We start from the raw sequence: 72089 nt of genomic DNA, 5'->3' as shown, positions 1-72089 counted from the left end.
TGTCTGGAGATGTATAATCTGGAAGCACTTTATTCTTGTGTTATGTGGAAGGATCTACCCCTCCCCCAGCTATGGCCACCTCCATCAGTGGATGAGTCAGCTTCTCAGGTCCTCCCATGCATTCCTCTTCCATTCACTGTCTGTTTCTCTCTCCCCTCTTTCCTTTTGAAAGATAAGCCAGCCCTTTCAACACACCTCGTTTCCAGGTCCCCAGGCTGTGAGCAATATTTACTACTCTTTTCCTTGGAATGAGAGCCCTTCTGGACTCTCAGCCTCACACCCCCTTTTTTCCTGTAAGCAGGGGAGACTCACCACTCCTCAGCACTCCCTACCAGGCTCAGTGTGGCTTCTTCTTTTCTGCTTGGTTTTTGAGAGTTGGTCTTGTCGTCCAGAGTTGGTTTTTCATGCTGATTGTTCCTAAATTTATTTGTAATCCAGTTTGGTGGGGTGAGCTGGAAGTCTGTGCATCTGCCTACTCCACTGCCATCTTTCTAGTTCTCTAGAGTTAATTGACTTTATAAGCCACCTGAGATCTTGTTTTGTTTTCCAATAGTGAAATTCTTATTAAGAATGCAGTTTTTTAAATAAGGAAATTTTCCATTTGTTTTTGACATTCAGTATATTGCCATAACTTGTCCTTAATATATTTTTTTCATCTCAAGTCTGTATAATTTATAGTCATGTCCTCTCTTATTGTTGATACTGCTATTTATACTTTTATTTTTCATTATTTGATTCATTTTACAATGAGTATAAGAGTTTTATGAATATTTTCTATTGCATTTTACTTTTGTGTATCTCTTCTCCATTTTATTGATTTCCACATTTATATTTCTTCTTTCTTCTATTTACTTTGGACTTAATATGCTTTTTTCCCTCTAGTTTTTTAACCTAAAAGAATAAAATTTTGTATTTAAAATAACATCTTATATAACTTTTTAATATAAAAATGTACTTTATAAATATACTGTTAAGAACTGAGTATTTGTTTTGTTGCTGGAGATCTCTGGGATCCTAAACAATTATGACAGTCACAATTTTATTTCTTCCAATTATTAGAGGCTATCCTCACTATTTAGAGTAGCAAGTTGTTGCCCTAGAGTAACAGCTGAAAATTTATACTTGTTTATAGAAAGCAGCAGTCAATTGAGATACCTAATTTTGGAGTTTAAAACCACAGTTCTACAAATTTTAGCTAAGTCTTTGTATAACATATATTTATAAGTAGGCAAAGATCATGATGGGTTGACACTGTGCTAAGAAAAATTGGAATGGCATTTTAAGTATTTTGGTTATTTTGTAGGTACAGAAACAACTGGAAACCCCTCAAGAATTATGGGAATCTTTATTTTCTAAATCTTAAGTGTCAATATATTGAGGCTGTAGCTTAAGTGCATTGTCCTGAAAGCCTATGCAGGGTAAGGCTTGCTGGAGGCTGCAGTGCATCAAAGAGATCTGCAGAAAATGAGAGGTAGAATAAGTGACAGTGGTTTTGAGAGAGACAGAATGTAAAATTAAACCAACATTTTTATATAACATTTTTTCTAAAATGTCAAGAAAGAAAATGATTTGCTTAGGAATATTGGGATGGAAACCAGAGATTACCAAGAAGCCAGCATTTTAAAAGCAGAGGATAGGGATTGATCAGAAGGTGGCGCAGTAGATAAAGCGTTGACTTGAAATACTGAGGACTCAAGTTTGAAACCTGAGGTCCTGGATGAGTGAGAGCTCATTGGCTTGAGCACGGGGGTGTCTCCTTGAACATGGAAGTATAGACATGACCCATGGTTGCCACCTTGAGCCAAAGGTCACTGGCTCAGCTGAAGCCCCCTGGTTAGGTCCTTATGAAAAAGCAATTAATGAACAACTAAAGTGCCTCAACTAAAAATTGATGCTTCTCATCTCTCTCCTTTCCTGTCTCTTTTTCTGTCTCTCTTTCTCACTGGGATGATGGCTAACAAATTTGCCATGGCTCCATGGTCACTGAATGCGTCATAATCTTTCTAACTTCATGCCTGTACTACTTCTGCCTAGAATAACTTCTCACCTTACTTAACCCTTACCCTCGCCAACTTCTTTTTAACTGTTAGGATTCTGCTTAGATGATGTCTCAAGGAGTTTTATTTGATTTAGTGGTTCTCATTTGTACTTGCTTAGTTTTCAGATTCTTTTCCTTTCCCCCATAGGATAAAAAGTACTCATACAGCAAAGTTTACATCTTATTTGATTTCTTTCTTCCTTACCCATGGTAAGGTACCTGATACATAATGCATGCTTAGAAATATTTATTGAATGAATAGAATGATGATTAAATTAATGGAGAAAGTAATTGTGTGGTTATGTGATTTTCCCCTCTCAGAAAAGTTTCTTTTTAAAGGGAAGAACTGTCAAGTTTCTTCTTCAGAAAGAAATGAGAGGCTTAAAGCAAGGCCCCACAGGCCTTTCTCTGCAGGACTCTTGCTCAGATCAATTTGTTGTTATAGGCACTTTAGTATCCCTATTGTGAAGATGACAGGACACACCAGATCAAGGTGAGGGGAGATCCCTAGGTCCTCTTCTCTCTTTCTGCTATTTATGAAAAGAAACTTCAGTGCAACAAGCCAATTGTTTCACCAGTTATCTAAATATTCTCATGTAATCAAAGTCATGTGAGAAAACATGAATCTCCTCTCTGTGTATAAGCCAAAGATTTATAACTCAATTGCCTGATATTCTCAAAGACTGGGAGATGTTTTTCCTCATCACTATTATGAAAATTTTCAAACATACAGAAAACTTGAAGTGAGTATAATGTGCATTTTTGCAGGGAGTAGGGAGGAAGAAGTATGGGATCAGCTTGGGGAAAAATTTACATTAAAGAAGGTAAACATTTCTATAAACATTGAAAATAACTATCAAATGCAATGTATCTCACTGTTTATGCTCACTTAAGCTGGGAAAACAAATAAATTCTTTCTTTTTTTTAAAGCTTATATCAAAAAAGATCCTGAATCACATAGGTATAGTTAAAAAAAATAAGGAAAATTAAAGCTATAAATGCCAAACCAGATAAAATTGGATATAGAGTGATGAAGCAATAATAGTAAATTTAGTAAAACAACAATGACCTCTCAACAAATTATTATTTACTAATATTAATACTCATAAAAAATCTTATGAATACTGATTATTATGCTTATTATATACTCAAGAAATCTAAGATTCCAAAAAGCTAAACAAGTTGTCCAAGGTAACTCAGAAAAATATATATTTATATTTAGGTTTATTTGTTTTTAATACTCATTCTCCTTTTTAAATATTCCTTACTTACTGTGTTGTGGGTTACTTATTCCAAGTACAGTGTATATATGTTCACACTTGAGGAGTTAATAATGAATACATAGTATAGAATGGTGTGTTATATACATTTGGATTTCCAAAATTAGTAAGATTCCTATATAAGATATATTTCTATGTAAATATAATATATACAGTGGTACCTTGAGATATGAACAAACCAACATACAGATTTTTTTAAGATATGAGCTGCAACTTGGTTTGTATTTTTGTTCGAGATCCGAGCGAAATTCCGAGATACAAGTCATGATTCAGGAAGCTGCCGCTAGTTGGTACATTGGTGCACGGGTCCAGTATCGGCAGTTTGATATACGAGTTGACTGACTTACGAGCTCATTACAGAACAAATTAAATTTTTATCTCAAGGTACTACTGTATATAAAACAATTCTATTAGTGACATCCCTTTATAGAAAAAGACATTTTCAACAGGAAATTAATTAAACAAAATACATTTGTCCAAAAAAAAAGTGCCCTTCCAATGAAAAAAGAGCCACCTTATAGATTCATTAAAAATTTTATTCTATACAAAATATACAATGGTAAATATTATACACTTAGCAAAATATTCTCTTTCCACTTCACAATGTCTCTGAAGGAAGGGATGAGATAACTTTGCTTTTATGTTGGGAATACTCTAGAAATCAGTTCTCTGGTCCTTTTTTATCAATATTCAGTTTCTTTATATCTCAACCAAGCCTATGGCTTTAACAGCTATATATCAATTGCTTTCAAATTTATATCTTCAGTTCAGATCTCACTCCCAAATTCCAGGATCATGTGGATCCCATGTCACCTCAACAGCTCCTTTTGAATATTTAATTAAAAAGCAGCCCCAAGCTAAACTCCTGATCTCCTGCCAAAATATCATATTCCTCTCATAGCTATCCTTATATTTTTTACAACTGATTAGGTTGGTTCAAAAACATTAAATTGCCCTTAATTGTTGTCTCTCAAATCTCATATTTCTTTAGAAAATCTTATTGATTCTTAATAATATGTTCAGAATCCACTTATTCCTTGTCATCCCTAATGCTACTAACTGAAGCCGCCATGATCTCTTCCCTGGATCATTGCATTAGCCTTCCAACTATTCTAAATTTTTATTCCTGAGTACCTCTCATTTATTCTATACACAGAAGACCAAATGACCCTTGTATTCTCCACTATATGATGTCACTACTCTGCTCAGAACGCTGCCATTGTCAAAGTCCATGAAACAGGGAAGATGTTCATAGAATCTGGCCTCCTGGCCTCTCCGACTTTGCCTGTTACTGCCCCCTCCAGCCACACTAGATGCCTCCTCATGCCAAGTCAGCTACTGTTTTAGACCCCTGTTCTAGCTATTTCTACCAAATGGAAAATATTTCAAGATACATGAAATGGCTAATTTTCTCACATCTATCAAACTTTTCTTCAAATTCCTCTCAATGAAGCTTAATCTGATGCTTTAATTTAATACTGAAACTTCTGTCTCTTAAAATTTTTTTTCAGCCCTGGCCAGTTGGCTCAGTGGAAGAGCATTGGCCTGGCGTGCAGGAGTCCCGGGTTCGATTCCCGGCCAAGGCATACAGGAGAAGCACCCATCTGCTTCTCCACCTCTCCCCCTCTCCTTCCTCTCTGTCTCTCTCTTCACCTCCCGCAGCCAAGGCTGCTCTACTGGAGCAGAGTTGGCCCAGGTGCTAAGGATGGCTCTGTGGCCTCTGCCTCAGGCGCTAGAATGGCTCTGATTGCAGCAGAGCGACACTCCAAGATGGGCAGAGCATCGCCCCCTAGTGGGCATGCCGGGTGGATCCCGGTCGGGCACATGCGGGAATCTGATTGCCTCCCCGTTTCTAGCTTCGGAAAAATACAAAAAAAAAAAAAAAAGATTTATAGCACTTAGCAACTTTTCTATTGTATTTCATTTTATTATCTACCCCCACTCCAAAATATCAACTCCACAATGAAGGTCTCTGTCTGTTTTGTTCATTGTCACATTCTGAGTACATAGAACAGGGTCTGGTACATAGGAAGGACAAATGAATACTTGCTAGATTAATATTTCATTGTCTCAGGCCTCTAATGATATGACATTCTAGAGACTACTTTATATATAACTACACACTTCAGTCTTTATAAATTAAACTTATGTCAGGTTGATAAAAATCTCTAAATTAGCATATAGATGATAAGGAAGGTATATATTAAGAATTAACCAGTCCAATTACAAAACTAAAGTTAAAAGAAAATAAACCTGTTATTATTTTGTCATTATTCACATCTGAATTTAACTACCAGTATGTAACTTCATTTCAGGTTCTGGTTAATTTCCTTGACTTAAATCAAACTTATTGCTTCAAATATGTTTTTGAAACAGATAACTGTAAAAATAAATAACTAAAAATACCTGTAATTTTGCAATATTTATAGCAATGTCGCTTGTTCTAGTAGCCTTTAAATCCCTTCAATAACTGATCAACTGTTTTATTTTAGTTCTCTTTAATAGTCATGCTCACTCACCTATCTAAAGAAGTACAATATGAATTGTCTCCTACGTGTCCATCACTTCCAGATACATTGATAAAGTCTCTGTCTCAACAAAAATATTGTTCCATCCTGAATGTCTACAGAATACAAAATCAAGAGAGCATAATTATATTTATGATAGTACTACTGTACTGCCTTGAGCAATTCAAACAACTTTTCAACAAAAATAAATCAGCTATTGAATGCATATTCTGATAGTACTTCGTAAACCCACCTCTGAGTCTAAATGGAGTGCTAGCATTGTTTTAAATGAAAGGCCTATTACTATACCAGTCATTGTCATGTAATACAGAATTCATTCAATACTTCTTGAAATATATCTGTTAATGCTACTGAAAAAAAATTTAGTCACTTTCCAAGCATCAGACACAATTCTATTTTCCTATTTATATATTATCTTAATCACAATATTATTGCAAAGTGTGAATTCTTAGTTACATTAAAAAAATTAAATATCAAGACATTATTACTTTACCAAGGTCATGAAGCTAATAAAGGACAGATAATCTAAGACTTGACCTCCAGTCTCTGCCTCAGAGCCTTGGCTATATTTTAAATCTACTTCCTAACACTTTGGTGAGTAACAGAAAATATTGTATTAAATCTTTAAAAAAATTTTTGTTTTATAGATAATCACTAAGATTTGTTTTTGTACCAGACAGCTACATAGTAAAAGAAGCAATGATAGTAGACTCTATGGTTGTTCTCCATGAGGTTATAAGGTAAGAATTTAGAGAGTCAAGGTGTAATGTTTACTCCAGAGTTCTGTTTGTCAGAACTTACTATTTTGTTTATCCCCAGGGACATACTGAGTCCTAACTATGTTGTAGACATTACTTGCTAAACTTATAAAATGAAGTAATAAACATGATTTCAGACCATTAAGCACAGAAGAGTTAGAACACTACTTCCAGAAAAGATATGAAAGTAGAATATCAGAAAATCCATTTGGGTCGAAATCTGTCCCTAAATAAACACTATGCAGAGGCATAGTACATGGATGATATCTTTCAACATTTTAAGTCTTATAGTAATCACATAGTCATATTGTTCATATGTTTTTATTCATTATAAATAAAAACAACATAGTGATAATACTTTCAAATTTCCTTAAGTAACAATCTTTCTGTGAAATTATCTTCATTGTCAGTTTCCTTTGCATTTGCCATAAGTTGTTTATTTTCCATTTCTTCCTGCTTGTCTACTTATTAAGATATAGCTTTGTTGATCTCTGAATCTTAATCATTATCATCTGATACTGTATTGCTTCACACCTCTTTTGAACTTCAAAAAGTTTTTCCTATTCATTTTTATGACATTCAGTGTTTCTTTACATGATGTCAACAGTCATTTTAACAAAAACTAAAAGTTTTATAGCATCCTGAGAACAACACACTTAAATAATTGGTTTAATTTTTTATCACATTTAAACAAGTATTTTGGTTTCATGTAGGCATAACCAATGAGTTATAAAAACAAGAATTTTTTATTTAAATAGTTTTTAGTCATTAGTTTTATCATTTTTCTAGCTTTCAGTGCTACAGATGAGAAATCAATGTCCTGGGCTCTTATTTCTCGGCAAACAGTGTGTTATCTCTGTAGTTAAGTTGGCAAATTTTTCTCTTTATTTTTGAGAATCAGAAGTATCTCCAGCATATACACCAGGAAATTTCACATGATATAGACTCAGAGAGAGAATTTAAATTGGTTTTTAAGTTAGGAAAATATTTATAATACATACTAAAATTATAATAATTCATTTTCTTCAATTTTTCTCTTTTAACATTTAAAATTTTTAATATTTAAATAGTTTACATGATATTTCCTACAAGTCTTTGAGTTTTTACTTCCTTTTAAAGTGATCTGCTGTGCTTTTTTTTCCATTTGATATTCTTGGATTTTAATTTGTTCTCAGCAGTGATTCTCTCTCTCTCTATGTAGATATGTATGTGTGTGTGGTTATGTGTATGTATATATCTATGTGTATATATCTATGTGTGCATATATATGTAAACATTGAATATACACATATTTAATGTATACATTTGAAAATGATTTTTAGAACTACAAATTAAGTTTTGTGTTCTAATTGCATCACTTTCATGGTTTTTGTTGTTGTTGTTGTTGTAATTTGTTTTGGTCATTTATTAATTTATCATTAAATGTCCCACCTGTTCTAGTTGGGCATCTTGATTTTGATTCTTTAATGGTTCAAGCTCTCTAAAATAATTATACATCTGCGGTCCAGATTTAAGAATGTGTATTTAATGTATGTTATTACATATAAATATATTATAAAGATATATAAATCTACTCTTATATATGTATTTCTTCAGCATGCATACACATCATCAGACTCTTCAGGATAGTGTCTTATGTAATAAAATGAAAGATATGCTGTGGTTTCATCTGCCTGTTTGTCACTGCTTTGTATATATGTATTTGCTTGTTTATTAATTTAGTGGACTCGTGTACCTTTTGCTAAGGCATCAGGGATAGGCTTCACTGTTCTCAGTTTTTTTCTCTAGATATATGCAAGGAGAAGGCATTCTCATCCAAGCCTATGTATTGGTACCAGTTCAATTAACATGAGCAGTTCACCTCTAGATCTACCAGTGTTAGCAAATCAGCCAGGGTCTTCAAATTAGTCCTGCAACAAACCATCTGGTACAAACTTGTGAGCCAATCTAAAGGCCCCTGGCAGCTGGAATTTTCAGGGAGCCATAAATTTCCTGGTTTATGTCCCAAAGCACAAGCAAAACTTTTCTGATGCTGGCCCTGTGCTTCTAACCCAACACCCTTAACATTAAGTCTCACAGTAGAAAAGTAAAAGGAAATGCTGCTCTGTTCGCCTGCCTGGTGGGAAAAGATATTAACGCAGTTTCAGTTACATACCATTTAGACCACACCATCTGCTGGACTGTGATAATTAGCCCGGCTTGGATACTGAAATTTGAAACTCTGTAAATTTTGGATAATGTCAAGGAAAGGGAGAGAAACCAAGAATCAAACCCAGGAAACATATTCTACCAAAATATGAGAAAGTTAAATAGTGAAGGCCAGGGCCATATTCAAAATTTTTCTAAAGACTGTATGCTTTTTCTTGGTAAATTTTCTTTATTTAGAGATTGTACAAAGTTCCAAATTTTCATATTACACCTACTGGGAAAAACATGTTTTGATTTCACTTTTCTCAATATTTTATTTAGGAAATGAATAGTTCAAAGAAATTTTACTGGTGATGAAATAAATTATTAGAGAAAGTAATGATCAGTTCCTTATACCTAGTCTCCTGTTTCTTCATCTGTTAACATAACCACCTTAAAATGAAATATAAAATACACTTAATAAATATGAATCACATGTTTACACAAGTCATAACTTGCTCTCTCATATGAACATATTTTATGAATGATTGTAGGAAAATTGACCAAATTGTACAAAATGGCTCCTTTGCTGGTTGGTATAGGACAACTTCGTACCTTCCATTCCAAACATATCAAATTTAATGTGAAGCTTTAGATGGCATTTTAAAACATAAATGTAAACAATGTAAAACACCGACTTTTATATTTTGAAATTCCATAACAATATAAATATAGACATCTTTCCTATAGATAGTGTTGATCAATAAAACTCTCAAGAGTTTCGGATTTGGAGAATCTAGAGCTGAAATCCCTACTTTACTGTTCATATACAGATTGGTTGCATATTTGTATAGGATATAGATTCTTTGCCTCACACCAGACATAAGTCATACATATTTTGGTTCAGTTGATGTAGGTCGGGACATTAATGGACCATGGAGAAGTGACCATATAATTTATTGTTTGATCTGGGTTGTATTGAAAGTGAAAGGAGAGTCATTAACATTTAAGCTCAGATAAATCTGGCTGTACGGTCATACGGGGACTACAGGTGAGAAACCTTGCCTTACTAATTTTGAGATCTCAGGCAAGGCATTATAAAATGAAAATGCTAGGACCTGACTCATAACTGAGTTGTAGAGTGTTACTGATAAAAACAAAATAGAGTTTCCAAATGTTTCTTGTTCATTTTTCTCTTCCTGTCCTGAAATAAACAGAAGTAAATAGTGTGTACCACCCACGTTCTTACACAGAATAAGTCTGCTCCAGCTGAATGCTGCTGGATACTCTTCTTTCTGTTGTGTGCTGAGCACCCACCTAACCTGCAGTTCCTTTCTGGGAAGTGACAAATCTGAGCATTTTTACATTGCTGTGTTATCCTCACTGTGACTCAGAAGATATACGTTGGTCCATAAAAAAATGGGGAGAATATCTCTCTGCTTTTCTTTTGGTCACCACAGCCCCAAAGGAGCCCTGAATGACCTCACCATTAGTAAGTCTTCTGTGATAGCAAAGCCCTTTAAAGAGATGGAAGAACAAGTTTAGTGCCTTCCCTTCTATCTCTTCTCTCCCAGAAGACCCATATATATAGACTACCTAATGCCACTGCTTTATGCAAGTAAAGTGAAAAAATACTTATACATAAAGTTCAGGTAAACAGATATCTACAAATTAATCATACCATTTGTCCAATGTCCACATGTAATTTTTCAAAACTGCTCAGCTAAAATTATAGTTACATTTCTTTATTTCTGACTACCCACCTTATTTTCAGGCTTGGAGCCTCTCTTTGATTAACCAATGAAAGATCCTGGTGTATTAAAATAATTAAAGACAATTAGTGTGACCAGACAGGTAATATGAAAGGCCTATTTGCCAACTCCTTTTTAGTATTTGCCTAACCCAGCCCTGTTCAATTACTTTTTTAAAAATTCATTTTAGAGACAGGAGAGGGGGTTGGGGGAACAAGAAGCATCAATTCCCATATGTGCCTTGACCAGGCAAGCCCAGAGTTTTGAACCAGCAACTTCAGCATTCTAGGTCTATGCTTTATCCACTGAGCCACCAATCATAATCACCATGATCTTCACTACAGGGTAATTCTTGTCCAGACTAGGTACCAGGTGAGGACTAGGATTTGTGACAATGCTTTAAGTGTGATGGTGGAATCACAGTGGTTACTCTGATCTGCTGAGTCCCCCAGGGCCCTCAACTGAATGCCTTCAGTCTTAGGATATTGTTAAAGCCTAAATTCCATGCTGGAACTGAATATATTCTCTCCCTAGTTAGTCAAGCTGTGATCCCAAAACCTATATTAATCTTAACCAGCCGCCTTTTCTAGGTTATTCAATTCCTGATGACTCAATCTTTAGCTAAATTTTCATTCTAAAAAGAATAATCACCCAAAGTCATAATGTCATTATTGCTCAAATTCTAATCCATTGTCATCCTAGAACCTCCTGCTTAGTTGCTCAATACGTGGGATAAATTTCATTGAATATCATAGCTTTTGTGATCCATAGTCAGGTAGGTGTTGAAATATTCATTACTGTATTTTGGAGCAGAGGTTTGTTCTTTAGAGAGATAACTGCTGCAAGTCTGAGATCATGACATTGCCCCCAGATATTTTACCTGACCATAACTGTCTTTTTTCTCATCATCAGCAACATATCTAAGAATGAAACATCAGTCTTCTTAAGCTACAACCTTCTATGACATATATCTCTTTCATCTTTGCTCTTTTCTTTCCACTGATTTTACAAGATAAATTAAAGAATGAGTGAATGAAAATTACCTTTACCTCTTCTTACCTTAGGAAGAAAATTATAGTTAATTTGAGTATTAAAACCAATGCTATTTGGGTGATGTGAACATCTATTCTTTTGTGTGTGTGTGTGTGTGTGTATTTTTCTGAAGCTGGAAACGGGGAGAGACAGTCAGACAGACTCCCGCATGCGCCGACCGGGATCCACCCGGCACGCCCACCAGGGGCGATGCTCTGCCCACCAGGGGGTGATGCCCTGCCCCTCCGGGGGGTCGCTCTGCCGCGACCAGAGCCACTCTAGCTCCTGGGGCAGAGGCCAAGGAGCCATCCCCAGCGCCCGGGCCATCTTTGCTCCAATGGAGCCCTGGCTGCGGGAGGGGAAGAGAGAGACAGAGAGGAAGGAGGGGGGGGGTGGAGAAGCAAATGGGCGCTTCTCCTATGTGCCCTGGCCGGGAATCGAACCCGGGTCCCCCGCATGCCAGGCCGACGCTCTACAGCTGAGCCAACCGGTCAGGGCTGAAAAATCTATTCTTAAAAATAGGAGTTGTGTTTCCACATCCCAAGTAACTATGGTTAAGGAGAGGAGCACTAAATTGTGGCGCGCGTGCACACACACACACACACACACACACACACACACACACACACACACTAAAAGCAAAGCCAAACTTGACTACTGAGTTACATTCAAATCCATGGCTTTTTTTATGTTATTTTAGTCTAGCAGCTTCTAGCAGCTATCTGCACAGTATTGCCAGGTGAAAATCAAACCAGTTACCGCTTTATACATGTTAGTTAGTGAATTTATAGTCTAAGTACTCCATGCCAGTCATTCTTGCATTCTCTGCCTATGACCAAAGCCTGGGAAGTGATCTGACACGAGGGTGAAAGTCTTTATTTGATTTGCAAATAAATGTACTAATAAGTCACCTGACACATGCCCAAATAACTATAGAAAATAGATACATGGCTCTATCTAAGCAAGGAGAAAATGAAGAGATAAGGCTTGAATAGTACAATGTCAAATACAGACTAGTAATTCAAATTCACAACTGGCTAGAGTGGGAGAGTTACTCTAATGCTACTCCTGGATAAATACTGCAATCCTCCTGTCACGGCACTGTTTGCCTAGTTCCAGTTTTCTGAACTTATAACACTTAAAATATTATGTGAAGAGAGCTCCTTTGAACTAAAGTATGTAAGTAAATTAAAAGTTTATATATCAGTGAAAAGCAAAAGAGAAAGTTAACTGAAAGATAATTGTATTTGTATGTTTTGTTTGTTTTCAAGTCAGCTGATTCATTCAAGTCAAAAGTTTAATGAATGGTCAGGTTGGGCATATCATAAATTATATAAATAATTATCTTTATCTCAGAAAGAAGCATTAGAATTTTATTTTTTGAGTTGTTAATCTTAAGTGTTGCTTCCTGTGGCCTACTTCATTATATTAATAAGAGGAAAAGATTGCTTTATATTTATCATATCTAATATAACTAATCATAGCCATATTTCAAGTCTGTATAAATCCAGACACTATTCATTCAGATATCTTTTTATTCATAATATGATTTATTATCAGAAAATGCTTCTGAGAGAATTAGATGACTACAAAAAAGGAAAGATGAGAATAGAAACTAATCAGTTATACTCTACAAAATGCAGAACACCAGAAGTTTGTGGGTAAAGCTTCCCTAATGTAGCTAGAGATATTGGTTAGAAATATACATTTTGACAAAATATTTTTTCAGATTAAACTAGCATTGTTTGAAGCAATGTTTTCATTTTTTCTCATTTAAAAGCATTCCTTGTTTCACTATCATAATTACCCACCCACACACAGCATTATTTCAGCATGTGACAAATCTTGATTGTATATAGTCATTTAAATTTAACACACAGTTTCTGAGCATATTCTGTGTCCAAGTATTTGTGGTTAATACAGGAGATTGCAAAGTTTGTTAGTCTTCAGTTTCTTCCTTCCAGTAACCTGATAGCAGAAAATATATATATATATATATATATATATATATATATATATATATATATCATAAACAAATATAAAGTACAAAGTGGAATAGGAGAAAAAGTTCAGTGAGGTTGTTTTTCTTGTGACAGAGACAGAGAGAGAGTCAGAGAGAGAGACAGACAGAAACAATGTGAGAGAGATGAGAAGTATCAATACTTCGTTGAGGCACCTTAGTTGTTTATTGATTGCTTTCTCATATGTGCCGTGACTGGGGGTGGGGGACTAGAGCAGACTGAGTGATCCCTTGCTCAAGCCAGTGACCTTGGGTTCAAGCCAGCGACCTTGGGTTTCAAGCCAGTGATTTTTGGGTTATATCTATGATCCCATGCTCAAGCCAGCAGCCCCATGCTCAAGCTGTTGAGCCTGTGCTCAAACCAGATGAGCCTGCAAACAAGCCAATACTCTATCCACTGCGCTACCACCTGGTCAGGCAAGTTCAGTGAGATTTTTGTGGAATAACACATCTCTAGCTGAGGGAGGGGGTGAGAGAATCTATATAAATACTAAAATATTAGAATGTAAAAGATGGGTTCAATTCGGGAAGGAAGTCATACTACATGGAGATAGCAATAAATTACATATAGAAATAAGATGAGATCTCTCTTCAAGCAATCACAACTAGTATTTATTTGTAATCCCTAAGTGTAAACTTAAATAAATTTTGAAAATGTTTATGTTATATGATTAAAGAAAACCATGAATTTTTGTATTGGTTTCTTGTTTCTCAAAATGATTTGTCTTTTCTGATTTTTTTTTCTTTCTGTTCTTTCCCCAAGTTTGAAAACAATAGAGAGACAAAGTAGTAGTCAGGTGGAAAAACAAATATTGACTTTTAATACTAAATAAATCTGATATTGAAATAGGATTCCTAAAGCTGAGCCCGAGAATTGAATTGATTCACCATCCTCATGGATATCAAGTGTCAGGAAGAAGCATTCTCCCTAACGTGGGAAATGAAACTTGGTCATTTTAAATGCACAGATTTGTTCCTGTTTTATGCTGCAGGCCTCTCTAAAAGAATGCGTGGTCTCAGGAGAAGTTGTGAGTCCTCTGACCTCATTTGGCTGAGCCACTTCATGTTTCCCCATCATTTCTTCTCTATTTTGGTGCTATACTCTCTTTTCTTATATGGGTTTCAGGAACCACTAAAATATTCTAGATACATTTTACATATATATTTTAATATTAGGATTAGTACCACAAAAGCACAAACTATAGCTTATTTATAGTTAATTTGAAATTTTTCAGTTACTCAAAGTAGCAACTCTGTGCTTACTATACATGCATTTCACTAAGAGGCCATCTTTAAATGTTAATAAAATGTCATTAATATAGAGAGAAATCATTTTTCTAGATATCTGTTAAGAATCAAAATATATCATAGTATTCCTGTAACAATATTTATGCAGCCAGAAAAAGAGAATAAGTTGGCTGGAAAGTATAGGGATTAATAGATATTAGTAATTATATTCAGCTCCTAATGCCAGAATTCCACAAACTGTTCACACACATGGTATTATTAAAGATTATTTCAGAAGAATAATGGACCAAAAAAAAAAAAAAACTGAAGAGAAATCTTGATTTCTTTTTCCTTTAGTATAAGCTTTTCTCTTACCCAGAACCTCACTGAGCATCAGTTACCTCAGGAGTTATTCATAAGATATTTATGTTGAAGCCTTATTCCTGACCTAGTGACTGATCTTACCCCTTGGGGGTAAAAGTTCAGGTAGAAAATGCTGGAGACTTTGCAGCTAAGTTTGAGGACCTCAACCTGTGTGTTCAGCCTCAGTACTTACAGAAAATATTAAAACATTTCTCATGTTTCTGATACCATCATTAACTTCCTGCCCTACATCCTATAACCACATCCAAACCATTTTAAGATCCTTAATAAGTTCAGCTTATTCACATATAGTACCTTTTCCTATTTTTTTTTTTTTAGGAATCATCAATTATTGCCACAATTTTCCTGAATAAGAAAAGAAAAAAGTGACACTCCCATTATGCTTTACTTGAAGAGACTGTAGTTTATTTATTCCCCAAATCCTCTGTTGTCCTCCTCCGCAACCTGGAGATTGAAAAAAACTAAAGTCACTGAGTCACACTAACGCTGTGGTCGTTCTTGTTTGATATGAATCTCTTTTATTAAGTGGGCAGCCTGAGGACTGTCTAGACATAATGAGCTCATTAAAAACTTCATGGGCATTTCAAAATGCCCTATTAAGTCAATCACTGGCATGGGCATTTTGGAAAAATACAACAGATTGGTAAATTATTCAACAAGACCCCTTTAAAGCTTTCTTTTAGTATTGAGTTGGAGTTATAGTTTACCAGCCACACTCTTTAGCCCAAGGTTGTAAGGTGAGGTAGATATTTTATAAATCAAATTATATCCTCCACTACGTAAAACCTATAAATTTTGAGTCTCTCCTCTCTTATTCTCCAGAAAAGGATTATGAAGTTCTTTTGTGTAAAATTTTCTAGGATATTTCTATTAAACTAGAAAATATTCTGCCCCCAGGGAGGTCCTACACAGATCATGCATAGTAACATCCTTTGCTATTTTTTGTCTGTTCTGAAATTTTGGGTATTTTCCACAATTTTTTTAGTCCAATCTATATAAATCAGAAAAAAATACTCAGTGTTTCCTTAAATAACATGGGTTTAAACATGCCCAAGTTTGCTTCTTTACAGATTTTTTTTTTCAATACTGTTTTCCATCCATAGTTGGGAGTCTGTGGATGGGGAGGGTGAACTGTATACATTGACCTAAAACATGTTATATAGAAGAATTGAGAGTCTGTGAATTTCAGCATTTGCAGAGAAACCAATCCCCTCTGGACACCTAGGGATAACTAAGTTTCGAGCGAGTAAAAAGTTCTACACAAATTTTTGACTGCACAAGAGTCAGTGCTGCTAACCCCATGTCGTTCGAGGATCAACTGTAATGGCTAATAGTAGAAGGTACAGAAAATGTAATAGCAAAGAGTTTATCAATTTGACTTTTCCTTTACTTCTTTAACATGTTCCTGAAAGTTCTAAATATATATTATGTTCTTGTTTTTCTTTTAACAAGACCTTCACAAGCTTTTAATAAAGTAACTCTCATGCCGAGAAAACTCTGTGTGTGTGAAGAGAGAGAGACAGAAAGTGATGATCTGCAGAATCCCCATACCACTTGGCACTGAGGATGCTACCCATCTGTTTCTATTTTGTTTGCTGTAGTCTCTTAGAGAAAACCTCAGGACAGCATTCCTAAATATACTTCCTGGTGTTTTCCTGTTACCACCAAACTCTGAAACCACATGGAGCTCAACATAGCCCTTTCATGAAGCTAAATATATCTTACAATTTTGGGATCCTCTGTGACTTTTTTTGGAGGTGAAATGATTCTTCAGTTGTTAAAGGCTGAATAAACTCTCTGGAAGTCAGAACAGGAACTATGGTGCACAACTATCAACTGCTGTGACTTTTTTCTCTCTTATTCTGTAGAGGCAGCATCCTGCTTGGCACTATTAAAATGCCAAATCAGAAGTTTTGCCTTCCTTTGTCTTTCTTTAATCATGTAAAAATACATTTTTAAATATTTTCTTGACTGAGGAGCAGGGAGGCAGAGAGACAGAATCTCTCATGAGCCCCAACCAGATGTACATGTCAAGCCCCCTATCGGTGCCCATCTAGGGTGTTGCTCCGTTGCTCAGCAACTAAGCTATTTTAACACCTGAGGGGAGGCCATAGAGCAGCGGTTCTCAACCTGTGGGTCGCGACCCCGGCGGGGGTCGAACGACCAAAACACAGGGGTCGCCTAAAGCCATCGGAAAATACATATTTATTATACAATACATTTTTAAATAAAATATGTATTTCCGATGGCTTTAGGTGACCCCTGTGTTTTGGTCGTTCGACCCCTTCCGGGGTCGCGACCCACAGGTTGAGAACCGCTGCCATAGAACAATCCTCAGTGCTTGCAAACAACTTGCTCCAAACGAGCCAAGGCTGAAGGAGGGGAAGAGAGAGATAGAGAAAATGGGAGAGGGAGAGTGAGATAGAGAAAAGGAGAGGCAGAGGTATAGAAGCAGAAGGTCACTTCTCCTGTGTGTCCTGGCCAGGAATCAAACCAGGACATCCACATGTTGGGCTGACACTCTACTGCTGAGCCAACGGGCTATGGCCATAAAAATACATTTAAATAGAAGATTAAATTTATGCTATACTTGTGATGTGGTTAACATAAGTATATAGAATCTTTAAAATGTATTGAATAAAAGGCAAAAATTGTTTTAGTCTATTTTATTATGTAGAATATAGTCTCAGAAATATATCACTGAATTCTACAGATGTATTAATTTAGTGTCCACTATCATTGTAAAAATTGGGTAGTTTATAAAATATATATATTACCACAAGTAGGAGTAAATGTGTCTGAGAGGGACTTACTAACAATGACTAAACTTATCCCAACTATGTATTGATATATATGTAATATATATTCTGAGTGAATTGTTCTATAATATTTAGTTCTTAGCCAACTGCTTCACCATATAAAAGCAACATTTTATGAAACTATAGTAAACTTTTACTATAAAGAATTATTGGAGAATTATATTGAATGGGTAAGGAAGTCAAGAGATAACAGTTTTTGGAATAAATTTTGTTTAAACTGCATTTATAAGAAATTGAGTTCAGGAGCTCTTAAAAAAGTATAATCTATTCAAAATGTATTTTTGTATAAAATCATCATATTGTACACTTCAAATATCAATTTTATTTGTCAATTATACCTCAATAAGGCTAAAAATATATATAATTTAGACTCTTCTAACCAATGCAGAGAAACTGAAAATAAACATTAGTATGAGAAACTACTTACTTGTAGCTATTGGCTGCTTATTGATAACAAATAAACAGACAAGTCAGAATGTTCCAAATTCTATCATTAGATTCCTCCAAAATTTTATGATAAAAGTACAAGAGGTAAAGAAATTTATTTTTATATGTATTTTTATATGTTAATTTTTAATGTTTTATATCTTCTATTTCTCTCTTCATCATGCATATATCTATATATTTCTTTTTGCCTTCTAGAATCTATGGCACATATTTATTTATTTTTTTATATTACAAATGTCCTTGTCTACTGATTTCATCATCTCTCTCACATGTGAGCCTGTTACTGCTGATTACATTTTTTTCATGACTAGGAATGTTTTTCAGTTTTATTGGTTGCCTGTCTGAATTTGTGAATTTTTATGTTATGATTTTATTATTTTTTTTAAGTAGTACTGAGGTCTGTTCTAGAGCAAAATTAAGTTATTTGGAATTAGCTGAATCCTTCCTTTTAAGTTTCTTAAGATGTTCCTGGGAAGCCTTTATTTGAGAGTTAATTTAGTTCCTCTATTAAGGTGGCATCTTTTTTGAGATTTATCCATCTGTTAAAGATCTTTCAACTCTGACGGGTGGCAAGAAAAAATTTCTCAAGCCCTGTGTGAATTTTGTGAATTGCTCAACCTACTCATTTTCAGAAGTCTTTTCCTGCACAAGCATTTTCCTCTCATCCATGAACAGATCAGATCTAGGATGCCACTACATAGATGCTAGAGTTTTCTTTCACTTTCTCTTGGGTAAAATACTTTGCAAATCCTATCTTTCTGATGTCTTTAATATTTCATCACTGTCTCTTTCACACAGCAAGCTTGGTTCTTCTGCTCAGGTTTACAAGTAGCCTCTATGCTATAGCTCAGGGACTGTATCTTCCAGTGTTCCCAAGCTGAGGTGAATTTGTTCCCTAGTGGACATTTGCAATATCTTGCAACACTTTAGGTTGTTAGAACTAGAGTAGTGCTACTGCATGTAGAGTATGCCAAGACCAGAGATGCTGCTAACCATCCTACAATGCAAAAGCCAGTCCCACAACAAAGAATTATCTGGTCCAACTTATGGATCATAACTATGCATTGCTTAATGTTCTGAAGCTGTATTTTCTTATATTTTTCTCCAGTTTTCTAGTTGTTTAAGGTGGAAGGGTAAACCCAATCTCTCATAGTGCGTCATGACACAAAGTGGAAATTCTCTTGCCTCTTGATAATAATAATTACTCTTACTTCCTTGAGTATTTACTTTTATAAATAAACTTTACAGATCAGTTGAAACTATAGTATTAAAGCTGATATTTTTCTCTGATCTTACTTGTAATTACAATATGTGGATCACATTTAACTTATACTGCAGGATGGTTACTTTGTATAATGGGAGAAAATTACAACACAGAATATAACATACCTAATGTTTATCTCCATAACTGTTCTCAAAGTCTGTTGGCTATAGAACATTCCTAGAAAGATTTTTGAAATGTGCCTTCCTGCTACTTCCAAGTTCCATTTCTTCAGAGTTTTATCTTGCTTTCATTAGGGAGAAGTAGTTTTCTACCATGGTTTCAGAATTGTTGGGCAAGCTCCCAAAAAGAGAACACAGAGAGAAAAGCACAGACAGAAGGCCATCCAGTTTCGCTTTAATCAATAGCACACTTTTCAAGTTCCTGATTTTAGGCCTTAAATCTGATTTCCTCCCAGAATTGCTGGCATTGGGATGATCATTAAAGTCAGTGGAAACCTAAATCCAATATAATGTCACCCTATTAGACATTAGTACATGTCTCAAAGTGTGGGTTATTGTGTGACCATTACCAAACTAAAACCAGTTTGTTTTCATGTTTTCCTTATAGCAAACTGAAGAGTATAAACATGTCTTAGTTTTTCTGACTTTTCTAGAAGTGGCCATTCAAGCAAAGCAAGAATACGGTTATACTAATGAAACAACTTTATTTTGGATCTTACTCTAACATTTATTAGCTCTGTAACAGTAAATAAATTAATATACTTATATGTGTCTCAGTGTTTACTTCTTTTTTTTTTGGAACTGGGGGCTTTATTTTTTTATATATATAAATTTTTATTAATGTTAATGGGTGACATCAATAAATCAGGGTACATATATTCAAAGAAAACATATCCAAGTTTTCTTGTCATTCAATTATGTTGCATACCCATCACCCAAAGTCAGATTGTCCTCCATCACCCTTTATCCAGTTTTCTATGAGCCCCTCCCCCTCCCCTCTCCCCTCTCCCTCTTTACTTCCCGTGCCCCCCCTCCCCCCTCACTCCCAGTAACCACCATACTCTTGTCCATGTCTCTTAGTCCCGCTTTTATGTCCCACCAATGTATGGAATCATGTAGTTCTTGGTTTTTTCTGATTTACATATTTCACTCCATATAATGTTATCAAGATCCCACCATTTTGTTGTAAATGATCTGATGTCATCATTTCTATGGCTGAGTAGTATTCCATAGTGTATATGTGCCACATCTTCTTTATCCAGACTTCTATTGAAGGGCTTTTTGGTTGTTTCTATGTCTTGGCCACTGTGAACAATGCTGCAATGAACATGAGGCTACATGTGTCTTTACATATCAATGTTTCTGAGTTTTGGGGGTATATACCCAGTAGAGAGATTGCTGGGTCATAAGGTAGTTCTATTTTCAGTTTTTTGAAGAACGACCACCATACTTTCTTCAATAATGGTTGTACTACTTTACACTCCCACCAACAGTGAATGAGGGTTCCTTTGTCTCCACAGCCTGTCCAGCATTTGCTATTACCTGTCTTGTTGATAATAGCTAATCTAACAGGTGTGAGGTGGTATCTCATTGCAGTTTTGATTTGCATTTCTCTAATAACTAACGAAGATGAGCATCTTTTCATATATCTGTTGGCCATTTGTATTTCTTTCTGGGAGAAGTGTCTGTTCATGTCCTCTTCTCTTTCCTTTATTGGATTGTTTGTTTGTTGTTGAGTTTTATGAGTTCTTTGTAAATTTTGGATATTAGGCCCTTGTCTGAGCTGTTGTTTGAAAACATCATTTCCCATTTAGTTGGCTGTCTGTTTATTTTGTTGTCAGTTTCTCTTGCACAGCAAAAACTTTTTAGTCTGATGTAATCCTATTCATTTATCTTTGCCTTCACTTCTCTTGCCTTTGGAGTCAAATTCATAAAATGCTCTTTAAAACCCAGGTTCATGAGTTTAGTACCTATGTCTTCTTCTATGTACTTTATTGTTTCAGGTCTTATATTTAGGTCTTTGATCCATTTCAAATTAATTTTAGTACAAGAGGACAAGCTGTAGTCAAGTTTCATTCTTTTGCATGCGGCTTTCCAGTTTTCCCAACACCATTTGTTGTAACACCATTTGGGGCTTTCTTTTCCCCACTGTGTGTTGTTGGCCCCTTTATGGAAAATTATTTGACCATATATATGTGGTTTTATTTCTGGACTTTCTATTCTGTTCCATTGGTGTGAGTGTCTATTTTTCTGCCAATACCATGCTGTTTTGATTGTCGTGGCCCTATAATGTAGTTTGAAGTCAGGTATTGTAATGCCCCCAGTTTCATTCTTTTTCCTTAGGATTGCTTGGGCTAATCGGGGTTTTTTATAGTTCCATATAAGTCTGATGATTTTTTGGTCCATTTCTTTAAAGAATGTCATAGGAATTTTGATGGGAATTGCAATAAATTTATAAATTTCTTTGGGTAATATGGCCATTTTGATTATATTTATTCTTCCTATCCATGAGCAAGGAATATTTTTCCATCTCATATCTTTTTCAATTTCCCTTAACAATGCTTTGTAGTTTTTGTTATATAGGTCCTTTACATTCTTTGTTATGTTTATTTCTAGGTATTTTATATTTTTTTGTTGCAATCGTGAAGGGGATTATTTTTTTGAGTTCGTTTTCTAATATTTCATTGTTGGCATACATAAAGGCTATGGACTTTGTCTGTTAATTTTGTATCCTGTGACTTTACTGTATTGGTTTATTGTTTCTAGTAATCTTTTTGTGGAGTCTTTGGGGTTTTCGATGTCTAGGATCATATTATCTGCAAAAAGTGATACCTTTACTTCTTCTTTTTCAATATGTATGACTTTTATTTCTTTGTCTTGTCTGATTGCTCTGGCCAGAACTTCTATCACCATGTTAAATAAGAGTGGAGAGAGTGAACAACCCTGTCTTGTTCCTGATTTAAGGTGGAAAATCCTCAGTTTTATGCCATTTAATATGATGTTGGCTGATGGTTTATCATATATGGCCTTTATCATGTTGAGATATTTCCCTTCTATACTCATTTTGTTGAGTGTCTTAAACATAAATTTGTGTTGTGTTTTATCGAATGCCTTTTATGCATCTATTGATAAGATCATGTGGTTTTTGTTCTTTGTTTTGTTGATATGGTGTATTACGTTAACCGTTTTACATATGTTGAACGATCCTTGAAATTCTGGGATGAATCCCACTGGATCATGTTGTATTTTTTTTAATATGTTATTGTATTTGATTTGCTAGTATTTTGTTTAGTATTTTAGCATCTGAATTCATTAGAGATATTGGTCTGTAGTTTTCTTTTTTTGTGCCGTCCTTGCCAGGATGCGGTATGAGGGTTATGTTGGCCTCATAAAATGTGTTTGGAAGTATTGCTTCTTCTTCAATTTGTCGGAAGACTTTGAGTAGAATAGGAACCAAGTCTTCTTTGAATGTTTGATAGAATTTGCTAGTATAACCGTCTGGGCCTGGACTTTTATTTTTGGGGAGGTTTTTAATAGTTTTTTCTATTTCCTCCCTGCTAATTGGTCTGTTTAGGCTTTCTGCTTCTTCATGACTCAGTCTAGGAAGGTTGTATTGTTCTAGGAATTTTTCCATTTCTTCTAGATTGTTGAATTTGGTGGCATATAGTTTTTCGTAATATTCTACAATAATTCTTTGTATATCTATGATGTCTGTAGTGATTTCTCTTTCATTTTGGATTTTGTTTATATGAGTCCTTTCTCTTTATTCCTTGGTGAGTTTTGCTAAGGGTTTGTCAATTTTGTTGAACTATTCAAAGAACCAACTCATTGTTTCATTAATTTTTTCTATAGTTTTTCTGTACTCTATTTCATTTATTTCTGCTCTGATTTTTATTATTTCTTTTCTTCGGCTGGTTTTGGGTTGTCTTTCTTCTTCTTTTTCTAGTTCCTTAAGTTGTGAAGTTAAGTGGTTCACTTGGGCTCTCTCTTGTTTGTTCATATGGGCCTGAAGTGATATGAACTTCCCTCTTATTACTGCTTTTGCTGCATCCCAGAGATTCTGATATGTTGTATTGTCATTTTCGTTTGTCTGTATATATCTTTTGATCTCTGCACTTATTTCTTCTTTGACCCAACATGTTTTAAAAGTATGTTGTTTAGTTTCCATATTTTTGTAAGTTTTTTTTCTCTTTTTTGGAGTTGAATTCTAGTTTCAAGGCTTTATGATCAGAAAATATGCTTGTTACAATTTCAATTTTTCTGAATTTGCTGATGTTATTTTTGTGGCCCAACATATGGTCAATTCTTGAGAATGTTCCATGTTCACTAGAGAAAAATGTATACTCTGTCGCTTTGGGACGAAGTGTCCTGTAGATGTCTATGATATCCCGGTGCTCTAGTGTTTCATTTAAGGCCAATATAGCTTTATTGATTCTCTATTTGGATGACTGATCTAGAGTCGTCAGCAGTGTATTGAGGTCTCCAAGTATGATTGTATTTTTGTCAGTTTTTGTTTTAAGATCAATAAGTAGCTGTCTTATATATTTTGGTGCTCCTTGGTTTGGTGCATATATATTAAGGATTGTTATGTCTTCTTGATTCAGTGTCCCCTTAATCATTATGAAATGACCATTTTTGTCTCTGAGTACTTTTGCTGTCTTGTAGAGGAAGCATTATTAGATATGAGTATTGCTACACCTGGTTTTTTTTGGATGTTATTTGCTTGTAGTATTGTTTTCCAGCCTTGCACTTTGAATTTGTTTTTATCCTTGTTACTTAGATGTGTTTCTTGTAGGCAGCATACAATTGAATTTTCTTTTTAAATCCATTCTGCTACTCTGTGTCTTTTTATTGGTGAGTTTAATCTATTTACATTTAGTGTAATTATTGACACTTGTGGATTCCCTATTGCCATTTTATAAATTGCTTTCTGTTAGTTTTGTATCTTGTTTGATTCTTCTCTTTTGTTTTTTTATCCTTTGGTTTTGTTTATTTGTATTCCATACTTCTTTCCTCTGTTGCTACTTTTTTTAAGTCATGTGCTTCTGTGGTGGTTTTATCAAGGGTGGTTACCATTAAGTAATGAAAAGGGTACCGATCATATTCATTGTAGTACCCTATCTTGTGAGTGTTTCTGCACTTCATTGTCCTTTGCTACTGTTAATCTCCATCCTCTCCCCCTTTTTTTTGCTTTTGTTGTCCCAGTTTAAGTTTGGTTTTATTGTATTCTTGGTGGAGCTTTTACTTGTGGTTTTGTTTTGTTTTGTTCTTTGGATCTGGTTGGAAAATCCCCTTTATTATTTCCTGGAGTGGGGATTTTCTGATGATAAATTCCCTCATCTTTTCTGTATTTGTGAATGTTTTTATTTCTCCTTCATACTTGAAGGATAGCTTTGATGGGTATAGTATTCTTGGCTGAAAGTTCTTCTCTTTCAGGGCTTTAAATATTGGGGTCCACTCTCTTCTAGCTTTTAGAGTTTCTGCTGAAAAATATGATGATAATCTAATAGGACTTCCTTTATATGTTGTATTCTTCTTTTCCCTGGCTGCCTTGAGAATTTTTTCTTTGTCTTTGGTTTGTGCCATTTTCATTATGATGTGCCTTAGAGTAGGTTTGCTGTGGTTAAGAAAACTCAGTGTTCTGTTTGTTTCTTGAATTTGAGGCTTTAGTTCTCGTCTTAGTTTTGAGGCTTGGGAAGTTCTCATCTATTATTTGTTTGACTATTTTCTCCATTCCATTTTCTCTCTCTCTTCTCCCTCTAATATACCTATTATTCTTATGTTATTCTTTTTGATGGAGTCAGACAATTCCTGTAGGGCTTTCTCATTTTTTTAAACTTTTGAGTCTCTCTCTTCTTCTCTCTGTTGTGCCTCAAGTTGCTTTTCTTCTATTTCACTAATCCTACCTTCTATCTGGCCTGTTCTATTAGCTAAGCTTGTTACCTCATTTTTGAGCTCGTGAATTGAGTTTTTCATCTCTGTTTGATTTGTTTTTATAGTTTCAATTTTCTTGGTAATATATTCTTTGTGTTCATTGAGTTGTTTTCTGAGCTCCCTAAATTGCCTTTGTGTTTTCTTGTATATCTCTGAGTATTTTTAGGATTTCTATTTTAAATTCTCTGTCATTTAGCTCCAAGGTTTCCAATATATTCAATTTTTTCTCTATAGATTTTTCCACATCTATCTGTTTCTTCTCTATCTTTTGTATCCATGATATTTGATTTCCTTTTTCTTAATGGCATCTGAGAGTGGTCTTGTTGATAGCACTAATGAGAATTAGTAAAGACTAAAAAGTAAAAAAACAAAAAAGTAAAAAAAATGAAAAAAAATTGGAAAAAAAAACCCACAAAAAAAATAATAATTTATTATTTCCCTCCTCTTTTCTTTCTCTTCCCTTCCTCTTCCCTCCTCCTTAGGAAAATATCATGATAAACTGTGAATTATATTATGCTAACTGGAACAAAAACTGCCTATAACAGAGGGCCTGAGTTGGGGGGAAGTGTTCAAGGGGCACAACAGGAAGTAGGGACCAACAAAATGCAAAAAAGGAAAAAAATTCCGTCAAGTATAAAATGATTTGCTTGTAATTGATGGTCGAGTAAGAGATATAATGGGAGGGATAAGAAGGAAACAAGAAAAAGGGAGAAAAAGAAAAAAAAACTATTGTATTAAGTGGGGCAAAGACTGAATAGAATGGAGATCCTGGGTTGAAAGGAATGCTAATGAGTTAAAAAGCAAAGTAAAAAGCACCCAAAATGCCACAAAAAAATCCACAAAAAACTTGATCCCAAATTAAATAGTTTGTTCGTGATTGAGGATTGAATGAAAGAAAAATTAAAAAAAGAAAAGAAAAAACTAACAAACAAGGAGAAACAAGAAAAGGGGGAAGAGGAAAGGAAGAAAAAAGGGAAAAAAAACAAAAATAGAGAGTTAAGGGTTTTGGAGTGTAATCCTCATGGAGAGTAAGGAAGAAGAAAAGAAATAAAATGAAAGACTTATGGATAGTGTAGTTCAAGAAAAGAAAAGCATAAGACAGGCAGAGAATAAAAGGACCAAGGTGAAGGAAATAGAAATAATACTAATAAAGGCAAGAAAATGAAAGAAACAAAAAAAAATAGTGGAACAAATTATAAAGTCTGTGGATTTTTCTTGAATTTGAGAGGTTAACTTCTTCTTTCCTTTTCTTTCCTCTCCCTCTTCCTGGTCGGTGACTCTGTACCCCAGGCTCTGCCCCTGTGTCATGCTTAGGTAGGGATTTGCAGTTGATGAGACTCTATGGCAATGTCATGTATTTGGCTTCAGTCTCATTGGTAGTCAAGGCTTGTTAGCATTTGCAGGCTCTGACAATGAGAGAGTCTGTTTTCCCGGAGCCTCTCACCTAGTCTCCCCTTCCTGAATAAGCAGCCTGATGATCCAGCTATGAGGCTGCCGCTGCCTCTGCCTGGGGAGTAAGAGGCTCAAAGAGCTGGCAAATCCACACTCTATCCCCACTAAATGCAGGGCTCTGTGTAAGGCTCTGGCAGTCACAGCCGCCAGTGTAATCAGGCGGGGCTGGGAGCCAATTGCTCTCAAGATGACTTTCTATGAGCCTCCAGACCTGTTCAGCATGCCTAGCACTCTGTGGGACCACTCTCCCCAGGCTTTCCGCACTTTGTAACCTGTTTTGGCTGAGAAGATGCCCTAGTCGCTGCCTGTAGTACAGCAGGTCTTAACACTGCCAAGTCCCTCTATTTAGCATATATCCCTGAGTACAAAAGCTCTGCCAATCAGAAGTTGCCCCCACCCCTTTAGCAAGAGGCACTAAAAAATATCACGCCTCTTGTCTTGGATTCCTGAACTGAGAGAAATCTTGTCAATTAGAGCCGCGTAGGTCAGTTGAGAGGTGAGCAACCTGTGGGTTAAGCTAATTTCAGCGATTGGATCCGCTGAATTTCTCCAGAAAGAACTGCAAGCTGCCCCCATGCCCCTCTCCTGATGCTTGTTAGTTTGAATGGCTGGGAGATGCGCCCTGCCCATCTAGAAAAGCTCGGGCATAGGGAAGCTCCCTTTGGCGCACTCCCCGCGCACCGCTGGCAGCTGCTGCTTGTAGTGCCAGGGGTTGCTCACACGTGGGCAGTTGTTCTCGGTGTGTGCGGGCTGTTGGGCTGCTCGTGGCGCGGTGCCAGGGCGGTTGCTCGGGCACGGTGTGCAGGCGGCTGCTCGCATGGGCTGACCCAGCACAGGCACACTCTTTCTTTGGCTTGAATGAATGTCCATGCCGCAGCCTAGCTTCTTCCACACCCCTAACTCCTCCCAACTCTCAGGCAGCCTTTGCTCAGGTTAGTGAGGAAGGTAGAATGTTTCTTTGTCCGACTTATTTCCTTCAGGGTTGATTATATATCCAGTCAATTTTTCACTCAACCCTACCTTAGCCCCCAGTGCATGGAACTCCCAGATGCTCCAAGGATAGATTTTTCTGTCTCTGGTTGATGAATTTGTTGAAATTTTGGGGAGATTTGTCGGTGACGCTCCTCACGGTGCCATTGCTCTGACCAGTGTTTACTTCTTAAAGTTGAGATAATAAATAGCATGTTACAGCCCTGTTCCCATAATATAATAATTCAATAATATTATTAATAATATATTATTATAATATGTGCTTATTATGATGGTATATAAAATATTACAGTACTATAGATAAGAGTAGAATGGCAATACCGATACTTTTGTTGATATTGTAAATATTTTACATTTAATTCAACTTAATTAAAACAGTTGAACAATAGTTTAAAAATACAGATCCTAACAAAGCTATAGCTTAATTCAATAAATTGTAGCTCCAACATTCTCTCTCTTAACTGCATAACAGAAGGGCTGTGTAAACTTTGATTGCTCCTGGCTTTTGGAGTAAAAGTTAAAAACTAAAATCATGTAAATGATGTTACCTGCAGTAAAATGGTAGGGGGTGGAAATGAAAGCAAGGAAGGAAAAAGCAGGAAAAAATTGCTTTCCTCGTGAATTGTGTGGCTCTTTCATATATGTGAACCCCATCAATTATTATAGTAAAACTACAAAGTAATTATGTTTATCATACTATTTTATAGCAATTTGAACTTCTAAATCCATTTCTGAATACCTGACCTGTAAACTGTTGTACAAGAATTTGAAAATAGAGCTCCTAACTCTAGCATATTTTGCCAAAGGAAGGCATCTTAGGTCAATGCTTATTTCTCTCAAAAAAGTAGGTGAAAAGATGCCCAATGATCTTTTATTTTTCTCGGCTCTTCATTTTGATGTCATAAAAATTTATCATAATGTGACAGAAAATTAAATAGTGTTTTGTTTTTAATTCACACACTGTGTTCTTAAATTCCTAGATGTATTTATATCATTCCTAAACAAGCTAAAAACCCAAGCTTTCACACATGCCACTAACCACTCATTTATCTAACACAGGCTATCAAAACTGATTTGGTATAACAGGCAGCAGCATGTTTTTAAAATGAGCCTGAACTGTGGTGGTGCTGTGGCTAAAGCGTCGACCTGGAATGCTGAGGTCGCTGGTCCGATACTCCTGTCTTGCCTGGTCAAGGCACATACGAGATGCAACAATGAACTGATGCTTCCCATTCCTTCCCCATCCCACTCCCTGTGTTTCTCTGTATATACTCTCTCTAAATTGAATAAGTAAAGTCTTTTAAAAATAAAGTAAAATAAAATGCCTAAAATGAAAGGAATAATTGTTGAATCTTTGTGAAATCTCAGTCTATTTACTCTCCTAAACTATGTCCCAAGGTGAAAAAAGAAATATGCACTATATATTTAGCTACAGAGTTGTTATGAAAACTGAGCTAATACTGAGAGTGCTTTGAAGTGATAAAATGAAAGACAATGTGTTGCAAATGTTAACAGTCTTGCAACTGCTGTAAAAGAGTGTGCAACTGCTGGTGATGTGCTTAGAATTGATCCAGTGAGTGAAAGTAATCAGCACATGATCCAAACCCATGGTAATTTTTAGTTTTGGCCATTATATAAACCAGAACAAAAGTAAAAGTGAGCAATAGTCTATCAATCACCAGAAATAAATCATCAAAATTGCATACTTCTGTGCTTTTCTTTAATCTGTGTTAATATTCACTTCTATTTCTTTAAGCAAAGTACCCATCTTCATCCTTCTTTCCCTCTACCAGCTGATATTTTTAAAAATTCTGTTGGGAAAGAAGCAAATAAGAAAGAATTAGTACAGAGTTTTAAATACTATTCTTGTGATATTGAAAATCAAAGCAAACTGCAATTTAATATATAAAATGCATAAGCATCTGATAATAGGTTTGAGTTATTTCTTCTCTTTTAGGAATGGAGTGGGATAGAAGCGATGGCTGTTTGAGTATTTTGTTTTATTAATAAATACTAAAACTAATATTAAGAAGGAGAAGAAGGCAGAAGGAGGTAGTGGGGTGGGGACGAGGAGAAAGTCATTTGCCTTTTTCACTTTCATTTTCTCAAGCATGTACAGTAGTAGAGCTTTCTCAGAACTCTATGATCTGTGATACCACTACCACAACAGAGTAAATGGCAAAGCAAATAAGAACCCAGCTGTCTTCTATTAAGCCAGACAATAAGAAGACCTTTAACACTATAAAATTATGCTACTCACTTAGCTAAACGCTGAAAATATTCATAGAAATGATACTTATTTTAACATGTATATTTTAAATGAATAAATAAATACATAAAATCTCTCTCTCCCTTTTTTTTTTTTTTTTTTGTATTTTTCTGAAGTGAGAAGCTGGGAGGCAGAGAGTCAGACTCCCACATGCACCTGACCTGTATCCACCGGCAAGCCCACTAGGGCGCGATGCTCTGCCCATTTGGGGCATTGCTTTGTTGCAACCAGAGCCATTCTAGCACTTGAGGCGGAGGCCATGGAGCCATCCTCAGTGCCTGGGCCAACTTTGCTCCAGTGGAACCTTGGCTGTGGGAGGGGAAGAAAGAGATAGAGAGAAAAGAGAGGGAGAAGGGTGGGGAAGCAGATGGACGCCTCTTCTGTGTGCCCTGGCTGAGAATTAAACCCAAGACTTCCACAAAGCAAGCTGACGCTCTACTACTGAGCCAGCCAGCCAGGTCCTAAAATGTCTACATTTTAAACTTCAAATGTGGGAAGTTTTAACAGATATAACTCACATTAACAACACTTTGGAAAGTCCAATAATATTTTAGGAATTGAAAGGAATTCTAGATCAACATGTGAAAACCTCACTGCTATAAAAAAGCATTTCAATTAAACACCATTTCACCTGCTTTTGATGAGTTATCTAGTTCTCCAAAAGTCAAAATGTTTAAAAACAATGTATCAGCTCATACATATTTTATGTCCTAAGTCTATTACTTTTCTTTAAAAGCCTTCCCAAATTTTGTTCATCAAAATCTTCTTTTAAAAGTATTGTGTTAAGCCTGATTTTTGGCTGCCTAGGGTTTGAAAATGACCCTAGTTCAAAATCAATGCAGTGGGCTTTTTTTAAATTCTTATTAATGTAGGCTCAGGTTGGTTTTGACATGATATTCAGTTATTTGTAATAACCACTGTGTACATGAAACTAAATGGGAGAAACCGTACTGAGCAGCATGGTACTCTTGAAGTTTTTATAACTTTGTGTTGCTAGGAAACAACTTTTCTATTGCAGCGTTTAAACTTGGAGCATCTGCTTCATTTAAAGTCTGGCTTCCAGGCACTATAGATTGCATTGAGCATTGGGAGGGGGAAAAAAAGCAAAAGAAAAACCAATTACTTTCTAAAAACAACGATGTTAAAAGTCTTGAAAGCAGAGTCTTATGCTATATTTGTAATTATATCCTTTGGAAAGTGTTGCTGGAGGCATTGTCATTCTAACTTATGAAGCTGAAGTCCAGAGTAGAAATTGGGATCGCTCAGGTTCAAAATCTTAGGAAATAGTAGTGAAAATTTAGTGATGGTATCTGAGCATTTGAGGAGGGAGTAAGGGGGAAATAGACTCTATGTACTTGACCTCCATTTTATTTTATACTTCTCATGCAAAATTATTACTTTAGAGAAATATGCTATATATAGACCATATATTACAACCTTCCTCCTGCCCTTCCCTCATTATTTTATATTTTAGCATGATATAATCAGCCTATAACAGAATAGAGAAACAACATGCATTACCAATTATTTTTACAGTTGATGCAAACTGTAAAGCCAGAAGCCATGGCCAGGGCCACCACCATCACAGCAGCCTGGCCCATGCAGGTTCGCATTGGATTCGGACAGTCGATAAAGAAATAACGGAGCCACAAACTGGTGGGCCATAGTCTTTAATCCTAGCTTGCACCCGGTGGGCAAGTAAAAACACACACTGGGCTCCAAAACCCACTCACATTCAGTGCTCACAAAGCCACTGACTTATCCGAGTTTCCTAGAATCAAAGGTTTCTAGCTCACCAGCCTTATTCTCCTCAGTTCCCCATCTCCTTCCTTGTCCCAGATACAAACTCTGCAAAAACTGGCATCTCACTCAGCACTCCGCCATCTTGGCTGCTTTTACTGGCCTCCTCCACGTGGCCTCCTTCCGCTGCTGGCTCTACTCTCTCTGCTCTCTCATGCTAATCTCAGGAACCAAGAGGGCAAGCTCCCGCTCCGTCCCCATTTTATATTGTAGCTTCACAACCTTTAATCCAATATACAAAATAGGGAAGTCTCTAATACAAAGTCACTTCTCTGAGGCATGATTGGATTGTACCACCCCACATCAAAAAGGGTGGGAAAGGCTTAATCCCAAAATCAAGCCCCAGGCTACAAGGATTCTCAACACACATTAATATCACCTGGGCGACGGCCTCTTTAACAAAGTGAGCATAATACATTTTATCTGCCCAACACAAACTGACATCATATTTTAGTACCACTTTTTTCAAAATAAATCTGCTTAAATAAATTAATATTAACATTTCTACTGTTCTGTTAGGGATAAAAGTACCTTACTATGCCAATGAAAGGAGTGTTGCTGCTAACTCTGGTCCAACTAAGGCAAGGCATGTTACTATTTATATGTTAACAAGTCTAAGCCCTAAAATTCTGAACAACTTCTATTTCACAACATTTCAACATTTGTACTCCTGAGATGATTTAAAAAATTGAAATAAAAAATAAAGTGTAAAAGATACGGGAAGAACTAAATAAAGAAAGTGTAGTCCTCTAGCCCATTGGGAACTACCAGTGTCACGTGGAAAAAACTGTTCAAGACACAAACTGATGTCAAGAGGAAGAGGGAGAGACTGTCAAGAGAGACAGAGAAGACCTCTGGAATATCCTCCTCCCTCAGCTTTTATTGATTAGAAGCAGGACAAAAGTAACGGGATTATAAGGGAGGAAAATCAGGTGATAAGGGCAAAGAATGGCAATGAACTTCTTGCGGACATGGAAAAAGGGGTAATTTTGGTCAGTACATTCTTATTCTTTTGCTAATTAACAAGCATATAGTAAAGGGCAATCTAGAACTCTCCAGGCTAATTCTCTAAAGCCCTCTTCACATGAATTCCTGTGTGTCTGCACAAAGGTCACTGCTCACAGTTTCTTGGTGTTTGCATCCAAGAGCACATTCACATTCAAGGCTTTTTAACTAAAGTTACCTGTAGGGCCAGGAGCCGCCATCGTGGCCATTCACATGCAGGTTCCCATTGGATTCGGACAGTCGGTAAAGAAACAGCGGAGCCAAAAACTGATGGGCCATAGCCTTTAATTCTAGCTTGCACCCGGCGGGCAAGTAAAAACATACACTGGGCTCCAAAACCCAGTCACACTCAGTGCTCACAAAGCCACTGACTTATCCGAGTTTCCTAGAATCAAAGGTTTCTAGCTCTCCAGCCTTCTTCTCCTCAGTTCCCCATCTCCTTCCTTATCCCAGATACAAACTCTACACAAACTGGCATCTCACTCAGCACTCCGCCATCTTGGCTGCTTCTCCTGGCCTCCTCCACGTGGCCTCCTTTAGCTGCTGGCTCTACTCTCTCCGCTCTCTCATGCTAACCTCAGGAACCAAGAGCCAAGCTCTCGTTCAGTCCCCATTTTATAGTGTAGAAATCCAAACCCTTAATCCAATATACAAAACAGGGAAGTCTCTAATACAAAGTCACTTCTCTGAGGCATGATTGGATTGTACCGCCCTACATCAAAAAGGGTAGGAAAGGCTTAATCCCAAAACCAAGCCCCAGGTTACAAGGATTCTAACTGCCCACAACACACATTAATATCACCTGGGTGATGGCATCTTCAACAAAGTGAGCATAATACATTTTATCCGCCCAACATTACCCAATCTAAGTATAGAGGGTTCAAGGTTAGATGGGTGATTCCCTACAAGAAATAAGGGCAGTGTTGGTCAAATAAGTTTGTAAATATGATGTATATGTTTGCTTGCTTATAGTTTGCACTGGCAAGGTATTTATAGCCTAAGGCTCAGTTTTAAGACTAAGCCTTTCCCACCCTTTTAATACTAAGATCTTTTCAACATCCTTCTCAAATACTAAGATCTTCTCAAAACTAAGCTTTTCCCCACACCCTTGACTATTGCATGATGTAGGGTGGCGCACTCTCATGAGGAATCCCATTTATGCCTCAGATAAGTGGCTTTGTATCAGAGATTTCCTTATTTGTATATTGGCTTAAAGGCTTTAATTTCTACAATATAAAATAAGGCAGACCAGGGCTCTGTCTCAGATCCTGCCATCAGCATTGAAGAGGAGAGGCCATTTTAAGCAGATTTTGTGCAGAGAGATGGAGATGGGGAACAGAAGAGAATAAGGCTGGTGGGGCCTTTGATTCTAGGAATAGTCTGATGAGTCAGTGGTTTTGGGAGCCCTAAATGGAAAGGGAAGTGTTTTCCCACTGTATGTATTTTCTCGCCCATTGGGTGCAAGATAGGATTAAAGCTAATAGCCCACCAGTTCTTGCCTCCATTGTTTCATTACTGTCTGTCCGAATCAAATGCAAACCTGCATGAGCCAGGCGGCTGTGATGGTGGCCATGGATACTGGCTTTACAGGCTGGAAGGTTTTACACTTTTTCAGTAACAGTAATTCATTTGCCTGAACAACCTTTTCCCCATGTCTCATTTTTGAAATTGCTGTCTGTAAAGCCAGAAGCCAAGGCCACCACCACAGCAGCCCAGCCCATGCAGGTTCGCATTGGATTTGTGTTGGGCAGATAAAATATATTATGCTCACTTTGTTAAAGATGGTGCTGCCCATGTGGAAGCCATTGCCCAGGTGATGTTAAAGTGTGTTTGGGGCAGGTAATGGGCAGGCAGGATCCTTGTAGCCTGGGGATTGGTTTTAGGACTAAGTTCTAAGCCTTTCCCACCCTTTTTGATGTGGGGTGGTACAATCTCATCATGCCTCAGATAAGTGACTTTGTTTTAGAGACTTCCCCTATTTTGTGTATTGGATTAAAGGTTATGAATCTACACTATAAAGTGGGGGCAGAATGGAAGCTTGCGCTCTTGGTTCCTGAGATTATCATTAGAGGAGAGAGCAGAGAGGAGAGCAGAAAAAGGCCACGTGGAGGAGACCAGGAGAAGCAGCCAAGATGGTGGAGTGTTGAGTGACAGGGAGAGGGAAGGAGATGGGGAACAGGGGTGAATAAGTCTGGTGAACTAGAAACCTTTGATTCTAGGAAACTTGGATAAGTCAGTAGCTTTGTGAGCACTGAATGTGATGTGGGTTTTGGAGCCCAGTGTGTGTTTTTACTTGCCCGCCAGGTGCAAGCTAGGATTAAAGATGATGGCCTATCAGCTTTTGGCTCCATTGTTTCTTTACCAACTGTCCAAATCTGTAAAGCCAGTGGCCAGGGCCACCATCACAGCCACTTGGCCCATGCAGGTTCACATTGGATTCGGACAGTCGGTAAAGAAACAACGGAGCCAAAAACTGATGGGCCATCATCTCTAATCCTAGCCTGCACCTGGTGGGCAAGCAAAAACACATACTGGGCTCCAAAACCCACTCACATTCAGTGCTCACAAAGCCACTGACTTATCTGAGTTTCCTAGAATCAAAGGTTTCTAGCTCACCAGCCTTATTCTCCTCAGTTCCCCATCTCCTTCCTTATCCCAGATACAAACTCTGCACAAACTGGTATCTCACTCAGCACTCCGCCATCTTGGCTGCTTCTTCTGGCCACGTGGCCTCCTTCTGCTCTCTGCTCTGCTCTCTCCTCTAATGATAATCTCAGGAACCAAGAGAGCAAGCTCCCGCTCCGTCCCCATTTTATAGTGTAGAAATCCAAACCCTTAATCCAATATACAAAATAGGGAAGTCTCTAATACAAAGTCACTTCTCTGAGGCATGATTGGATTGTACCACCCCACATCAAAAAGGGTGGGAAAGGCTTAATCCCAAAACCAAGCCCCAGGCTACAACGATCAAAACACACATTAATATCACCTGGGCGATGGCCTCACGTGGGCAGCGTCATCTTTAACAAAGTGAGCATAATATATTTTATCTGCCCAACAGGAAGTCTAACACAAAGTCACTTATCTGAGGCATGATAGGATTGTACCACCCCACATCAAAAAGGGTGAGAAAGGCTTAGTCCTAAAACCAAGCCCCAGGCTACAAGGATCCTGCCTGCCCCCAACACACATTAATATCACCTGGGCAACGGCTTCCATGTGGGCAGCACCATCTTTAACAAAGTGAGCATAATATATTTTATCTGCCCAACACTGTCTAAAAAGTTTTGTTGGTTTTTAAAATTTGTTTGTTTGTTTGTTTAAAGTGAGAGAAGGGAAGATAGTGAGACAGACTCCTGCATGCGCCCCAACTGGGATCCACCCACCAATCCTTGTCTGGGGCCAATACTCAAATCAACTGAGCCACTGGCTTAAGAGAGAAAGAAGGAGAGAAAGGGGAGAGTGAGGGGAAGAGAAGCAGATGGTCACTACTCATGTGTGCCCTGACCTGGTATTGAACCCAGGATGACCGCACCCTGGGCTGATGGTATATCCACTGAGCCAGCTGGCCAGGGCCAAAAAGATAGTTTTTAATATTTCCTCAGTCTAAAGTCTAAAGAAATACTAGGGATCATCAGTGTTGGGCAGATAAAATGTATTATGCTCACTTTGTTAAAGATGGCGCCACTGCCCACGTGGAGGCCGTTGCCCAGGTGATATTAATGTGTGTTGAGAATCCTTGTAGCCTGGGGCTTGGTTTTGTGATTAAGCCTTTCCCACCCTTTTTGATGTGGGGTGGTACAATCCAATCATGCCTCGGAGAAGTGACTTTGTATTAGAGACTTCCCTGTTTCGTATATTGGATTAGAGGTTTGGATTTCTACACTATAAAATGGGGACAAAACAGGAGCTTGGTCTCTTGGTTCCTGAGATTATCATTAGAGGGGAGAGCAGAGCAGAGAGTAGAAGGAGGCCATGTGGAGTAGGCCAGGAGAAGCGTCCAAGATGGCGGAGTGCTGAGTGAGATGCCAGTTTGTGCAGTTTGTATCTGGGATAAGGAAGGAGATGGGGAACTGAGGAGAATAAGGCTGGTGAGCTAGAAACCTTTGATTCTAGGAAACTCGGATAAGTCAGTGGCTTTGTGAGCACTGAATGTGATTGGGTTTTGGAGCCCAGTGTGTATTTTTTACTTGCCCGCCGGGTGCAAGCTAGGATTAAAGATGAAGGCCCATCAGTTTTTGGCTCCATTGTTTCTTTACCGACTGTCCGAATCCAATGCGAACCTGCATAGGCCAGAAGGCTGCTGTGATAGTGGCTCTGGCCTTGGCTTCTGGCTTTACAATCAGTTTTGGGCAAAAAAATGTGTTTAGGTTTGCTTGCTTGTGGTTTGCATTGGTGCAGGGCAATACCTTGTGTGTATGGTCTATGAAAGGCTGCTGGTGCTTGCCCTCAAGGTGGCAGGTTGCAAATTGTAGATTGCCTGCCTCCATGGGGAGGGGAGATTGTTTATTATTGTTTGCTGGAGAAGGGGTAATTCCGCCTAGTCTGTTTTGCCTGTGGGGGCTGGGAGCTCTGGAGAGGGAGTCCAGTGAGTCCAGAGTGCTGAGGGGTTTGGGAGGCTTGATTTCCGCCCAGCCTGTTTGGCTGGGGAGTGCTAAGGTTGGTGGGGGCCTGTGAGTCCAGTGAGTCTGGAGAGAGAGAGGGAAGCAGTTTCCCTGCCTGTTTGTTTGCTCATCTGCCCTTAAGAGACTTTATTACACGGAATGGGCAACCATTTTCTCATTCCACAGTTCTTTTACCATCTGGCCAAATCCAGTGAAAACCTGCATGGCCATGGCAGCAGCCACTGGCCTTACAGTCAATGTTCCCAGGGCTTCCTGCTGAGGATGGATGGAACTTGCTCTGGTCTCACTGTGGGCAGCCCATGTTGCGTAGACCTCAATGACATCTCTGTAAGGCCAGTGGCCGCCACCATCATGGCCATGCAGGTTCTCATTGGATTCTGGCAGACGGTAGAGAAACGGTATAGCCAAAAAATGGTGGGCCATTCTGTTTATTAAAGTCTAATACCGGTGGACGAGCAAACAGGCAGGGAAGACCATTTCCCTTTCCTTCAGGGCTCCCAAAGCCCTGATGCATTCTCTGGTTCCACAACCCGGAAAATCTTCTCTGGTTCTTCCTGGAATCAAAGGCCCCAATCAGCCTCAGCAGAGCTCCCAAAGCCCCTCAGCTCCAGTTCCACATCTGTACTCCTTCTCTTCCTGCAAAACTCAGGCTGGGGGAAAAAATCCCTTCTCCAGCAAACATTAGCAATACAATGGCCCCTCCCAAGCAGAAAGGTAATCAACAATTCGCAATCTACCCCCCTGAGGTCCAGCACCTCAGTCTTTTACAGACTACATACACGTGGCCTTGTCCAGGCCAATGCAAAATATAAGTGAGCAAACCTAAAAAACACATTTTACAAACTTGTTTGCCCAACTCACCTCCAATAAATAGATGATTTTACCTGTGTGGCTTCCCCCTTTCCCATGTGACCAAAGTACATAAAAGTAGTCCTCCATCACTACAGCCTATATCCATGATCTCTTATTCATGATCCCTGACCCACCTTAAATCTAGTGGCTATGTTTTTGTCTTTGGATTTCCACATGAATTAGCCATTTTTAACTTTACCTTCCTACTGACAGCAACATCTTATTAGTACTGCTCAGCTCCAGTTCTACCTTCCACCATCAACCTGCTAACCAAGCTCTCAATTCAGGCTTCTATTGGTTTTCTGGTTAAATCCCTTAGATCTTTCCATTTAACGGCCCTGGCCGCTTGGCTCAGTGGTAGAGCGTCGGCCTGGCGTACAGAAGTCCCGGGTTCGATTCCTGGCCAGGGCCCACAGGAGAAGCGCCCATCTGCTTCTTCACCCCTCCCCCTCTCCTTCCTCTCTGTCTCTCTCTTCCCCTCCCGCAGCCAAGGCTCCATTGGAGCGAAGATGGCCCAGGCGCTGGGGATGGCTCCTTGGCCTCTGCCCCAGGCGCTAAAGTGGCTCTGGTCACGACAGAGCTACGCCCCCTGGTGAGCGTGCCGGGTGGATCCTGGTCGGGCGCATGCAGGAGTCTGTCTGTCTCTCCCTGTTTCCAGCTTCAGAAAAATACAAAAAAAAAAAAAAGATCTTTCCATTTAAAATAACATGTTCTATATTTGAGAGCCAACCCTTTATGTCTAGTGTCCCTTCTACTTCAACAAATCAATTACTTATATCTATCTTTTTGTTGATGTATTTTTCATATAAGAAATGTATTATTAATTTGTCTTACTTCTCTATTGAAAGGCCATACAACATTAATTGCTTTCTTATTTTTCTCTTAGACTATAAAATGTATAAATATCTATTTTTTTCAGAAAAAAATTGTTTTGTGTGACAGAAACAGAGAGAGAGAGAGACAGAGAGAGGGACAGATAGGGACAGCCAGGAAGGGAGAAAGATGAGATCATCAATTCTTTGTTGTGGTACCTCAGTTGTTCATCAATTGCTTTCTTATATCTGCCTTGAAAGGGGCAGCAGAGCTAGTGACCCCTTGCTCAAGTCAGCAACCTTGGGCTCAAGCCAGTGACCTTGGGCTTCAAGCCAGCGACCTTTGGGCTCAAGCTAACAACTATGGGGTCATGTCTATGATCCCACGCTCAAGCCAGCAACGCCGTGCTCAAGCTAGTGAGTCCATGCTCAAGCCTGATGAGCCTGCGCTCAAGCCAGTGACCTCGAGGCTTTAAACCTAGGTCCTCTGGGTCCCAGTCTGCCTCTTTATCCACTGCCCCACCACCTGGTCAGGCTTTTCAGATAATTTTATTTTAATTTTACTGCATGACTAAAATCTCCTTGGGGTACTGTGGTAATGTATATTGACTAACTTTTATAGCACTGTTGTTTTAAATCAAATAGAGTTGAATCAAGGCCTAATACATTCACATAAAAGTTACATAATTCTTCTTATCTCATTTCATACAAGCTGCGAATATATTCAAAGCTGTTTATATGAAACTTTCACTTAAAAAAAAAGGAAAAATAAGTAAATAAATAAATAAATAAACAGCCCTCAAATATGCCTTTAATTAAATTAATAGGACAAGATTTTAAAATCTGGCTTTAAATATTAGAGATAGGCTTATTTTTGTGTGTGTGTGAATGTGTGAACACATATAAATGTTAGACCCCAATGAACAGTTTCATCATTGAATTTCATAGACTTGGACTTTGGCTGAAATTAATATGACTGAAGTATTATTTTTCCTAAAATAAAATGATTCCTTAGATATCTTTGAAAGATTTATCATAGGAAAGAGTTTTTGTAAAAAATTGTGCAAAAATATTTTAAATGCTATTTATTACTCATAAATAACCTTTTGTGGGGTGGGAGATGTGGAAATGGTGATTAGGTGGATCTTAAATTATATTTCTTAATTTCTTGTCTGCTGAATTAAATATTTTAGTTTCATTTAAAGAATTAATGTAGTGAAGAGGAGAAAGGGAAAGTATTTTTATTCAGACCCAGACCATTCATGCAATTCGTCAACAGTTACCTTTCTTTCTCTAGCCATAGATTTTAAATTGCTTGTTGGAGGTATGCAGAAGCTTTTTATATCACCCATTAAATCTCAAGAAGTAAAGCTTCCTGCTATTAGTTTACTTTAAGTAACTCAAGTCTCTTTGCCTTGTTCATCACGTTGTTGTATCACATATTTCATCTGCTAATTTTTCTTTCCTTTCCCTTCATTTCTCCCTTTATTTGTATTAATGTTATCCAGCTTATTAAAAGTGGGAAAGATGCCTTTTTAAAAATTCTTTTGGTTTGTGTTTACACATGATCTTAGCCAAAAGTCTGAGAAATTATAGACCTGTGTTTAAAGACAATAATAATATTACTGAGTCTTATACCGAATTTTTTTTTCTGGCACAGTTGTTTATATCTTAATTTTACCTAAGCAATGTGTGACTTTCCAGAAAGCTTACTGACAGGAAATTAAACAAAAATTCTGTTGCATACATAATCAAGTACAAGTATTACGTTAAGCTCCTTACATATTCTAGATCATTCAGTCCTAACAAACATAGTTCTGATTCCAAAGTCTCTTATGGATTTTTTTTGAATATTGTATAGAACATATCTTATGGCATTTAATCAGATAAGTTACTTTCATAGAGTGGTTATTCTGGGGCTTTATTTACTCCCTCTTCCTTCAATACTCTTTCATTTTTAAAAAAGAAGGTAGATCCTACCTAAAGAAAATCTTTTAACATTTCTCGCAGAGCAGATCAGCTGGCAATGAATTCCCTTGATTTTTGTTTGTATAAGAGATTCTTTCTTTCTCACATTGAAAGGATAATTTCACTGGACCTTGAATTCTAGAATAGTGGATTTTTTTCTTTCAGCCTTTTAAATATTTCCATTTTTCTCGTCTTGCTTCCATGGCTTCTGATGATAAATCCACATTAACTCTTGCTTTTGTTCCTTAATAGGTAGCAAAACTTCTTTCTCTGAATTCTTTCAAAATTTTCTTTTTGCGTTTGGTTTACTGCCATTTGACTATGATATGTTTCATGGTAACTTTTTGCTATTTATTATGCTTCCTGGATTTGTGGCTTGTTGCGTCAATAAATTGGAAAGGTCTTGGCCAGTAATTCCTCTGTTGCTTATTATACTTCATTAATACTTGTATTATTACTTCAAATATTTCTTTTTTGTCTTTTGGAATTTCAGATATGCACCTATTACATTGTTTATTTTATTTTATTTTTATTTACTGATTTTAGTGAGAGAGAAAGGGAGAGAGCAAAGGAGACAGGAACATAGAGTTGTTCCTGTGTATGCCCTCATTAAGGATTGAACCAGCAACCTCTGTGCTTCAGGACGATGCTCTAGCTAACAGAGCTATCTGGCCAGAACACATCTTTTATTTTATTTCTTAATTTTTATTTTAATTTATTGTCTGAATATAGATTCAAGTGTCCCACTCAATATAAAACCCTCACCCCCACCACTGTGTCCTTCATTACACCCACTTTACTCCCCTTGCCCTAACTCCCTCCCCCCCTTCCCTCTGAGATTTCTTGTCCTGTTATCTGTATCTCTGTGTTATGTATATATAATTTCACTAATCCCTTCACCTTCTCTCACCCCATCCCCTCAAACCTCTTCCCTCTGACAGCTGTCCTTCTGTTCCCTGTGACTCTGCCTCTGCCTCTATTCTGTTCAATTCACTGTGTTCCTTAGATTCCACATATAAGTGAGATTATATGATTATTTTCCTTCTCTGCGTGGCTTAATTCACATAGCATAATAATCTCCAGGTGCATCCATGCCATTGCAAAAGGTAAAATAGCCTTCTTTTCATGACTGCGTAGTATTCCATTGTGTATATGTACCACTGCTTTTTAATCTACTCATCCACTGACAGACACTTGGCTGTTTCCGGATCTTGACTATTATAAACAATGCTGCAATAAATAAACATGGGGGTGCATAACATTTTTGAATCAGTGATTTGGTGTTCTTAGGATATATTCCTAAAAGTGGAATCACCCCTAAAAGCTAGGTCAAAAGGCAATTCCATTTTTAACTTTTTGAAGAAACACCATACTTTTTTCCACAGTGGCTGCACCAGTCTGCATTCCCACCAGCAGTGCAGGAGGGTTCCCTTTTCTCTACACCCTCGCCAGCACTTATTCTGTGTTGTTTTGTTAATGTGCGCCTTTCTGATTGGTGTGAGGTGGTAGCTCATTGTGGTTTTAATTTGCATTTTTCTGATCATTAGTGATATTGAACAGTTTTTCATATACCTATTGGCCATCTGTATGTCCTCTTTGGAGAAGTGTCTATTCAGTTCCATTGCCCATTTTTTAATTGGATTGTTTACCTTCCTAGTGTTGAATTTTAGAAGTTCTTTATAAATTTTAGTTATTAACCCCTTATCAGATGTATTGTCATGTATGTTCTCCCATTGTGTGGATTGTCTTTTTATTTTGATAATGATGTCTTTTGCTGCGCAAAACCTTTTTAGTTTGATATAGTTTGATTTGTTTATTTTGTCCTTTATTTTACTTGCCAGAGGAGATATATTAGCCAAAATATTGCTGAGAAATATCAGAGAGTTTACTGCCTATGTTTTCCTTCCAAGATGTTTATGATTTTGTGACTTCCGTTTAAGTCTTTTATCCATTTTAAGTTTATTTTTGTGACTGGTATAAGTTAGTGGTCTAGTTTCACTTTTTTTCATGTGCCTGTCCAATTTTCCATTTATTAAAGAGACTGTCTTTACTCCATTCTATGCTCTTACCTCCTTTGTCAAATATCAGTTGACTAAAAGGCGTGGGTTTATTTCTGAGCTCTCTGTTCTATTCAATTGATCTGTATGGCTGTACTTATGCCAGTACCAAGCTGTTTTTATTGCAATGGCCTTGTAGTATAACTTGATATCAGGAAGTGTGATACCTCCCACTTTATTCTTTATTTTCAAGATTGCTGAAGTTATTTGTGTTCTTTTTTGGTTCCATATAAATTTTTGGAATATTTATTCTAAATCTTTGAAGTATGCTATTGGTATTTTAATAGAAATTGCACTGAATTAATAGATTGCTTAGAGCCCTGGTCAACAAACTACGTCTCGCAAGCCACATGCAGCTCTTTGGCCCCTTGAGTGTGGCTCTTCCACAAAATACCTTGTGTGGGTGCTACCTCGATAAGAAATGTACCTACCTGTATAGTTCAAGTTTAAAAAATTTGGCTCTCAAAAGAAATTTCAGTTGTTGTACTGTTGATATTTGGCTCTGTTAACTAATGAATTTGCCGACCACTGGTAGGGTAATATACACATTTTAATGATGTTCATTCTTCCTATTCATGAGCACAGTATATGCTTCCACTTGTTTGTATCTTCCTTGATTTCTTTTAACAATGTTTTATAATTTTCCGAGTACAAGTCCTTTACCTCCTTGGTTAAATTTATTTCTAGGTACTTTATTTTTTTGTTGTTGCAATAGTGAAGGGGATTGTTTCTTTAATTTCTCTTTCAGACAGTTTATTGTTGGTGTATGAAAATACCACTGATTTCTGAATATTAATTTTATATCCTGCCACCTTGCCAAATTCATTTATCAGGTTCAGTAATTTTTTGACTGAGAATTTAGGGTTTTCTATGTACAATATTATGTCATCAGCAAATAATAATAGTTTCACTTCTTCGTTTCCAATTTGGATGCCTTTTATTTCTTCTTCTTGTCTGATTGCTGTGGCTAGGACTTCCAGAACTACGTCAAAAAAGAGTGGTGAAAGGGTGCACCCCTGTCTTTTTCCTGATCTTAAGGAGATTGCTTTTAATTTTTGCCCATTGAGTTTGATGTTGCTTGTGGGTTTTTAATAGATGGCCTTTATTGAGGTATGTTCCCTATATTTCAATTTCTGAGTTTTTATCATAAATGGGTACTGGATTTTATAAAATGCTTTTCTGTATCTATTGATATAATAATGTGATTCTTACCTTTCCTTTTGTTTATATGACGAATCATATTTCTTGATTTGAAAATATTGTACCAGACTTGCCTCCCTGGAATAAATTCCACATGACAATGATGTATGGTCCTTTTTATGTACTGCTGGATCCAGTTTATTAATATTTTGTTGAGAATTTTAGCATCTTATGTTCATCAGGGATATTGGCTTATAATATTTTTCTTGTTTTGGAATGGTTTTGGAATGAGGATAATGCATGCCTCATAAAGGAGCTTGGAAGTCTTCCCTCCTCCTGAATTTTTTGGAATAACTTGAGAAGAATAAGTGTTAGTTCTTCTTTGAGAGGTAAAATTCTCCTGTGAAGCCATCTGTTCCAGGACTTTTGTTCCAGGACTTGTTTGAGGTGGAGGTTTTTTTGTTTGTTTGTTTCTGTTTTTGTTTCTTAATTTAGACAATTAATTTTAACATGGTGACATTGATCAATTAGGGTATATAGATTTAGAGAATACATCTCCAGATCATTTTGACATTTGATTATGTTGTATACCCATCACCCAAAGTCAAACCATCCTCTGTCACCTTTTATTTGGTTTTCTTTATGCCCCTCCCCTCCCCCCAATTTCATCTTCTCTTCTCTTCCCCTCCTCTTGGTAACCACTGTACTCTTATCTATGTCCCGGAGTCTCAATTTTGTATCCCACCTATGTATGCAATCATACAGTTCTTAGTTTTTCCTGATTTACTTATTTCACTCAGCATAATGTTATCAAGATCCATCCATGTTGTCTTAAATGATCCTATGTCATCATTTCTTACGGCTGAGTAGTATTCCATAGTATATATGTACCACATCTTCTTTATCCAGTCCTCTATTGAAGGGCTTTTTGGTTGTTTTCATGTCTTGGCCACTGTGAACAATGCTGCAATGAACATGAGGCTGCATGTGTCTTTACGTATCAATGTTTCTGAGTTTTGGGGGTATATACCCAGTAGAGGGATTGCTGGGTCATATGGTAGTTCTATTCTTAATTTTTTGAGAAATCACCATACTTTTTTCCATAATTGTTGTATTACTTTACATTTCCACCAACAGTGAGTGAGTGTTCCTTTTTTCTCCACAGCCTAACAGTTGTTATATTACCTATCTTGTTGATAATTGGTAATCTAACAGGTGTGAGGTAGTATCTCATTGTAGTTTTGATTTGCACTTCTCTAATAGCTAGTGAAGATGAGCATGTTTTCATATATCTATTGACCATTTGTATTTCTTCCTGGGAGAAGTGTCTGTTCATGTCCTCTTCCCATTTTTTGTTGGATTGTTTGCTTGTTTGTTGAGTTTTGTGAGTTCTTTGTATATTTTGGATATTAGGCCCTTATCTGAGCTGTTGGCTGTCTGTCTGCTTTGTTTTTAGTTTATTTGCTGTGCAGAAGCTTCTTAATCTGATGTAGTCCCATTCATTTATCTTTGCCTTTACAGTCAAATTCATAAATTGTTCTCTATGACCAAGGTCCATAGTTTAGTACCTATGATTTCTTCTAGGTAATTTATTGTTTCAGATTTTATATTTAGGTCTTTGATCCATTTTGAATTAGTTTTTGTGCAAGGAGAGAAACTATAGTCGAGTTTCATTCTTTTCCATGTGGCTTTCTGGTTTTGCTGGGAGTCTTTTGATAACTTTCAATTTCATTTGTTGTAATCTGTCTGTTTAGGTTTTCTGATTTTTCTAGATAGAGTTTTGGAAGATTGCATGGTTCTAGGAATTTCTCCATTTCACCTAGGTTGTCCCATTTGTTGGCATATAGATCCTCATAGTATTTTCTTAGAATCCTTTGTATTTCTGTGGTATCAGTTATTTTCCAACCCTCATTTCTAATTTTTTTTATTTATTCACTTTTTTTTAGATAGGAGTAGGAGAGACAGAGAGAGAGAGAGAGAGGAGAGACAGAGAGAGAGAAGGGGGAAGAGAGAGAGAGGAGAGACAGAGAGAGAGAAGGGGGGAGGAGCTGGAAGCATCAACTCCCACATGTGCCTTGACCAGGCATGCCCAGGGTTTTGAACCGGCGACCTCAGCATTTCCAGATTGATGCTTTATCCACTGCGCCACCACAGGTCAGGCCTCATTTCTAATTTTTTTATTTGAGTCCTCTCATTTTTTCTCTTGATTAGTCTGTTAAAGTTTTGTCAATCTTGTTTAACTTTTCAAAGAACCAGCTCTTAGTTTCATTTATCTTTTGGGGGTTTTTTGTTTTCTTTTGTTTTCTAACCTCTATATCATTTATTTCCACTCTGATCTTTATTATTTCCTTCCTTCAACTTGCTCTGGGTTTTATTTGTTGTTCTTTTTCTAATTCTTTTAAATGCAGGGTTAAGTTGTTTATTTGAGTTTTTTCTTCCTTCTTAAAATATGCCTGTTATACCATGAACACCCCTCTCAAGACTGCTTTTGCTGTTCCTCATAAATTTTAAGTTGTTGTATGTTCATTTTCATTTGCTTCAAAGAAATTTTTTATTTATTCCTCGATCTCATTGTTAGCACATTATTTAATAATGTTATTTAGCCTCTAAGTATTTGAATGTCTTTCAGTTTTTCTATTGTAGTTGATTTCTAGTTTCATGCCACTGTGGTCAGAGAAGATGCTTAATATGATTTCAGTCTTCATAAATTTATTGACTTGTTTTGCAGGACATATCTTTTAAAATTGTCCCACAATTCTTATATGTTCTTCTCTGTTTTTGTCCTTTTTCCCCACTCATTTCTATAGTTTAGGACATTCTATTATTCCATTTTTATGCTTACTAATTCTTTTCTCAGCTGTGTCCAGTGTGCTGATAAACCCATGGAAGAAAAACATTGTTACAGTTCATTCCTAGATTATAAAAAAAATCTTTTGTAGTTTCCATCTATATGCTTATATTACCCAAGTATATTTTTTAATTGTGTCTATTTTTTCATTAAATACTTATATTATTCTCAGTATTTTAAATTTTCTCTCTGAGAGTTCTATGTCTATGTCATATATAAGTCTATTTATGATACTTGCTGTCTCTTCCAATTGTGTTTTTTTTTTCCCTTACCTTGTGGTATACCTAGTAATTTTTTTGTTGAAAGCCAGGACATGCTTTATGAGGTAATAGGAACTGAGTTGACTAGGTCTCTAATTGTGAATATATATGTTAATCTGCCTAGGAGTTGGACTTTGTTTAAAGTTTGCTATAGCTGTTGGTGTAAGAGGTTTCAGATTTTTCTAGTATTCTCATTTTTGTCTCCTCCTGACTTTAAACTTTCTTTTGTACGTCTCCTCACAGATGATCTATATCATGCAATTGTCTCAGTAGTCACTGTTACTATGACTGGGGCCCTACTAATATGTTGGTAAGTTGTAGAAAAGAGGGAATACTCTATAACTTTCCTATTTTACTTTTGTCTTTTAGTGGCCCTTTACCTCAGGTCTGTAACTGGCCTGTAACCTTCATAAGTGTTTCTTCTTGTATAACTTCTTAGCCTCTAGCTTATTACATAAAACAGAAAAATTAGAAGAAACTAGAGTGATAAGAGTATGCTTCCTTAATGGCTCTGGGACAAAAGTCTGATAAGATCTTGCCCCTTGTGAGTAGCCCTTTGCTACAGAGAAAGCTCTGATCATATTTCACAAAAATTATTCTTCCCTTGCTCTGCCAGAGCTATGAGAGGATCTTTCTTAACTGCTCAGATTGAGACCCTGGTGAGATTCCTGGCAAAAGTATGGGGTCCCTCTCAAACTGCAGCCCTAGTAGTTTTTTCCTTTTATACTAATCCACATTCAACCTTTAGCAGTTGACCAAAATGACCATTTAAGTGTTCTTCCAGTGTGGCTCCAGAGGTTTCTATTTCCTACTGGTGAGCAAATCTCAGCTGCAACTCTGGTTTCTTCCATTTCAGTAGATGTCAAAATAGCTAACTATCCTTCAATCTCAATCCTGTAATAAATGCAAAAGAAAAAAAAAAGACTTGATTTTTAGTTTGTTCAGTGTTTTGTTGTAAAGATGGGGTGATGATTTCCAAATCATTTACATGCAGTTATTATTGATTTTTAATACTATACATTTACCCAAAACAACATTGATTCATTTGCTCAACAATTATTAAACCCTTAATCTGTTCAGGCACTCTACTAAGTGCAGTGTCCTTAAAGAGGAGCCAATTGGACTGTGTCTCTGAAATCCTCTTCCATTGGTAAAGGAGATACTAATTTTTTGACTATCCTAATTATTAGAAAGAGTGTCTAGATTCTTTAAAATAAAAGCTGTCTTTTTCATCTCTCTGTAGGTGACACGCTATCAGATGTGTAAATTCTATGCAGAGGGATTTGTTTTCTCTTGGTGTTGGGCTGTTGAGTGTGATTTGCATTTCCTGCTGTTTTGCTTCAAGCAAAGAAAGAGGTGACAGTTCTGATTCTAAGAATTAGACTATTTTCAGTAAACACCCAAGATTTTTAAGGAATGTGCAAATATAAAAAATCAGTTTTATAGCATTATTATATATACAATTTTACAGTGTGTAATAATATATTTATGAAGCTCTACTTCAAAATTAGAAATAGAAATATGAACATAAACAAAAATAAAACCAAAATAGGATCTTTTCCCAGAAATCTAGAGCAGTAAACTAAGTATAGTAGAGAAATATTGCCAAAAAGGAAGTGTATTCATTCATAAAAAAATGCTTTGAAAATAAATTTTTCCAAATTGAAAGAGGATCAAACATCATTGATATGGTAGGAAAGCAAGAATTTTCTACAGCAAAAGATCTCTTATAGAATGTCTATATGAAATTTGGAAGTTAGCAATTAGAAAATTAATGATCAAAAGTGATAGCATATTGCCTGGCCAGGCAATGGTGCAGTGGATAAAACATCAGACTGGGACACAGAGGGCCCGGTTCAAAACCCTAAGGTTGCCAGCTTGAGCTTGGGCTCATCTGGTTTGAGCAAGGCTCACCAGCCTGGGCCCATTATTGCTAGCTTGAGCAAGGGCTCACTCAGTCTGCTATAGCCCCCCACCCCTGTCAAGGCACATATGACAAAACAATCAATGAACAACTAAGATGCCGCAACAAAGAATTGATACTTCTCATCTTTCTCCCTTCCTGTCTGTCTGTCCCTATCTATCCCTCTCTCTGTCTCTGTTTGTCTCAGTCACACACACAGAAAGTGATAGCATATTGACAATGCTCAAGATTTGCACTAGAATTCAAGTGTCCTGACTGCCAGTTCATAGTTTCATCTACACAGACAGGTGTCTATGGTTTTGTGTTTTCATAGATGATTCTAAAATACAATCCATTAGTAGGATTCAGCCAAATAAAATAAACTGAAAATAAAATGAAGATATCAATATAAGTAACTATAAGCCTCATTAATCTACTGATATATAATAAGCACATTATTTTATCATTGTATTTTGTCATCTCTAAAATAAAAACGTTTGGCAAATTTTGTATAAATAAAGCAAAAAAGCAAGCCTGAGTAGTCAACACTGACTTTGGAATTAAAGTATAAAAACATCACTATTAAATTCTAAAGTTATTTTTTTTGTTTTAAATATTATTTCGGTACCTAGTCATAAAAGAGATTATTTTTGTATTTATGCTTCTAAATCGGCAAATTAAAGTCTGTAGTATGGCATAGAATTCCCAGTTGTTCTTCAAATTGTTAAGTGCACATGAAAATAAATGGTGCTTTTTGTATTTTTCACATGTGTTTTTATCTTTTTCTAATTATGAAGTGAATACATTAATACAGTGGTCCCCAACCCCCGGGCCGCGGACCGGTACTGGTCCATGGGCCATTTGGTACTGGTCCGCAGAGAAAGAATAAATAACTTACATTATTTCCATTTTATTTATATTTAAGTCTGAATGATGTTTTATTTTTAAAAAATGACCAGATTCCCTCTGTTACATCTGTCTAAGACTCACTCTTGACACTTGTCTCATAAGTTCGACAATTATATTTAAAAATACCACAATTTTTACACTGGTCACATAATTTTATTTTGTGCAATTATTCATCCCACCCTAAAGCCCGGTCCGTGAAAATATTTTCTGACATTGAACCGGTCCGTGGCCCAAAAAAGGTTGAGGACCACTGCATTAATACATTTGAACATAATTTAAAGAGTATTAACTTTTGGACGTCAAAAAGGCAAATCAGGTTAAATATATATGTGTGCGTGCTAGGAGTGTGGAACCGTGGAGAGGCAGAAGATGGGGTAGGTGAACCAAGGGAAACCAACAGGGCAGGAAAGAAATAGAGACTATTACGAACTCAGAATATGAATAAGATAATTGGTCAGTGAACCTGAACAGTACACTGGCAGAGAGGTAAATTATAACAAGTAAATGAACCCAGGAAATTTGTATAAACAAGAGATTGATCTAATAAACTAGGGCTGCAAGAGTGGAAATAAAGACTTATCAGAGAATTGCGGTAGAGAAAATTGACAAGAGTGGAATATGTGTTTATCCATGTTTTTTAGGATGCTGGCTCTCAAACTTTGAAGTACATACAAATCATCTGGGGATCTTGTTAAAATGCATATTTCAACATTTGGCAAAGGAGATCTTGGGATTAGAGCCTGAGATCTTCTAACAAGCTCTCAGTTAATATCCATAATGTTGATCCATGGACCACACTTTGTATAGCAAGATTCAAACACATTTATTTTATTTTAGCTCTGGAAATATTCGCCAAAATATGAAGAAAATTCCAAAGTTACTGACATGAGCTAGTTATTATAATTGGTTTAATAAAATATAAATGTATTACAGCCAAAATGTGAGCTAATTCTTTTCAGAGTAGTAAAATACTTCTATTATTTGAACTAGAAATGTCATAAGAAGAATCATAGAGACCTAGATTTTTTTCCCCATTGGTATTTGGTGTTTGTGTACTGCTATTTAGCTTGTTTTTATGTAGTCACCAATTGTGTAGGAAAGGCACTCTCAGGGAGGATGAGTGGTCAACTAATGTTCTATATCTTGGTTTATCTAATTGCCTCAATCATAATACATAAGATTTATTTTCTTAGAGATAATGAGTTTGCTTAAATAATTTCATGTAGACAGCAATGCTTCTTTTTTGTAACCCCATTTAGAAATATGTCCAGTGTCATGATTTAAGGCATTTATTCAAATTAAATTGTATTTTGAAACAGGGCTTTCTGAAACAAAGGAAGCACACTCAGCATCTTCACTGAAGGTAAAAAAGTTAAGGTTTAAAAAATGTGATTTAAATAGGTCAGAGCATAATTAGAATACTCTTCTTTGTAAATAAAAAAATGTGTTTATCACCTTTATGAATTTGGAGTCTAAAGAATTTGGCATGCACAAATGCTGATACATAGTTATTTTCTGTATCTATTAGATTATTCCTTGTCCACTTTTATATATTCATTTTACATGTTACCTAACTCCCTTTTACAAAAAGCAAAATGTTTATCACAGAATAAAAAAATCACCTGTTCAAGGATTAGTTAACTTTCCCTTGAATGAGAATATAAACCACAGATTGTAAAGAATGCTTCTAAAGTGAAATGTAGCTACCTATATGACCATGTGCAAGAAACTCTTGAGAAACAATCTTGAGACTATTTCTTCAAGGATAAAATAGGGCAGTGATTGGGACTTGAACAATGGGGATCAGGACTGAATGATGTAAAGGTCTTTGGTTTTCTAATGATAGTATAATGTTAATAACAATACAAAGAAAAGTTATCATTTGACAGGTGAGGATTAGTTATGTATTGTATATTGAAAAAGAATGTCTACAATGACTTAAACAATTGCACGAGACACTAATTTTAATTACTAAATTATGAGCAGAAATATTAAGTAACTACTTTTTAATTACATAGTCAATGTTGATTGTTTATTGAATTATCAAATGAATACCACAGAATGCCAAGATAATTACTTAGGGCCTGATTCAGTCTCAAAATGTTTCTGCAGCTGCAGAAGCTGCTAAGGCCCAAGGAATTTTTCCTCTGATTGCCAGCTGTACAGATTTTTCTTCTGTTTGAAGTCATAAGCCTGACTCTCCTTTGACTGTGTCCATACAGTGTCTGCTGCATAAGGACACTTAGATGATTTTATGTCTAATCTTGGCTTCATTGAAGGAGCCTAGAAATGTAAATCTTGATGCTGACTAACAGTCCTAGAAAAAAATGATCTAATATCAACTTATCTGCCTTGAAGTGCCCTTTCTTCTGAGTATTATTCTTCTGTTTTGTTAATTTTTTCCAATGTTCTTTGTTGTCTCATGATTGATTGACTGATTGATTGGCTGATTGATTTTATTGAGGTATACTTGACAAATAAAATTGTATATTTATAAAGAGTACAATGTGATGACTTGATACACATATACATTGTGAAATGATTACCACAATAAAGTCAATTAATACATCCATTACCTCATATAGTTACTCTATTTTTTTGTGAGAAAGCTTAGATCTACCCTCTTAGGAAATTTCAAGTATACAGTAAAGTATTATTACTTTCAAGATGATTTCATTCCAGCTTTATTCAGATATAATTCTGTATAAGTTTAAGGTGTCCAAATGATATTTGATATGTATATATCACAAAATATTTACAAAAAAAAAAGTAAGCACATCCTCTCCTTACATAGTTACTATTTTGCTGTTGTTATGGTGAAAACATTTAATATCTACTTTCATAGCATCTTTCAAGTATACAATAAGTTTGCTAACTATAATCACCATAGTGTACATAAGATCCTAGAACTAACTTATAATTGAAAGTCTATACTATTTGATGAACATCTCTCCATTTTCCCTACACCCAGCCCCTGGCAACCACCATTCTACTCTGTTTCTATGAGTTTGGCTTTTTTATATTTCTCATATAAGTGATATCATAGGGCATTTATCTTCTGTCTGACTTATCCCACTTAGCATAATGCCTAATGGCACAAATAGCAGAATTTCTTTTTTATTATTTTGTGGATGAATATAATTCCATTTTATATACATTTATATATCACATTTTCTTTTTAAATTTTTTCAGTGTTTGAAGTATGTAAGAAAATTTTCTTTTTAATTTTTTTTATTAAATTTATTTGGGTGACATTGGTTAATAAAATTATATAGGTTTCAGGTTTATAATTCTATAATATATCATCTGTATATTGTACTGTGTCTTCACCACTCCATCAAGTCTCTTCCATCACCATTTATGCCCCCTTTACCCTCTTTTACCTCCTTCACACCCCATTTTCTCTGGTAATCACCATATTATTGTCTATATCTATAATTTTTTTTTGAAAGAGAGAGAGAGAAAGGAAGGGGAAGATATGAGAAGCATCCACCCATAGTTACATTACTTTAGTTGTTCATTTATTGCTTTTTATATGTGCTTTGACGGGGGGGGGGGGTGCTCCAGTCAAGCCAGTGACCCTTTACTCAAGGCAGCAATCTTTGGACTCAAGCCAGTGACCTTGGGATTGTGTTAATGATCCTACACTTAAGTTGGCCACCCAGCACTTGAGGTGGTAAGCCTGTGCTCAAGCCAGATCGTCCCTTATATTCTAATTCTAGAATTCCCATCTTATGCCCCATACAAGATCAGGAAGGACCACTACTGTCTAAATCATTCTGGTACCCTTCACCTTTTCCCAAATCTCCCCCTACTCTGCTCTTGTGTTTGAATCTAACCACTTTCTCTGTGGACCCAGCAGCCCGTCTCCTCTTCATCCATTGCAGGGTAGGCAGGCAGCCTTACTTGGGTGGGGAAATGCAGACTGGGACATCGCCTTCCTAGGGCCACATTGTCTCTTGACCAAGAGGTCATCAGGGCTGGCTGCATTTGTTGGATGAGGAAAATGAAATTACTATCAGAAAGGAAGAGTGCCTCATCTTTTATCCTGGATAAAGTTCAACAAACATAGACTAGTATCAAGGAAAGTCCTCTGAACACGCATAGTTCTGTCATTATTTGTGTGCTCCAAAAAGACTCTGGTATTTGATGGCTGGGTAGAATGCAAAAGAAGCCTGCAGAAGCCAGAGAAACATCTTTCCCTGTTCAATGTTCTGTTTCTTGTGGCCAAAATCAAATATAACAATTTTAAGATGAAATGTAAAACAAAATTATGTGACTTGTGGACAGCAAGCTGTGTGGATCAAGTGGTAGAAGGCAATACCGGTACCATGACATTGTTTGTCTTGTGTTGGCCACTTTCAGTTCCTCAGAACAGAAGGAAAAATGGCTCTTGCTCCTTCAGTCATGCAGCAATCTAGAAAAATAGAAGGACTATTTGAAGAATATTCCCCTCAATAGCTTCACCAAGGACTTTGGGAATTGTGCCTATTCAAAAACCATAACAATAAGAAAATCAGGATACAGTGAGTGAAGTTATCAGTCTATCATTACTAGTACTAAGGATAAATGGCTATGAGAGAGATTACCAGTTATGGGTCAGTCTGAGGCACCATTGCACTTACTGGGTGTAAACACTGCTATGGAATTAAAATGAGCTATCTTTGAGACATTGAACTCCTGACACAGGAATGAGAGGACCCCACCAGCCCTTCCAACTTCTGAGAGCCCTTCTTCATTGAACAGTTGCCCTGGGAGATGCCCTGATCACCCTGTAGCCTAGCTGCCTGGCTGCAGTCTAGCAGCTGAATTAATCAAATCAGAAGACATTTAAATGGAGAAGATTGATAATAAAGTGGGCTTTTGGGTGGGTTCTAGCATTCATCAGGATACCTTGTTTGTGCCACCAACCTCCATATGCCAATACAGCTCTTTGGAATGTCTGCCAAACATCTGTGAGAATGACAATCTACCCAAAAACCTGCCTCCAATATGATTCTTAATCAGAAAAGAATACTAACAAAAGGCATTTTTAGGCAATCAGCCAATATAAAAGCTGGCAGAGAGCTGAAAGAGAAGCTGAATTCTGGAGGTGAAGTACACCTAGACTGTGAATCTGATATTGTGGTAGCATCTTTTTTAAAGGATTTTCTACAAAATATTCCCAGAAGTATTTTCTCATAAGATCTCTATGATCCATGGGTCTGTGTAATGGATCAACAAAATGATAAAAATAAAACAAATGCAATTCAAATGCTATCCGACTACCTTCCAAAAGCCAATGTTGTTCTTATAAGGTACCTTTTGGGGTATTACAGAATATTGAGCAACATTCCTCACCCAATCAGATGGTTGCATTTAAGTTAGCAGTTTGTACCACTCCAATCATTCTTTGGCCTCCTACTTCCTCCAGCCCAGAACTAGAAAACAAATTTATAAAAAAGGTTATTCTGCTTATTCAATTGCTGATTGAAAATTGCTGTAGAATATTTGGAGAAGGAATCACTATGCTCTTTGCAGAGGTGTGACACTGGAGAGAACGCCTTTGATATTTCTTGCTTATGAATGACTTATTTCTCTAGGACAGCTTGGAAAATGAGCCAAATGAGGATATTGATGCTTCATGTAGTGACCTGGTAAAGAATGTTGGCCAGGAGAGCAGAGCATGGACTCTGTATTAACCTATAGTGATGATGACCTTGACCAGCCTGAGGTGAAGGGTTCTTTTATCCTGGAGACACTTTGACTTAGACCATTCCAAACATGGAGTCATTCAAATGCAATACCTTTTGACTCCAAGCTGGTAACTTTTACAGTACTGTAGAAAGAGGCTACATTGAAGGGTTATCCTGGAGCCCCATCTGGCATATCCACATTCAACTGTCCACAGATGCAGCAGATACTTCAAAAAGCCCAAGGCCTCACTGATGCTGCTTGGAGCCCAGGATCAAGAATCTAGATTCAAGGCTTTCCTTTTTCAGTCAGTAGTGTTACCCCTAAAAAACTACACAAGTCCAGCTATGATTCAGTTCTCTCACAAAAAGATGAGGACCATATGAAACAGAATCAACCAATGCAAGAAGAAGGTAAGACATATTTTGGTCACAGGCACTGATATCAAGAAAAATGCCACTAATAAAAGTGTGAAGAAGAAAAGCTTGTGTGGTAATGAAGGAAACCATGTGAAGCTTCTTCCTAGATCCAAGATGGTGGCCATTTCTGTGGCTTCTTTCAGTCACATGTCACATGATTCCAGGAACCAGCTCTTTGGTTCAGATACATCTGGACACCCCTGCCACACACAAAGATACTTTCAACAGTTCAAAAGGGCAGCAAGGGGCACTGCTCAAAGCCCAACATTATTGACCAGCCCCGAAAACTGAGCTATCTCAGGAGGGTATTCTCGAAGAAACAAAATTGGACTAGCTATGGAACCAGTCAGTTACATGGAGAGGAGGATTATCTCAAACAGCACTCTTTGCAAATGCAGGGGCAAAAGCTTACTAATCATAATTTGGTCCTGAGGCTCAAGTTGTGCAAGAGTAATGCCAAAACCATAGCACTAAAAAGTTTTTACCCTGAAGATTAAATATTTGGGTCCTGGCCTGATGGCTTGGTGGATAAAGTGTCAACCTAGAGAGACAGAGGTCACACATTTGACCCTGGATCAGGGCAAATACCAAAAACAACCAATGAGTTAATGAGTGTACAATTAAATTGAACAACTAAGTAGAACACCAAGTTGATGCTTCTCTCTCTCTCTCTCTCTCTCTCTCTCTCTCTCTCATCCCCAACTCTCAAGATTTGGTTCCTGGGAGCTTCTTTAGGCCAGACTCTATATTATTTTGATATGTTTCTATCATTTATTGGTCAATCTTTACTTTCTGGCATTAAAAAAATATGTTCCAGACTCATCTTTTATTTTTCCCATTTTAGCTCTGAAAACCTGTTTCTCTAGAAGATCCAATTTTTTTAGATTGAATGGCATTTCAGAACTGAGATCTGGGTGCTAGTTGTGCTAATTTGTGTTGATGTGATGCTACTCCTAGGCTAAAAAGACAGCTAGTGAATATTCATGTATGTGTGCATGCATGCACACTCACATTCACATTATATGTGTTTCTGTGCATGCTCACATGTCCTTTTCTCAGTGTGTGCTTTGTAAAGGGACACACACACACAGAGCTCTTATGCTTCTTCCTTTTTTTAAATAAAATAATTCCTCCTATCATGAGTCTCATTTTCATGATCTACTATAAACCCAATTACCTTCCAAAGACCCAAACTTGAATACAGACCACATTAGGGATTAAGGTTTCAATGTTTATGAATTTTGAGGAAACACAGATATTCAACCCATAACAACAGGCATTTAGACATACTCTGTGTGCATATGTATATGTGTAATGTGTGTATGTAAATATGCATAGACACATTTCTACAGGTATCCATATACATATATATACAGAAATTTAGATCTTCATTTACTTCTACTCTATATTATACTATCAGAAATGCAAATCTAACACCACAGGGTTTATTCCACTACAGGTTTATTCCACAGGGTTTATTTCCATATTTCTAGCTTTAGTTTTTGATCACGAGATATCCGAAGTCCATTATCCTCCGCATATTTAGTTATTTGATCAATACCCTCTTACATTTACCCAGTTGCCTGTTACTACCTCTATTCTACCCCCCTTGCAGGTTCCCTTCTTATCATACTTTGAATCCAACACCCAGGGCTGAGTCTCCGCTGCTACTGCCTTCTTCCACGGATATTTTCCTCACCTTGCTTGGGCACTGACACCCTACACCAGGCTACTGCCATTCTTGCCCCTTTAGTAACAGCCCATATACCTTGCTCTATGTATCCTGATAAACTGATAGTCTCCTTACATTATTCAGGCTCCAATGACCTAGATGGACTATTGCCATTGCTGCCTCTACCTCGCTTAGGCTTGAGCCTTATGCCAGGTTGTGGAGGTCCCGTAGTCCCTCATGGATACCTACTTCACTCAGCCTGCTTAGTGGCTTTTGAGCTGATTTGTTCCAGAAGAAAAGTAAAGAAAACAAAATAAAGAAAGACAAAAGAGAGGAAGAGGAAGAAGAGGAAAGGGAATGACAATAGTTTTTTTTTAATTAATATCAATGTATACTTGAAAACAAAACAAAATAAAAATGTCTGGTAATAGCTTTCACCACTTAAAAGTTCTAAATATTGTATACATTATTGGAGTCAGCATGGTTTATTATATTGAGTAATAGGGCCAGTGAACATTTCTAAAATAGATTTAGAGGTTCAGGAGCCACACAGAAGAAGTGTACACAGAGGTTTTCAACATGATGTTAATCTTTACATTTTATTTGAGTTCAATTCAAGAAGCTGTAAATAATAACTTATGAGACCAGAATTTAGCAAACACCTATTGAAAATATTTTATGGGGGAAAATTTATGGATAGGAACACAGATGTTATGAATTAGATCAGGCTTAAGATTTAAAGCAGGTTGGAATAGTAGTCAAGAATATAGAATCTACAGTCAAATGTCCTGGTTCAAATTCTGGCTTAGACACATTAGCTGCATGATGAACAAGTTGATTAATATCTCTGTGTTTTCATTTTCTTCCCTATAAAATGAGACTCATACAGTAACTACCTCATTGAATTGTTCTGAGAATTAAATGAGATAATATTTTCTAACTGACTGAAGAGTTTCTGTACATATTATTGACTATATTCATGGTTTGTTATTGCTGGGATGGGGTGGATATATTGGCTCCTTACTAAGAGTCTGTTAGTGGAGGAGAAGAAAACCTGTCAGCTTGAAGTAAGAGGCAGTTTGAATAGAAAAGAAATTTTCTTAGAAGGCTTGATCTGTGAGTAGGAATAAACAAATCTGGAAGTTTGGTCAGAAGAAAAGCTGTGTTACAAGGGAAAGTTTAAATGGCATTACAGTTTTAAGACAGGAATTTTATTGTTGTCTGCTTATGGTGAGATGAGGGAAAAGACAAGAGGGAGTTCTACGTTGGGTTTGCTAGAGTAAGCATGTTTTAGGCAATTAGAGCAATATTTTCTAACATTGAATAAACTGTAATTATCAGCACTTATGAGATCCAATTAAGCAGCTCTATGGTACTTCTCTGGCACAGAATTACTGCTCCTTTTACTTTCCAGTCTCAAAGTTATATGGAAGTTAATGTTTTTAATTTAAAATAAAAAAGGGAAAGATAATTTTCCAGAGGTCCCAATGTTTTCAAGGAGAAAAACATAAAGCATCATTATTACAGTGACAGCATTCTCCCATCCCAGTCCAACATAATACTTTTATAGAGCCCAGAATGACAACGGAGTCCAGGATGGAGAGAAATTACTGGACTTTCTCAAAATCTAGTTCCACTATTATTTTTATGTGTGTGTGACTGAGTAAATTGTCCGAGCTACATTTCTGCAATTACACCTACCACATGGGTTTTTCTAAGAGTAATGGAGCTACCTTATCTCCAATATTGCACAATGCTTGGCCCATATTTGGTAATGAAGCATAACACAGAGGATTGGTAATGACCCCACCAAAAAAAAGGGGGAGGAGAGTAAGCAATAGTTATTTTCAAGAGCCATACTTCAAAAGCTATACAAAATATATTAGACATTTTACAGATTTAGTACCTTCATGCAATTTTCTATATAATATAAAGAGGGCAGCCAAACCAACTGTATCCAGTATAGATGAGTTATATGTCTCTTTTGCCCAATTATTAAAGCTTCATTGTGATTTTTATGTTTTATTCTTTTAGGATTAATATGCAGGGGAGGAAAACATTTTCCTTCTTAGCTTCTAAGTTTTTGTCTAACCTAATAATTAAATTGACATAGGCTGATTAACAAGAGAAAATATATAATTTTGTGTGTGTATGTGTGTGTGTGTGTGTGTGTATGAACCCCACAAAAACTTGAGAGGCTCAAAGACATGAGATTTGCTCAGTTGTTTACAGTATTAACTATCTTGTATACCTATTTTACCCCAAATGTCCACTCCACTTTTTCAAGCTTTTGTGAAAAAAAAATATCAATATAGACCTGAAGGAGAAAAAAAGGTATTCAGATCTTGGAAGTGATGGGTTATGTCATTAAGAAAGAAGTATATCAGCAATATCCAACAGGTGTCCCAAAGAATTTTTAGAACATGTAATACCTAAGTATTTAGTCAGGGACACTGACCTCTTTTCCCTTAGATTGCCAAATAAAAAAATGACAACAGCCAACACAACAATAGCCATGTGGTGTGAATGAATCAAAATTATACCTTTTTGTTTGTTTGTTTGGTCAGATTGATCAAAGACATATTTTTTATGTGACTTAGAATTTTAGTAATTATTTTCTGTATTCCAGGAGATGAAAAAGCTTGAAAATAGGCTGATTACTTTATAATATTTCATAAAAACCATGACCAAGACTGTCTTAATGTTCCCTTTCTTGGACTAAACTTTAAACAAAGTTTCTTCTTGACTAAAAGCCCCTGACCTCTCTTTCCTCTGAGCATTTACTTTGAGGAACTTGTCATTATAAATTCTTTTTCTGCCCCTTTGAAATCTAGATTTTCCTCAACAACTTCCAGTTATACTAGGGAGTTTAAAGAAATATCTTTCTCAAAAACCTGGGAGCCATCCATTTGAAATGTAATTATCAAGAAAGACAGAGCCCGTTTCTCAGTTTCTGTGGAAGTGTAAGCTTCCATAAGGGACAATTAGCAAACAAATACCCTAATCACATTGGCCAACCTCCCACCTAAAGTCTTCATATATATATATATATATTTGTATTTTCTGAAGTTGGAAACGGGGAGGCAGTCAGACAGACTCCCGCATGCGCCTGACCGGGATACACCTGGCATGCCCACCAGGGGGCGATACTCTGCCCATCTGGGGCATTGCTCTGTTGCAACCAGAGCCATTCTAGTGCCTGAGGCAATGGCCATGGGGCCATCCTCAGTGCCCGGGCCAACTTTGCTCCAATGGAGCCTTGACTGCGGGATGGGAAGAGAGACAGAGAAGAAGGAGAGGGAAAGGGGTGGAGAAGCAGATGGGAGTTTCTTTTGTGTTCCCTGGCCGGGAATCGAACCTGGGACTCCTGCAGAGCAGGCCAACACTCTACCACTGAGCCAACTGGCCAGGGCTTCCAATATTTTTTCTACTAGTCCATCCTTGTGCTTAAAAACTCTCCACCTTTTGTTTCAGGGATGTTCAGTCCCATCTCTCGCCCCTGTTGCAATAGTCTTGACTCCTATTTCAATAGTTGTGAAGAAAGCCTATCTTGCCTGTTTAACTCTCCAGTGTATTTGTTCTTTGACAATAAAAATAATTCTTTGCTAAATGGGTTTAAATAAAGCCCTTACCAAAGGCAGGGAAATGTATTAGAACATCTCTTGAGATTTTTAAACTCCTGGAATGGGAGGCACACAGTGAAATGATTTCTAAGATCTCTGAAAATGTCACATGATACCTGCTCCATAGTGAAAATCAAACAAACAAAAATCTAGTCATAGTGCCCTTACTGCACATCCCCTGAAAAACAAACTTTGAAAGTGACATCGTTAGCCTGAGAGTGACTCATGCTTCATGAAGCAGCCAGAGAAAATTAAATTTACTTGATGCCACCCAAATGCTATTTCACTGAAATCGGTGTTTGTAGCAGACATAATACTAAGAGACGTAAATCCATTTTCCATTTTAGAAAGACAAGGTTTCTGTAATGAGATGGAGCGCAGAGAGCAAAATTATCATATATTGTCATTGAAATATATTTCCCTGGTGGTTTTGCCCAAAAACGTATGAAACTGAGATAGAAAATAAAACAAGTGATACTATAGACAGAAGGTTGTTGGATATGCATCACCTGAAATGTGTGACTTGCTTAGCAAACTGTTGGTTTTTCTGACTGATGGGAATTCAGATTAGATCTTTAGAAGTACTGAATTTAAGGTGATGGAGGCCTGAGTGTGTCACAGATTCATATCAGCTTTACTGTTCCAATCTACAGGCAAGATAGAAAGCAGTAAGTGCATGGAGATAAAAGAGTCTTGCTATTGCTGAGAGGAAAAAAAAAGAGCTAACTAAATAAATGTCTTATAGTTGAGGGACGGAGGAGCGGGAAGTGGGCAAAGCTTTCTCATTTCTGTAAGAAAATTGCAAACCTTGTAATACTATCTAGATTACTTTGAGATTGCTGAGGAACCTATTGAAAAGATATGATCAGTACCCACTTTTTCTTTTGCTCTCTCTTCCAGGGAAGTTAAAACAATTTACATTTTATCCAAAGCATAAATAAGTTTGAAAAAATCCAAGTGCTATAAAAAGGTACCTCATGTTTCATTGTTCTTTTAGATTTTTAAAGATGTAAGATATCAAATGTAGTGTCCTAGTGCAGTGATCTTATTAAGAAGATGAATTGCAGAAAGAGAATAATTCTGTTTTCAGTTTCATACTGCTGATTAATTAAAAGGGGAATAGTTTCTTTTAAAACAATCTATAACCTCTATATCTCTCCATCCATTTATTCATTTTTCCCATCTTTTTAAAATATATATCATCTTCATATAGAGTATGGATATTTAGTAGCTGGCACAGTGTCTGGCACTTAACAGATACACATACATAGAAAAAGAAATTATAGTTTAACCTAAAATTTATTTTTATTTTGTCATTTATTGTGGTCAAATACAAAGACTTACTATATCTCAAAGAATATTGTGCTTATCTTCTCAAAAATGATAGAATAAAATTGAGTGGATATGGCTACAATATTCAAATATAAGTTTTGGGGTAAACAGTGTTTCATTTCTCTTAGATATACAGTGGTACCTTGAGGTACAAACAGACCAACATACAAATTTTTTAAAATAAGAACTGTGACTTGGTCTATATTTTTGTTTGAGATCTGAGCGAAATTCCAAGATATGAGTCATGTTTCGGGAAGCTGCCACTAGTTGGCACGTTGGTGCATGGATCCAGTATTGGCAGTTTGATATATGAGTTGACTGACTTACTAGGTCCATTACAGAATGAATTAAATTTGTATCTCAATGTACCACTGTATACCTAGGAGTGGTACTGCTGGGTCATATGTTAATTCTTTGTTTAATCAATTGAGTTTTCCAAAGTGGTGTACATTGGGTGTGAAGTGGTATCTCATTGTGGTATTGATTTCTATTTCTTTAATGACTAATAATTTTTAGTATCTTTTTATGTGCTTTCTGACCATTTGTTCATTGTCCCTGGAAAAAATGTCTCTCATAGATTGTGCCCATTCTGTAGATGTCTTATAAGTTTTCTATTGTTGTTGTTGTTGGAATTTTAAGAAATGTTTATATATTCTGGATACTGATCTCTTATCAAGTATTTTTTTTTCTACAAATATTATCTCCGGAGTGGCAAGATGGCAACAGAGTAGGCTGACATTCCAACTCCCACCTCCTAGAAGCAAAGTGGATTACAACTTAATTTTAAGAACAATCATTTTGAAAAACCAGCTTTGGAGTAAACTAAGAGGATTCTATAACCAAGGACCACCAAAGAAACCACACTGAAACTAGAAGGAAAGGCAGAGATGTGGAAATGGCAGTGCTGTTCCCAGGAACAAGCAGCGGCCTGGAGGAACTCTTGTGGTGGGGTAGGCTGCTAAGAGAGTTGTGGGTCCACAGCCCCAAGACCGGAGCCCCATCCTAGAGCCCCAGAGCCTAAAAGAGGCGTACAGACAGTATTTAGCTGAGAAAAGAGCCAGGATACTGTTTGCAAGAAAGAGACAGAACTCTCAGACCCTGTCTCTGTCTTAAAGGAACTGTGCAGAAAAACCTTGTTCACAGCCACTTACCCAGGGCTCCAAGAGTGAGGAGTGCTGACAGGAATGGGGTTGCCAGAAAAGAGTGTAATTTCGGAGGCACAGGGAGAGACACTTTGAGGGACAGCCACCATAACCCCTAGGCTGAGTCACTCCCCAAAACTAAAGTGACCATTTTTCCTGGGGGCAGCTACATCAGAAAAGGGAAGAAATTGCTCCACCCAGCAGAGGCTCCCCTGCTCCAGTCAGAGCAGAGAGATGCTTAGAAGAAGGGAGAAAATCAGGGATACAGTAAGCGAATGCTGAGGTCTGAGTTACAGCGCCCCCCCCCCATGCTGCTTAGTACTCGCCACTGCTGAGTACTCAATGGATGAGAGGTGAGCCAGTGGCTGGCTGAGTGCATGCACGCAAGCCCACTGGTGGAGGTGGAAGATGCAGTGGCCGCAGCAGTGGGCAGGTGGCAGCAGCACCCAAGCCCAAATGCCATAGTTGGTGGCAGCAGTGGCAGTGGGCTGGCAGACAGAGCACACACCAAGAACACAGAGGCCACATCCACTGGACTCCTATGGCCACACCCTTCTGAGAGCTGAAAAAGAAAAAGAAAAAAGAAAAAGATATGGATAGAAGGACACCAGAGGCTAAGGGGCAAGGCACATCCAATACCATATCTAATATCTGAATTACATTACTGAGCCCACCAAGTAGCCAGCAATAAGAGGCAGCAGAAAGAAGATCTCAGGAAAACTTGAACTTCTAAATAAACTTCCGCCAGGCCAAGAGTAGAAAAAAGAGTAGGAGTCCAGCTGATATTTACAACTGCACCTGAGTGCAGCAGAGGCAGCCAAAATATCTGGATTGCCTGTAGCTCTAAAAAGGTTGATAAGGGCCAGTCATAGTAACTGAACCCACTGATCTGCACCAGGCTTGGGCCAGGGAGGTCCAGGGCTAGCAACCAGATACAAAGAGCATCAGTTCAGGACCTAACAACCCTTGTTAGAGTGGTATCTTAAAGAAGGGCTCCTCACACCTGACCAGCTAAGACACAGAAAATGCTGACACAAATAGCAAAAAGAACACTGATAGCAGACAAGTAGCCCACAGTGGATTACAAACAAAAGCTGATGCCAACCCCAAAAGATCTAGAAACAACACAAATGGATATTGGAGGCAGACAATTACCCTAGACTCAGCTAGCTACACAAAAAATACACCCAAAGCAGGTGTATACACAGACAAAATGGGAAGACAAAGAAATGCAATCCAAATGAATCAACAAGAGAAATCCCCAGAAAAAGAACTGAGTGAGATGGAAATAACCAAATTACCAGATGCAGCATTAAAATAATGACTATTAGGATGCTCAAACAGTGCAAAACAATGGAAAACATAATCAGCACCTAAATAGATAGCAAGCATCAAAAAGGACTTTGAAATAATAAAAAGAACCAGTCATAAATGGCAAATAAAATATCAGAAATGAAGACTATACTAGAAGGAATTAAAAGTAGGCTGAATGAAGCAGAGGATTGAATCCGCAATTTAGAGAACAAGAAAAATAAAAGCACAGAAGTGGAGCAGCAAAAAGAAAAGATGCTCAAAATGTCTGAGGAAACACTAAGAAAGCTCTGTGACAAAATGAAGAGAAACAACATCTGCATCATAGGAGTTCCTGAAGAAAAAGTGAAAAAACAAGGGATAGAGAACCTAATAGAAGAAATCATAGCTGAAAAAATCCCTAAAAAGATGAAGGAAAAAGTCACACAAGTTCAAAAAGCACAGAGTGTTCCATTAAAGAACCCAAAGAGGCCTACACCAAGACACATCATAATTACAATGCCAAAAATAAAGGATAAAGAAAGAAAACTAAAAGTTTCAAGAGAAACACAGTCAATTACCTATAGAGGAGCCCCTGTAAGGATGACAGCTGACTTCTCAACAGAAATACTAGAAGACAGAACTGAATGGCAAAAAATATTCAAAGTATTGCAAAACAAGAGCCTACAACCAAGATTCTTTATCCAGCAAGGCTATCATTTAAAAGTAAAGGAGAAATAAAAAGCTTCCCAGTCCAAAAAACAAAACAAAAACTCAAGAAATTCATTAAAACCAAGCCAACACTGCAAGAAATGTTAAAGGGCCTGTTGTAAACAGAAAAAAAGAGGTAGAAAAATCTAAAAAAAGGAAGAATGTAGATTTAAAGAATTAAATGGCAATAAACAACTATATATCAATAATAGCTTTAAATGTAAATGGATTAACTGCTCCAATCAAAAAAATGTAGAGTAGCTGCACATGCTACTTTAGAAAGCAGGACCCGTACATATGCTGTCTAGAAGAGACCCACCTCAAAACAAAAGAGACACACAGCCTGAAAGTGAAGGGATGGAGAAAATATTTTATGCAAATGGAAATGAAAAAAATGCTGGGGTAGGAATACTTATAGCTGACAAAATAGACTTTAAATCAAAGGCTATAATAAGTGATAAAGAAGGTCAATACATATTAATAAAAGGAGCAATCAAACGGGAAGATTTAATCATTATAATTAGTATGCACCTTATATAGGAGCACCTAAATATATAAAGCAGTTTTGAAGGACATAAAGAGTGAGATCAACATCAATACTATAATAGTAGGGGATTTTAATACCCCACTAACATCACTGGATAGATCCTCAAGAAAAAAAATTAAAAAAGAAACAGCAGCCTAAAAGGACAAACTAGATCACCTGGATTTAACAGATATCTTCAGAACCTTTCACCCTAAAGCAGCAGCATATACATTTTTTTCCAAGTGCTCGTGGTACATTCTCTAGGATAGACCACATGCTAGAACTAAATACGAGTCTCAATAAATTTAAGAAGATTGAAATCACATCAAGCATCTTCTCTGATCACAATAGCATGAAACTAGATATCAACTTCAATTAAAAAACTGAAAAATATTCAAATACTTGGAGACTAAATAGCATGTTATTAAATAACAACTGGGTTAATGAGATCAAAGAAAAAATCAAAAATTTTCTTGAAACAAATGATAATGAACATACAACAACTTAAAATTTATGAGACACAGCAAAAGCAGCAACTTCCTGAGAAGGAAGTTGATACCATTACAGGCACACCTTAAAAAGCAAGAAAATGCACAAATAAACAACTTAACCTTACATCTAAAAGACCTAGAAAAAGAACAACAAAACCTACAGGAAGTAGAAGAAAGGAAATAATAAAGGTCAGAGTGGAAATAAATGACATAGAGGCTAAAAAAACCAATACAGAAGATGAATAAAACCAAGATCTGGTTCTTTAAAAAGGTAAACAAGATTGATGAACCTTTAACCAGACTCACCAAGAAATAAAGAGCTAAGACTCAAATAAATAAAATTAGAAATCAGAGTAGAGAAGTAACAACTGACACAGAAGAAATACAAAGGATTGTAAGAAGATATTATGAAGAACTGTATGCCCCAAAATTAGACAACCTAAGCAAAATGTACAAATTCCTCAAAACATATAATCTTTCAAAATTCAATCTGGAAGAATCAGAAAACCTATATGGACTGATTACATCAAAGAGATTGAAACAGTTATCAAAAAATTCACAACAAAAGTCCAGGACCAGATGACTTCACAGGTGAATTTTACCAAATATTCAAAGAACTAACTCCTATCCTTCTCAAGAAATTTTAAAAAATTCAAAAGGAAGGAAGACTTTCAAGCTGCTTTTATGAGGCGCGCATAATCCTCATTCCAAAACCAGGCAAAGACACTACAAAGAAAGAAAACTGTAGGCCAATATCTCTGCTGAACTTAGATGCTAAAAATCTCAACAAAATATTAGCAAACTGGATCCAGCAATACATGAAAAAAATCATACATCATGATCAAGTGAATTTTATTCTGGGGAGGCAAGGCTAATATAATACTTGCAAAATAGTCAATGTGATTCATCACATAAACAAAAAGAATGAGAAAAATCACATAATAATATCAATAGACACATGCAGAAAAAGCATTTGATAAAATCCAGCACCCATTTATGATCAAAACTCTCAGCAATGTGGAAATACAGGGAACATACCTCAACATGATAAAGGCCATCTATGACAAACCCATGGTCAACATCATACTCAATGGGCAAAAATTAAAAGCAATTCTCTTAAGATCAGGGACAAGGCAGGGGTGCCCCTTTCACCACTCTTATTCAACATAGTTCTGGAAGTTTTAGCCACAGAAATCAGACAAGAAAAAGAAATAAAAGGCATCCAAATTGGAAAAGAAGAGGTAAAGTTATCATTATTTGCTGATAATATGATACTGTACATAGAAAACCCTAAAGTCACAGTCAAAAAACTACTGAATCTGATAAATGAATTCAGCAAGTTGGCAGTATATAAAATTAATATTCAGAAATTAGTGGCATTTTTATACACCAACAATAAACTGTCTGAAAGAGAAATTAAAAAAACAATCCCTTTCATTATTGAAACAACAACAACAAAAAAATAAAGTACCTAGGAGTAAATTTAACCAAGGAAGTTAAAGACTTGTACTTGGAAAATTATAAAACATTGATAAAAGAAATCAAGGAAGATACAAACAAGTGGAAGCATATACCGTGTTCATGGATAGGAAGAATAAACATCATTAAAATATCTATATTACTCAAAGCAATCTATAAATTCAATGCAATTCCTATTAAAATACCAATGGCATACTTCAAAGATGTAGAACTAATATTCCAAAATTATATTTGGAACCACAAAAGAACATGAATAGCCTCAGCAATCTTAAAAAAGAAGAATAAAGTGGGTGATGTCACATTTCCTGATATCAAGTTATACTACAAGGCTGTTTTAATTAAAACAGGTTGGTACTGGCATAAGAACAGGCATATAGATCAGTGGAACAGAATAGAGAACCCAGAAATAAACCCACACCTTTATGGACAATTGATATTTGACAAAGGAGGTAAAAGCATACAATGGAATAAAGACAGTCTCTTTAACAAATGGTATTGGGAAAATTGAACAAGTACTTGCAAGAAAATGAAACTAGACCACCAATTACACCATACAGAAAGACAAACTCAAAATGGATAAAAGATTTAAATGTAAGTCGTGAAACCATAATCATCTTGGAAGAAAACATTGGCAGTAAGCTCTTTGAATTCTCTCACAAAAATGTATTTGCTGATTTATCTCCATGGGCAAGTGAAATAAAGGACAGGATGGACAAAAGGAACTGTATCAAACTAAAAAGCTTTTGCACAGCTAAAGACAATATGAACAGAATAAAAAGGCAAACTACACAATGTGAGAATATATTCGACAATAAGTCTGATAAGTGGTTAATAACCAAAATTTATAAAGAACTTGTAAAACTCAACACCAGGAAAGTAAACAACTCAATCAGAAAATGGGCAAAAGAACTGAATAGACACTTCTCGATAGAGGATATACAGTAAGTCAATAAGTATATTAAAAAATGTTCAGTTTCCCTAATCATTAGAGAAATGCAAATTAAAACTATAATGAAACACCATCTCACACCTGTCAGAATGGTGCTCATTAACAAAACAACACATAATAAGTGGAAATTCCTCAAAAAATTAAAACTTTTAAAAATATATTCTAAGAATACCAAATCACTGATTTAAAAGAAGAAATGCACCACCATGTTTATTGCAGCATTTTTTACAATAGCCAAGATCTGGAAACAGCCCAAATGTACATCAATGGGTGAGTATATTAAAAACAGTGGTACATATACACAATGAAATACTATGTAGCGGTGAAGAAGAAGGAAATCTTACCTTTTGCAACAACATGGTTGGACCTGGAGACTATTATGCTAAGTTAAATAAGCCAGGCAGAGAAAGAAAAATATCATATGACCTCACTCATATGAGAATTTAATAAACAATGTGGACTGAGGAATGGAACAGATGTAGAGGTGGGATCAAAGGGAGCAGACAGAAAGCAGTCAGATGGAAAGGGGAAGAGAGGATGGGATCAGAGAAGGGAAAAAGATTAGTGAAATTATATACACATAACACAGCGTTATAGAGAGCAGGACAGCAAATCCTGAAGGGGAAGGGAAGGGCGTTGGGGGTAGGGGTCAAAGATGGCATCAAGGGGAACATGGGGGTGGGGGGAAGGGAGATATATTAGTTGGGACACTTGAATCTATGTAAGCACAATAAATTAAAATAAATAAAAATTAAGAAAAAAATAAAACAAATATTATCTCCCATTGTGTGTTGCCTTTTTCATTTTCTAAATAGTATTCCTTGAAGCACAATAGTTTTTAATATTGGCAATGCCCTATTTTGTACTTTTGCTTTTGTTGCTTTTGCTTTTGGTTACTTTTTATATATAAGAAGTGTTCTAAGCAAAGTTCACAAATATTTACTCCTACCTTTCTTCTAAAATTGTATATACTTAGATGTTTCATTATGTCTATGATCTATTTCCAGGTATTGTTTAATGTGGTGAGTGATTATAGAAACAAATTTATTTTGTATAAAACAATACATTTATAAACAGTTATTCCTGTACTATTTGTTGAAAATATTATTTTTCCCTCCAGCCCCAACTTGTCTTGGCACTCATTAAAAAATCAACTAAACAATATATGTGAGTTTATTTATGGATTCTAAATTTTATTTTATTTATCTATATTTCTATCCTTATGATAGAATGACACTGTCTTCATGACTATCTTTACAGTAGATTCCAAAGTCAAGAAGTGTGAGTTAATCAACTTTTTCTTCTTTTTAAGTATTATTTTGACTATTGCTTTTCCTTTATATTTCCATATTAATTTTTTGGCTCAATTGTAAATTTATTTAAAAAGATAAATAGAATTTTGATAGATATTGTGTTGAATCTGTAAGCTATTTTGAGAAGTCTTGCTTGCCATTTTAATAACATATCTTGGGATAGCTTTCAATTTATTGAGGTCTTTTTAAAATTTCTTTCAACAATGTTTTTCTGGGTTTCAGAGTACAAGTTTTGAAGTTTTTTGGTTAAGTTTGTTCTTGGGCATTTTATTCCCTTTTTCCTACTTTAATTTTATTTAGGGTTGATTGATTTTATTTGTGATTGATTAATATCATTTAATTTTATTTATGGATTTGAATAAGCATTTTCTTCCTTATTCTGCTCCTTTAAATGAAATTTATATTATTTATATCAATGGGATGACATATTTAAATTCCATTTATAATTTGTTGCCAGCCTGTTGAAATATAGTTGTTTACTTTGATCTTACACCATGCAACATTACCGCACTCTCACATTAGTTCTAGAAATATTTAGTTGGTAAGTATATTTTGTATGATTTTAAGTATTTTAAATTTATTGAAGCTTGTTTTATTATCTAATTTAAGTATGATTTGTCATCAAGAATGTCTCATGTGTATTGGAAAATAAAGTGAATCCTATTTTGGGGGTGAGTGCTTATAAATATTTTCCAAGTTTAAAAGGCTTATACTGCTGTTTAAAGTATTCTATTTTCTTATTGATCTTCAATCTAGTGGCTCCTATTTATGTTTGAAAGTGTGGGACTGAATTTATTGTTGTTGAATTACACATACTGTATCACCCTTCTATTATGTCAATTTTTGTTCCATGTTTTTTAGAGCTCTTCTTTTTAGGTACATGTGTTTATAAATTTTTTATCTCCCAAATTTACTGAACATTTTTATCCTTTTAAAATAACCCTCTTTATATATAGTAATATTTTTTTATCTTAAACTCCATTTTGTCTTATATTGGCATAAACAATTTT

The 72089-nt window shown here is 36.5% G+C and overlaps 2 pseudogenes; both read left to right on the top strand.

The window, feature by feature from the left end:
* The first annotated feature begins 54465 nt into the window (after positions 1-54465).
* Positions 54466-56205, top strand: LOC136398505 (rho GTPase-activating protein 20 pseudogene; annotated as a pseudogene).
* A 31-nt stretch (positions 56206-56236) lies between these two features.
* LOC136398504 (rho GTPase-activating protein 20-like) lies at positions 56237-57068 on the top strand (annotated as a pseudogene).
* Positions 57069-72089: the final 15021 nt, after the last annotated feature.

This window comes from Saccopteryx leptura, chromosome 3 (genome assembly GCF_036850995.1).
Source record: "Saccopteryx leptura isolate mSacLep1 chromosome 3, mSacLep1_pri_phased_curated, whole genome shotgun sequence".
Taxonomy (NCBI): domain Eukaryota; kingdom Metazoa; phylum Chordata; class Mammalia; order Chiroptera; family Emballonuridae; genus Saccopteryx; species Saccopteryx leptura.
The sequence above is the reverse complement of the archived record's forward strand: the minus strand, read 5'-3'. Positions and strand labels throughout refer to the sequence as shown.